The 72,089-nt window shown below is 40.8% G+C and overlaps 1 protein-coding gene and 1 pseudogene across 1 annotated transcript; both read left to right on the forward strand.

The window, feature by feature from the left end:
• Window positions 1–6,483: 6,483 nt before the first annotated feature.
• On the forward strand, window positions 6,484–59,539 carry LOC149067971 (uncharacterized). Its single transcript, XM_089252136.1, has 6 exons — window positions 6,484–6,538; window positions 7,150–7,290; window positions 19,369–19,485; window positions 20,605–20,721; window positions 20,825–20,941; window positions 58,767–59,539. Exons 1-6 carry the CDS (start codon window positions 6,484–6,486, stop codon window positions 58,994–58,996), a joined length of 777 nt encoding a protein of 258 aa, XP_089108262.1. The 3' UTR covers window positions 58,997–59,539.
• LOC149067972 (uncharacterized) lies at window positions 49,152–50,185 on the forward strand (annotated as a pseudogene).
• Window positions 59,540–72,089: the final 12,550 nt, after the last annotated feature.

Consider the following 72,089-nt stretch of genomic DNA (forward strand, 5'->3'; position numbering starts at 1 on the left):
TACTTATACAACACCTCTTAAGATGAATGACATATTTGAGTACTAACGTTATTTGGATGCTTTTTCTAATTGGAAGTGTCCTCTAGGATGAACGGTTTGCTAGTAAAACCGTCTAGTGAATATCTCTACGTTGATTTGTACAATACAACGTCACTTCAGCTTCAAATGGAGCTGACGGTTCGCCGGTAATGTGGTTTAATGTGGAAGATCGCGTAAAAGTTAAACGTCGGTTGCATATGCATCGTATAGAGCAGTGGTTGCCAAACTTATTGAACCAAGGAGCCCTTTTTTGGTAAAAACTTCGTAGTGGTAAAGTTTATGATAAAATCCCATTAATGAATTTCAATATTTTATTTCTTATTCAATTAGGCGGTTGCTCTCCTACCGAATTTGAATGCAGAAATGGCCAATGCATACGAAGAAATTGGAAATGTGATGGAGAGGATGATTGCGGTGACAGATCGGATGAGGAATATTGTGGTGAGCGCCACTATCATATTTATATTTTAAAGTATTTATACACATGGAATTGCCGTCTTCTCTCTTGTTTGTCCCGCACAGGTTTTTTGAGCCCGCGTTGGAGCCATGATTATTTCTCTTATTTTAATGTTGGCACAATATCATAGTTTTGCGAGTTTTTTTGAAACTCCGTCGTACAGACGAATAAACAACGGAGCTTGTTTTTTTATATTTATATTCTACAGTTTTCTTCTGTTTGAAAATGAAAAAAAAATGGTTCTATGGACATAGGAAGTAATTATATATCTGGCCAGTATGACACACACTTATGTCATTAGACAAATACAAATACAACGCCACAACAGGCAAAATGCCCAACGAGGTGGCTGATAAAAAGATGCCCATAAAAATATGGATGTCACATATTTCAAAAATACAGCAACCCAATTAAAAATGCAATTAACACAAATTACAAACAATATATACACATGATAAAATATTATACAATGCCCATAAAGAATACTTATGGTTGTCTTATTCTAAGAATGGATAGCTTCTAGATTTACCCCAACATGTTTATCGTATTTCTTTTTAAACGTGTCAATTGTGTTACAATTTACTACCTCCGGGGGTAAGCTATTCCATTTATTAACAACCCTATTGGAGGAAAATTCCCTGCGACACCATAACCTTGCATTGTCCCTCACCAATCGATACTGGTGTCCCCTTGTAAAAGCAGTCGATTGGCGGTGTACTAAAAGTTCATGGTCCATCCTATCCATCCCATTGAAAATTTTGAACACTTCGATCATATCTCCTCGACACCTGCGTTCATCCAATGTAAACATATTCAAAAAATGAAGTCTTTCTTCATAACTCAAGCCCTGTGTGCCAATAAGGACACGCGTAGCTCTTCTCTACACCCCTTCAACCAAGTCTATGTCCCTCTGTAGGTATGGTCTCCAAAACCTTACAGCATACTCCAGTCCAGGACGAACTAAGCCTCGAAAAAGCGGAAGAATGACTTTAGGAGAACGCGAAGAGACCTTTTTGAAAATGAGACCAAGAATTCTATTCGCTTTTTTGACAACCGCTGAACAATGTTCAGAAAACTTAAGTCGCTCGTCAATGAGAATTCCCAAATCGGTGACTCTAGTTGCATCCGGGATAGTGACACCATTCAACTCGTAAGAGAACCGTGGGTTGTTCGAACCAAAATGAGCGACCATGCACTTATCTACGCTAAACGTCATGCTCCATTCATTTGCCCATGCTGCAATCTTGTTTAAGTTGGTCTGGAACAACTCCCTATCGCTTTCATTTCCGATTACCCCCATTAGCTTCACATCATCTGCGAATTTGCTAGTCATTCCATCGATACCCTGATCGAGTTTGTCGATAAAAAGTGAAAAAAGTATGGGGCCAAGGACACTTCCCTGAGGAACTCCACTTGTGACGTCTGTCCAACCAGAGAATTCCCCGTTCACCATAACTCGTTGCGACCTATCTCTTAACCACGATTCTATCCAATTCAGCAAGTTGCCCCCTATTCCAATCTCGTGTAAACGCTTCAAGAGTTTGCCATGTTGGACCCGATCGAATGCCTTCTGGAAATCAAGGTAAACAACGTCGACATTTTTGCTCTTACCCAAAGCCTTAGTCACGTAATCATAGAAGCAAAGGAAGTTAGTTACACATGACGTCCCCTTCCTGAACCCATGCTGATTATCCGACAATACATTATTCTCGTCTATCCACTTCACAAACTGCCTTTTGATGATAATTTCCAAAATTTTCGAGAGGGAGCTCGTCAAACTCACTGGACGATAATTAGACACCACTTCTCTACTACCCTTCTTAAATATCGGAACAACGTTAGCCAGTTTCCAATCTCTCGGGACGATACCCTCAGCAACACTACTCCTGTATATCTGTGCGACTGGCCCCAACAATTCATTAGCACCTTCCCTGAGAACCCTGGGATAGATATCATCTGGTCCTGGTGCTTTGCTTGCACATACATTTCTTAGAAGATTTAGGACCTCCACGTCTTCCACTTGAATATCGTTGAGCGTTTTATTACCCCATGCAACACCCGTATATCGAATATCATTATCTCCATTAAAAACCGACGCGAAAAAGTCATTGAAAGCACTACACATGCCTACATTGCTCTCTACTTTTGAGCCTCCTATCGAGAGGGGGCCAACTGTCCCCTTACATCCATTATTGACGTATCGAAAAAATGATTTTGGGTCAGAGCCAATGTTATCTGCCAACCTAGATTCAACTTGCTTTTTACTATCCCTTATCGCTTTCTCCAACAGTCTTCTTTTATCAGTAAACAATGATAGGTCACCTCGTCCACTTTTATACTCTCTGAATGCTCTTTTCTTTTCAAGATAAAGGTTCCGCACGCTATCCGTGAACCATAGAGGGTGTGATGTACAAACACGCTTTTTTCGAACAAAGGGTATGACGTCGTGCAAAACAGAGGACAGCTTCGTACTAAATTCTTCCCATTGACTTACCACCCCTACTGATTCCAACCGGTCTTTGAAAACTTCCGCTAACCTTCTTCGCAAAACATCAAAGTTAGTTCTCCGAAAACAAGGAACCAGTCTTTTGTTATCAACCTTACCCGAGGAAAAGTTACAGAGAAATCTGACGATACGATGATCACTGGAAGAAAACTCTTCCCCCACCGAAACATGTTCAACTAGATCCTCAGAACTAGTAAGAACTAAATCCAAAATAGCAGTACCCCTAGTGGCTTCTGATACATGCTGATACAAAAAATTTTCTAGCACCAACTTAAGAAAGTCTCTTTCATACTGATTTCCAGATGAAAGGTTCTCCCAATCAATACCCGGGTAATTGAAATCCCCTAGTATGAGAACCCTCTTTCGCTTACACATGTAGGAAATTTCATCATGCATTTTGGCGATATAGTTTTGATCCCTATTCGGTGGATTGTAACAAACCCCAACAATAAGCTTATGACGTCTTTTGTTCTCAAGTTCAACCCATATGGTTTCAATATCACTTCTCTGCACGTTACACTCTCTAGCCTTCAAACATGATTTCACGTATATCAACACTCCACCCCCTTTCCTATCAGATCTATTTCTCAAAAAAGTATCATATCCGGAAGAAAGATTCATCCCCATCGTTTGCCCAAGATTCTGTAATGGCTATAAGATCCAAGTCCTCCACAACTATCATAGTTTCTAAAAAATCTTTCTTGTTACCCAAGCTCCTGGCATTTATTAACACACATTTTAATTTGCCCGGTGGTTTGTTGTCAATCGAGAAGCCATCCAAGTCAGAGGTGGGTAATTCCCCGTCAGTACTGTTGTGATTATCATTAACTAACCCGCATTCCCGACTACGTGGTCTGGGAGTAAAAAACCTGACCTAAGACTATCGTAAACCTCCCAGACCCCTCTCTTATTTAGATGGATCCCATCCGAACGAAGCCACCTATCGGTAAATGCGGGAAGCTCCAAGAACGTGACCCCAAGTGAGGAGCAAATGTCCTTCAGGCCTATATTGAATTGGTGGATCCTACTCCTATATCTCCTACTACCCCTTGGCAGCACTGGAATCACTGCCACATCTGAACCCCCCTCCCTAGCGGATAATAGTAAATCCCGGTATTCTGACAGAGACTCACTAATATTCGCTCCTACCTGATTTGTTCCCACCCACAGAATCACCCGCAAGGGCAACTTTCGGCGATGAAAAACGTCTCGAACGTTGCCAATCTTCCCCCCAGGAAGACAACAGCGCTCGAAACCCCGAAAATCCCTACGCAATCGGTTCCCAAGTTCCCTAACCATAGAATCGCCGATGATTAAACCCCTATCACTATCCCCCTCTACCTCATCCACGACCACCCATTCGCCCTCTAAAATGTCGTTGTTCGTGGAGATTGCTTCTTCATCAACAGGTGGCTCGACGACCAGAGGGTCCGTTATAACCGGGCCCTCTAGCACCCTAACTTTTTCCCGTAAAGCTTCGACCTCGAGTTCCAGCCTTTTTCTATCCAAGCACCCTTTACAATTGAAACTATCAGCTACTATACCCCTAGACCAGGGAAACCTCCCGTCGCAAGCTCTACACAACACTAGTCGAGGCATACTAACACTATTGCTAAAGCTAGATAATAATAATAATACTTAACAATACGAAAATGAGAAACGTTAACTGGAAATTAAAATAATGTAAAATACATTACTATGCAAAATATACGTAAGAGACTATACGAAAAAATTACGTAAAGTAGAATGCTCAGCACTAAATCACGAAGAATAAAATAAATATGTATATAAAGAATACAACACCCTCTAAAAAAAAGTATTAAGCTACGAAGTACAATTTATACTTATTAGAATTAGCTAACTATCTCAAAACACTAACACTACAACAATAGGCCCAAATGGAAGGAAAACAACGTTATTGAGAGTACCCGGGAAAAAGTATACACTGTTTGCTAACACTAACGTCCAAAAACCTACGAACTTATATCAAAGAAGCGAGCGAACCTGGCGAAAAAACAACGAAAATGAAATGCGAACGAGAAAAATAAATATAAGTCGATCGAAAATACACAACGAAAATTTAAAAAAAAAAAGAGAGCAATATAAAAAAAAACCACTTATCTCACAATCCAACGTGCGCTAAAAAAAAAGAAAATCACCGCAGAATATGACCCAACAATAAACAACACGCTAAGTAAAACTCACGAGAACGAAGAAAAACACAAAGAAAGACACAAAATGGCGCACTGGCGTGTCGGTGAGCGGAGCGCGATAATAGCACGTCCGTTCCCAACGACGGCCCAATAGATCTCTGACATAGACTTCTTTTTTAGGACCAGAAACTGAATTTCAAAAAGTTTTTTTTCTTACAAAAATATTCTCGAAACTTTTTCTCCCATGTTATTGTCTGAATAGCAAATATGTACACATGTATTATATGCTTGCGTTTGTGAAAGAAATAAACTTAGTTTATCTACGCATAGATCTCACACATAAGTACATACACTTTGTTGAAGGGACTGAAAAGCCCTTCCGGCAGCCCTAAAGGAATTAGTTTATTGAATATTTTTTAGCAGCAGCATTATATTTATTAGATATGTTTCAATGCATTTTCGTTTGTATATTTTAGAATTAAATTACTTATTGTGAAGCTCAATATATCTTGCATCATTTGTTTTTTTTATTATTGTACTCTATTGAACATTGTTTTTATAACTCTCACAATATATTAAACAAAATTGTTAGAAGCATAGATTACGAAATAAAGTCAAATATTATGAAAAATGTTTAATATCTCTTGGAGGCAATGTAGGAAAACCTTTTGGTTTTAATTGTAGTTCCATTTTGATTTTTCGTAAAATGTAATGAAAATATTTGAACCGTACAAGAAGTTTTCTCTTAGGATAAAGTATGGCATATTTTATAAGTATCTATTACTATTTGAAACCCTATTCTGTTGAGAATATTCCGTAATTATCATATATAATAACGGAATATTCTCCTCTCCAGGCACTGATTGCATAATAATTTATAATTGAATATATCCATGCGTAAAATAAATCTTTTGAAAAATATTCATCGATCAAGTTTTTCATTTTGTAAATAACCACTGCATGTTCTCTAATCTTTTTTTAAATTAAAATTTAAGATCAATCTCTACTGTGGTACCCAAATAATTGTATTCACAAGAAAGCTGAATAGTGATTCTAGTGCAGTTACTTATCCTGAATTCAAATAAATTATCAGAATTTTACCATCATGCTTTTTGGGACCGTCATTGTGTTTTACATAGCGAATGTGATTCGCATTTCTTTTCTGTACACCATAACTGGAAAACGCTTGAGATAGGACAGTATAGTATTTTATGCTTCACTTGGGCTTGTCTATTACCCACTTTCGTTTGGCTGATTAGTTGAAATTCACCCTGTATTGCTCAATCACTCGTACTGGTGTATTTCGCACGCCATACGAATTTACATACATGTTTGAGCATTCAAAAACTGATGTGAAATGTGCTCATCCTACAACGGACGAAAGTATTTAGAGCAGAACTGGGTGGGTTTGTAAGTAATTTCATACCATATTACTGAATAAATACTGTCTATATAGTTCACTGGTATATCTAGTACACCGCGCGAGTAGTCGAGGGTTAATAAAGAGAAATCTTAAGTCATATAGTGTGTAAGAGGACATTCGAGTTCTTTTGTCTGTTAGCTTTGACTACGTATTGCGAGCATTTTCATCAAATTTTTACGATTAAAAAAACGGCATTAACTATTGATATAGTTTCAAAGAGAGATTCCAAAAGCAAAACATACATGAAAGCCATCATGAGCCACGAATGAAATATTTATCGTCGTGATTTGAATAAATACAAATTTCATAAAATGTATACTTTGTGTCACAAAAAAACAACAAATCTTGTCCGATGGAAATTATTCAAATGCATTTTAGATGAACTAAGCTGTTTCTGAATGAGAGTTTATTCTTTAGCCATTGAATAATATGACTTTTAGGTTATAGATTGTAATTTTCTTTCCTTTATATATCTGCCCATTATCAATTGGGCGAGAAATGTGATTTTTGAGTGGAACTAATTTTCATTTGTTTCTTAATTAGCGTAATAGTATCATTCTTTAATATATAGGGTACGCGAGAAACATTACGTGTTATGATAATCCCTGCAAGAATGGAGGCACATGTTGGAAAAAAACCAGTAATGATACTTACCATACTAACTACATATGCACATGTCATTCAAATCATTCAGGAGTCAATTGCGAAGAAGGTAACTCATGTTCATCACAATTCATATTTCTTTATGAAAGAAACAGATTTGTATCATACAATAAATATCTGTAGACGAAGTTCAGGGTATTATGGAATACCTATTACATATATGAATGCCATTCAGTAATGGAATGGAACAAAAAACAGTCGAATACAAACATGTTATTTGCGATTGAATATTTACAGTCGAACCCCGATTTAACGCCATCATTTATATCACCGAATTTCGGTGTCATATCGAATCACAGTTTAATGCGTGTAATCCCTAGAAATAGATTTGTTCACTGAAAATTTCTGATGCTAAGGAGGGTTGGCGCGACATCGGGGGGGGGGGGGGCATACGAGGTTTGACGGTATTTTCAAAAATGTATGTCACCGCTAAAGTGCAGAAATCAGTTGTTCTATTGATTATCTAGGTACCAAATCAGTTAATATGCAGATTAGCTAGGTAATGCGCACATTAACGGCTTTCGAGCTTTAGCGGTAACATACAAGAATGTAAAGAGAAATTGATCAAAAAAAAGATTTAAGGAGCCTATGACAATCGAAAATATTAATTTCCTCAGTTTGAAACTATCAACAATTTATAAAACAGTTCACGGACGAATCTTCTTTTCCTGCCTCACAACAGCAAGTTGGACATACGTGTAATATTTGTTAGTTTTGCTGCATAGTGAAGTAATATGAGCCAAAATGCTGGTTGATATATATATGTTAATCGCAGAATTTATCCTGTAATTATCAACCACAAAAAAAAAGTTACTGGTATTTTGACGCTGAAAATTCACACCGGCATGCAGCATGAAAATAAAAAATTGTAGTTTCATACCACATGTTCATTTTCGGTTATACAACAACCATTTTATTTTGTGAATTTAAACAGATACACTGGTGAAATAAATTAAGAGAATTTGCATATTTTATCGAATTTCATGAAAAACCACTGCTTCTAGACAAAAATGCAAATCTTATACGTCAAATGTGTAGGCGGACCCAGTAGAGAAACAGGCTTTATAAGCGCGCGTAAGTTAAGACGCATTTCGTTCGCTAGCACACCTCGGCGAATTTCTTGGTGTTATTTTGCAGCAATCGGTTAATTTCAAATTGTAACAGTAAAAATGAGTAACCACCAACGTTTAGATGATGGAATGAGGTGGCGAATTGTGGGGACGCTAGAAGCAGGCCAATCTCAAGTCCAGATTTGTAGAGAGTTCAATTTAACGCCCAGCGTCGTGTGTAACTTATGGAAACAGTTCCAGGATATCGGATCCATCGAGAGAAAGCCTGGGCAAGGTCGTCCAAGAGCCACGACGGCCAGAGAAGATCGCCATTTGTCGATTATAGCGAGGCGTAACAGGAGTGCTACAGCTTCTCAGCTCTCTCGTGACGTGTATGCAGCCACAGGAACCCGTGTATCAAGGCTGACTGTTTCCAAAAGACTTCATTAGAGAGGGTTGTTTGCAAGAAGACCTGCTGTTTGCGTCCCACTCACTTCTACGGACAGGAGAATTCGTTTATCATGGTGGAGAGAGCATAGAGATTGGAGTATGGATCAATGGGCGACCGTTCTCTTCACTGATGAGTTTTCTTTCAGCCTAAGCACCGATTCTCGCCGTACGTTCATATGGAGAGAACCAGGGACCCTCTACCTACCCTCCAATGTCCGCGAAATCGACCATTATGGCGGAGGAGGTTTAATGGTCGCACACAAATCGGTACAATAGTTCTTAGTTCGACCCAGCCTGCACAAATTCTCTTAATTTCTTAGACCAGTGTAGTTCTGATTTCATTCGATGGGTGACAGGACGGGTCCAAGCTTAAAGCGTTTTGCTGTATTTATAATAGCAAAGTATAAAAATATGAAATAAAATAAATCAGAGGGTTAGAAAATTTTCAATTTTTTTTTCACCAGTTAGTAAATTATTTCTCTTATTTATGCTGATTCGTGAAAATTTTCACTTAAGTTAAGCGGTCTGTACACAGAAAGAGGTAGAAGAGCACCGAACTAAACCGTACTAGGCACAGGCTCCTTCCCCTTTTAGTGCCAATATGTAATAATTTTATCCATCGCCTTACGATTCGACAACATAATGCCTAGCCATGGTTTTTATCATTACTTGTTGTTGGTCCCAGTTTCTCAGTTGCATCATCTGGAACCGTACCGTAAATCGGTCATGATTTACGATCTATAAGCGAGGTGAATTTTACGCAAACTGCGTAGAAAATTATTTGACTAATTTTTTGCGCAGTTAGACTAATTTCCGAATTTTGGTATTTGACAACATTCCTTTTGAGTTTTTTGATTTGAAGAAAAATGATACCACTTTCAAAAACTTTTTAAGCAAAAAAATAAATTTATTTGAAAAAAATTTTCAAGTAAATCCAGTGATAATATTGATCCGGGGATTTATTATGTTATTTGCCCGGTCAGTTTGAATATTTGTACAACTCTGCCTGACCAGCGCCTCCTAAGCCGCATTCACATGGGAAATAGAAAAAACGGGTTTAAATCCCACTTCAAGAACTTTCACCAACGACTGCTTTCCATTTCTTTCTTTACGAAGGAAAAAAGTCGTAAAGCGGGTGCTAGCGCAATATTTGCACATGTGAACATGGCTCTAGAGATAGAACGCCTCCACACGCTGCTCGTGACGTCAGCAAGTAATACTGAGGGGAAAAATTCCCTGCTCGTGCCAGTGTCATCGTTAGGTGGTCGGCGATTTCCAACTTCGAGGCGCGAATGCGAGCCGATCTCCCCGTTAAAAAGAGCAACAGTCTTACAACAATACAATTATTCAATCATTACTCTTCACTCATAGTTAGAAAAATTGATGGCAGATGGAAGCACTACACAGAAAAAACTTCATGTCAGGTTCGCTACACATACACACACGTTCCAACATGTACCAATTCGTTATAAATTCCTCAGAGGAATATGGACGAGGTGTATGTGTGGTTCAGTAGTATCATCGTTGTGAAAGAAATGCTCGGGCTCAGAACTGGCGATTACTATGCCCCACATTCAATCACCGTACGGTATTTGTGAGCCAACCAGGATGATTCTACGCCAAAATAAGAAGAAACGAAATAGGATGCTGTGTTGTGAAGTCACACAATTTCCCCGCGAAGAAGGATGAGCAGGAAAGAGAAAAAAGACGAGTTTTCGGTCTTCTGCTGCTTGCCTTGGTGTAGAGTGGTAGTAAGGTGAGACTCGCTCTGAATGTATGGCAGAGAGCGCGATGCACTAATATCTAAAATTATGGGAGTGTAACTCCTCCGTGATATACCTTACTCCTGCGCAATAATGTAATACAGCTAACAAAATGAAATCGTAATACCGACGACTGGATGTTGTCGGATTATACGAGGAGACATCAATCATCCCCACCAACATGGACCAACCACGCCATCCACACAAGGCTTACTGCGGTCCTCCTTGTCATCTACATGCCTCCCTTCAACTGACCTAATCTGCATCCTGCAGGACGTCCCCGTAATAAGGTTGTGAAGGACTCTTAAGGACTTGGTAATCGTCTGTGTCGCCCAGATGAGGTAACAGATGGACAGTAACACCGTGAGTACAGACTTGTAGTAACCATGTTCTTGTCCAGAATTAATTGTAATTTCCTCTCTGGTGGGCTAAGTTCCCATCTCCATTAATTTAAAGTGATTCGGGGGCCCCCTTTCTATTCCGAATGTAAGAATAATTTTATCCTGGATTTTAATGTGAAACAGTAAAAACGACTCGAACTCTTCTCATGTTAATTATTGATTTAATGTTTTATTTTAAATTGTTTTCTCCTACGATCACCGAGAAAATCGAATCATCTATCTCACTCCCACCCCCTCATTAGATTGGATTTTAAATTTATTGGAGCAAGGACCAATTTGGTCAAACTGCGCCAAAACAAATATAAAAATAAGAAAAAATGTCCTTTTGTCATGATAAAAAAGCAACATGAAACAATGACATAAATTCTAAATATTACAATTTGTCGTATACACAAATGGCTTTGATGAATTTAAAAATTCGAGATGCATCGCAATGGTCATTTAAAATGTCATGAAGTGAAAGATGACTCTGACCAAAAGCGGTCGTAAAATGATGACGATGGTGCGAACAAGTAAAAGCATGGGCAATGGCCTTTCACAATAAGGGCACTGCGGTTGACTCTCTCGTAGTAAAAGATATGATTGTGTGATGCGACTGTGTCCTATGCGTAACCGGGCAAGCAGAACTTCCTCCTTTCGGTTAGTTCTGCAGCTCGAACGCCAGTGGCCAAGTGTGGGCTTGATGGCATGATCCTGCCAGTGGCGATGCATCACTTCCCGGAGGAATGAGAAGTGGTCACTGGCAGGAACCAGAAGGCTATTGTCAATGTTAATTGTTGTTCGAGCTGCGTTGTCTGCTTTTTCGTTGCCCGGTATTCCTACATGACTTGGTACCGTGATGAATGAAGTGATGCAGTTCATGAAAAATGGCATGAATGAATGGATGAGTGTGAAAAGTGAAGGAACACAGTGCTTGTAATGCGCTGAGAGAGTCACTATAAATCATGCATCGTCGGTGGCGTTTGCGTCGTATGTGACGTAGAGCCTGAAGGATTGCGTACAGTTCTGCCGAATAAATAGAACTGAACTGAACCTTTAATGATTTGCTTAATCGTGCCTATCAGTACACCAGTGGATGGCAAGTACAAATATTAGTGATTAAATTATTGGATATACACAAGACAGGAACAAATGCATAAGGTTTGAACACAAAAAATATAAATGCATAATATAGTTTCGAATCCAGATAGATTTAAAAAAAAAAATAAATAAAAAAATAAAATAAATAGAATAAATAAATAGAATGTTACCTGAGCGCATGGGCAGAGATATGGAGCAAACAACAACAGAAAGGGCGTCGAAACTACTGCCCCAAGAAAAATAAAATTTTTGATATATCCTCGATAAATCGAAAAAAATGTAGTCACATAGAAGGAGAGGGGTTGCTAAACATTAGATAAAAGTTTGATCGGGAGTAGGTATGGCGAAGGTATTTAGAGATATGAGTATGTCTTTGAAGGGCAAAGAATGTGCATTCCTTAAGAAGGTGAAAAAGATCATTGTAGCTATTTAGTTGATTGCAATAATGACAAGGTTCATCAGGGTTAAATTTGTGCAATATACCTTTGTTAGTATAAAGTATAAAAGGGTAAAGGCGAAGCCTGGCCATATTCTTACGGACCGCCAAGGGGAGATTGAAGAGAAGGTAAGACTGTAGGGATAGCGAAAATTCAAAATTATCGGCAAAATGAAATAATGTTGAAGCAGACAATCGAGATCTGTCTTCTTGGAGAGAGATATCAGTAAAATTATAAGTAAGGGATGTTAGAACTACAGGAGTGAGGTAAGGAGTGGGTGTACACCAGATATCAGGTCGACCGCAGTTATTCAGAAGGGTCTTGACTGAATTTGCCCAGTTTTCCGAATCTGTGTGCCGGCAGAGTTCAAGAAAGCAAATTTTTGGTAGACGATTTTCGTCCATTTTTTGAAGCCTAAGCCAGTACGAGATAAGTTGGTTAAACATTTGAGTGGCAATGGGGCGGCGACCAAGCTCAAGTCTAACAAGATAACCAGGACAATATTTGCTCAGATTTAGTAACTTTTTCAGAAAACCCGTATGGACTCTTTCCAGCATATCAGCATAGAAGAAACCCCAAACTGGTGCAGCATAACATAGAGTAGATCGTACAAGGCTATCGAATAATTTGAATGCCACACACAGCGAGGGGTTTCTGGAGCTACGCAGTAAGTCAAGTAGTTGGTTCATGGCCGCGAAAGCCTTTTTAACCATGAAATTAGCTGTTAATGAAAATTTTCCTGAAGATGAAAAAGGGAGGCCAAGGTAGACATAGCTACTGGCTATTTCGAGTTTAACGTTACCCCAAAAAAAGTTAGTATTTTTTGCGAGACGGCCAGACTTTCTAAATACAACAATTTTTGTTTTGTTTAAATTAACAGTAAGGTGGTTAGATTTAAAGTACCCAGTAAAATTTTACTGTGGTACCGTGATGAATGAGGTGATTCAATTCATGAAAAATTGCATGAATAAATGAATGGGTATGAAAAGTGAAGGAACACAGTGCTTGTAATGCGCTGAGAGAGTCGCTACAGATGATGCATCGTCGGTGGCGTTTGCGTCGTACATGACGTAGAGCCTGAAGGATTGCTTACAGTTCTGCCGAATAAATAGAGAATGTGTCGTGAAGTTTGAAAGATGTCTCCTCACAGCAGATGTAGGCACAACCGACATGGCCAGGGCTCTTTGAGCCGTCGGTATATATGGGGAAGTACCTATTGTACCTACCCCGGTACCTGAAAAATATCTGTCGATGTATGACATCTGCTGTGGTGGCTCTAGAGTATGATTATAATGAAAGAGAGACATCTGGCAGAGACTGCTCCCATGGTGCCAGTTGCCCAGCAATTGGGGCCACGCGACTAATGTTTATTTGTAGTTCTATGAGTTCCCTCATACGGAGACCATAGGATGGAACACATGAAGGGCGAGCAGCAAAAAGTCTATGGAATGACGGATTGAAAGTGACATTATGAAGTGGATGACCTGGCAACGACTTCATTTTGACATAATGTTTCAAAGAAAGCTGTTGGCGTCTTGTTGTAAGAGATGGCTCGTTGCATTCAACATACAGACTCTCCATAGGAGATGTCCAGAAGGCTCCAGAGCAAATGCGGAGAGCGAGATGATGAACGGGGTCGAGCGCACTCAGATAGCTCCGAGGTGCTGACCCATATACAATAGAACTGTAGTCAAGCTTCGATCTTATTAGAGCTTTATATATGTGGACTAGAGACTTACGGTCTGCTCCCCACGATGTAGAAGAGATGACCTTCAAGAGGTTCATCGTCTTCATGCAACGAGCTCTTAATTGTGCAATATGAGGTTTAAAAGAGAGTTTCTTGTCGAATGTGATGCCGAGGAATTTTGTGTTTTCTACAATATGTATTAGATTATTGTTAAGAGCCAGCTGTGGGTCATCATGAAGGTCCCTACGCCTACAAAAGTGCACAGTGACAGCCGACAAGACTTTTGTCGGCTGAGAAAGAAAAGCCGTTACTATGAGCATACTTGCTGATCTTGTTGAGAGCGATTTGTAATCGTCTCTCGGTTGACCTCATACTCACGGATTGATACGATATCAATATCGATTGAGACGATATATGATGAGGTCGGAAAGAATTCCCTGCCTCCAAGTACGGTCGTAGGCCTTTTCTATGTCAAAAAATATGGCTATCATGTGCTCCCTCTTTACAAATGCTTGTCTAATTGATGTCTCAAGGCGTAACAGATTGCATGTAGTAGACCTGAACCGTCTAAAGCCGCTTTGATGTTTAGATAAAATATTGTTAACCTCAAGGTAGGGCATAAGGCGATAGTTGACCATGCGTTCCATGAGCTTACATAAACAACTGGTCAAAGCAATAGGTCCGTAAGTGTTCGGTTGTTGAGTATTTTTGCCAGGCTTCGGGAATGCAAGAACAATGGCTGCTCGCCAGATGTCAGGGAATGTATGATTGACCCTGATCCGATTAAATAAAATGAGTAAATGAAACAGTGATTCTGGTGAGAGATGTCGAATCATGGAATAATGAATGGCATCGGGCCCTACAGCTGAGTTAGGACTTCGCTGCAAGGCCGTTGTCAGTTCATGAAGGGTGAACAATGAACTGTAGAAGGCCGGAAGGTATACGATGTGCGTTCAGCTGATGATGTAATGCGATGAAACGATGGGGGATAATTCGCATCACTGGAAACAGCGGCGAAATGGGCGGCGATTGTGTCCGCAACATCCCTCACATCGCTGATGATAGTGCCATTGATATTTAAAATAGTGATGGGATGAGACTGATAATGACCATTGATTTTTCGGATCCGGTCCCAAATGATTTTGGATGAAGTTGATGAATTGATTCCCGTCGTGAACTTTTGCCAGGACTCTCGTTGAGCCTGGCGCTTGGTCTTTCTCGCTATCGCCTTTGCTTTTGAAAATGCCAACTTTTTCTCATGGGTAGGATACCGCCGGAACCTACTCCATGCTTTTGAGCTTTAATAGTGACATTCCTAAACCTTGGTGGAACCACGAATGTAAATTTAGGAAGTTTCGAGGAGACTTTGGGTATTGTTTCATTGGCTGCTGAGATCATACAACTGGTCACAATGGTCAACGTCGGGTTGCGAAACCATATCCTCCGTGATTTCTGCCTTGACCGTGAACTCGGCCCATCGGGCTGCCACAAGCTTCCACCGAGGAGGTCCCTCAGGTATGCTATGGCTTCGATCAAAGCACTTAACCACTAGAGGAAAATGATTGCTCCCGTGAAGGTCTGGATCAACCGACCAGGACCAGTTGGGCAAGAGTGTGGGTGAACATAACGATAGATCCAGAACTGTACGCAATCCTTCAGGCTCTACGTCACATACGACGAAAACGCCACCAACGATGCATCATTTATAGCGACTCTCTCAGCGCATTACAAGCACCGAGTTCCTGTACGTTTCACACTCATGCCATTTTTCATGAACTACATTACCTCACCCATCATGGTACCACAATAAAATTTTACTGGGTACCAGGTCATGTAGGAATACCGGACAACGAGAAAGCACACAACGCAGCTCGAACAACAACTAACATTGACAATAGCCTTCTGGTTCCTGCCAGTGATCACTTCTCATTCCTCCGGGAAGTGATGCATCGCCACTGGCAGGATCATGCCATCAAGCCCACACTTGGCCACTGGCGTTCGAGCTGCAGAACTAACCGAAAGGAGGAAGTTCTGCTTGCCCGGTTACGCATAGGACACAGTCGCATCACACAAACATCTTTTACTACGAGAGAGTCAACCGCAGTGCCCTCATTGTCAAAGTCCATTTACCATTGCTCATGCTTTCACTTTTTCGCACAATCGTCATCATTTTACGACCGGTTTTGGACAGAATCATCTTTCACTTCGGTACATTTCATCTGACCATTGCGATGCATCTCGCATTTTTAAATTCATCAAAGCCATTGGTTTCATGTTTTTATCATGCACAGTTTTTGACATGACAAAAGGACATTTTTCTTATTTTTATATTTGTTTCGGCGCAGTTTGACCAAATTGGTTCTTGCGCCAATAAATTTAAAATCCAATCCAATAACGATAGATCTATTGCAGTGAAACTATTGTTTGGGGCATGGAAATGAGTGAAACTGCCATCATTCATGGTGGCGAGGTTCATGTCATCTAACAGTCGTTCAACCATTTCCCCACGAGGGGTGTTGCTGTTAGAACCCCATATCATGTTATGTGCATTGAAGTCTCCAAGAAGAAAAAATGGTAATTGATCAATCAGTTCTTCTAGATCTCTCTGTAAGATGGTGTCATTTGGTGGCAAATAAATAGAACAGATGGTAATTCTTAGGCCTGTAGAAATTTCCACCGCGATGGCTTGAGGAACGCGCGACGACACGTGATGTAGAACCAGCAGAGCAACACCGCGGCAAGCTTTACTCCCGCCATCGTAGTCAATACGAAAGAGGGAATGTCGCCTGATGTTCCATGTCTCCGAGGGCTTCGTGAAAGTTTCCTGGAGTGCAACGCAAACAGGATGATAACGATTGATCAAATCCTTGAGATCTTCATAATTGGATCTAAGACCACGAATGTTCCATTGAATTATGTTGGCCATAAATTTCAAATAGAAGTAGACGGTTCAAGATCCTTGAATTTATTCCGGTCAATCTTGCGGCGAGTAGTACCGGATTCTGTAGGATTATCGAGATCCATGTCACCAATCGATGTATCATCGATAAGTGACATTATTTTTAGTTGTGGGATGTTTCAGAGCTCTCTGTATGGCTTTTTTGGAATACCCTCCATCTTGAATGGTTTCTTTTTTGATTTATTCCCAGAACCAATTTTGGGTTTTGTACCAGTAGATATTTTAAATGTGTTCGCTGTTGCTTTTCCAGCTGCTTCTTCGGAGGTAGTGGACTCCGTCCGGAATCCAGCGGAGCAACAGCAGCCACAACTATTTCATGGTTGATTGGATGAAGTTTGAGTAGATGTGTTAGCTATTGGTTCGGTTTGAGTTGTAATAGAAACTTTGGTGATATTGTTAGTAGTCGGTGATGGCGTATGATTTACCAACTGTTGGGGCTTGGTTAGATGTTGTGCGACGACGTGCTTCAATATACGAGATGTTATTAAGGACCTTGATCTTCTGGATCTCTTTCTTCATTCCATTTCGGACACTCTCTGTCAATTGCGGGGTGATTGCCACCGCAATTGACGCACTTGAATGATGTTGAGGTGCAGTAGTCCGAAATGTGGCCCTTCTCACCGCATTTTGCGCAGGTGGGTTGACTTCGGCAGCCTTTCGTGAGTGACCGAATTTCTGACAGTTGAAACATCTTACGGGGTTAGGTATGTATGGCCGGATTTTGAGGCTGTAATAACCGATCTTAATATCTTTCGGCAATGTTGGTGATGAGAATGTAAGGATTATGTTGCGTGATGGAGCTGGGTTGCCATCTTTGCGGCTCATGATATGTTTGGTAGATGTTACGCCTTGAGACGCCAGCTCTTCTGTTAGTAGTTCTTCATCCATGTTAATCAAGTTGATGTCTGAAATGACACCACGTGAATAATTCAACGTGGTATTTTGACTGTTATGGGAATGTTTGCAAGAGATGTGAACTTTTGAACAAGTTCGGATTGTTTGGGAGTGCTAGTTTCAATCAGAAGGTCTCCTGAACTAAGGGCCCCCACTGATTTTAATGTGCCTACTATGCCATAGAGAGCTTTGTCTATTAAGAATGGTGATACCTTAGCCAGCTGTTTATCGGTGTCAGAAGAATGCAGGAAGAAAAATGAGGTGATAGGAGCAGGTTCAGTGACAATTGTTTCACTCATAGCTATTCACGTTTTGGTGCATTTTGTGTTTTCCCTATTTTGGAGATGTGTTCGGCCCCTACCAACCATGCCGCCCTACAAGGGGACGCGCACACGTAACTGATGAAGGTTAGTGGCAACGCCAGGTTAGGTAGGAACTATACACCACCGAAACAGGCGAGCGCGTTCCAAATCCAAGATCGTCGTGAATCAGCACCAACAAACCTCAACGACGACCGCCAGGCCCCTCTACCTGCCCAGTAATATAACCCCTTCAGCCACCGAGGCGACCAGCCGATTCACCCAGACGGGGCTAATCGAGGCCAAAGCTAGCGCATCAGGCTAACCAGGATCCCCATCTCCAGCCTTACGGGTCTCCACGCACGGCAAACACGCAGGTAGACAGCGTCCCGGATGGGGCATGGAAGCATTGCCCCATCCGGGAGAATCCCGCCTGAGCGGGGTCCACAATGAGGGGTTGAACACAAAAGACAAGGACATGTACAGGATTGACAGACGCAAAACAAGTATTGTAAGGTGTATGGAAATTCACATGTAATCTGAGCTATTGAAATGTGAATGATATGAACACAAATATGCGGTGACAATGACGTGTGATAGATTTGGCGTTACCCAGAATGCACCACGAGGAGGCCTATCACATTACCCCCCCCCCCTTCATGACAGCTGTGGCTCAAAATATGGCAAACTTGCCAGGTAGTCTTAATGACGTTACAGATGAACTTGGCAACTCATGCGGAGGACTTCTATCTCTTGGTGCTGGCCCGACACGTCACTATGAAAAAATGTCGTCCTATCTAAACGGAAAGAGCTGAGCACATAATAAAATGGACTCTTCTGATGTTAATTATGCTTAGTTTCACATTAGTTAAGAACACATCTTATAAATTATGAAAGTTTTGAATACTTACTTACGGAAATCCCTGGGAAAATCGAGAAAAAAAATTTCTACGGCAGATGTGATGACGGTGGCAATCGAGTAACAAAATATTTCATACCTCACCCACTTGACGGTAGTATTTGAATGAAAAATAAACGAATTCCATAATACCCAAATTTCATTGTCTTAGATATCTAGATTAGTTTAAATGAATTTTCATTCCCGTAGAATTTAATTCATGTGGCTCGAATCCTTGTCAAAATGGAGGAGTTTGTTGGAAAAGTGAAGGTTCTGAATATCTATGCGTTTGCCCAAAAACGCACAACGGAGAAAACTGCGAAACAGGTGATATTGAATAGTTCTACTATCATTTTCTTTCCCTTGCCATCATATCGACTGGTTTTTGTGTTTCTTTCTTGTCAAACTTCTTTGTTCGTCTCGGTCAAGACATGATTGTTAAGAAGGCAAATGTATTCACTTTGGCACATGAAACGAGTTGCGCTCATAAAACTCATTAGTTATTCTTAAAAGTACGTACTATGTTTAATAGTTGCTACAGCGCTGTTCCGTCGTGTGAGTATCGTCAAGAACTCGAACTCTAGAGACGACTGGCTGAAGTTTGTTTTGCATGGTTAAGACAGAGTGGTGGGCGAACTCGCCGTCCTCCATCTTAGAATGGCGAAACCAGTTTTTCGCTGAAAGTGACATCTAATCGAAAGAAAAAAGCAGGATGGGGAACAGTGATTGACTACAGCGATTATAGTGACGTCATACTTCATTCAGACATGGCGGAAAAAGTCAGCATGGGGTTTTAAGTAGCCCTACCCACGGCAATAGAATGAAATTATGCTTGGTGTTAATTAAAGAAATTATACTAACTTTCTATTAGAGAGATCGCTTTTTTTAAACCCACATACTATACCAGCCGAGAACAGTTCCAGGCTGCATCACCTATTAGCAATATCAGCCTTTGTCCCTGTATAGAGGCTGAGCTGCCCCGGAAGTTTTAATTTGAAAATAAAAAACAATAAAACCAAATTACACCAAAGAATAAACAAAGAAAGATTTTCTGACTATTATTATCGATGTAAATTCGGAAAGGAAAGTTTACTAGTTCTAACCAATGTACAATGGCGACTTTTATTTCGCTTTTAAAACGCACAGAGATAGAGCTTTGCAGCTTCCCCTAGGTGGCAGCAGTAGAGAGAACTTTTTCATCTCTACTCTCACCACATCGGGGGCTGAACCAACAAAGTCTATTTTAGCGTGTCACACAACTGCGTTTGATAAGTAGAAAAGTTGTTTCTAGTATATTGATTAGTTCATTTGCCCGGATCGCAAGAGGGCCAGGGTTCGGTTTTTGGTGAAGACATGCCAAATTTTGTTAAAAACTTTACAATTATTTATATATGAATGAATATTAACTAACTAGCCGTTACTTTATTTTTACTGAAATTCCTATAGAAATCAATCCGTGTGACTCGCATCCTTGTTTGAACGGGGGAATTTGCTGGAGAGGTAGAGGACTCGACTACATTTGCGTTTGCCCATCCACGCACAATGGCTTCAACTGCAAAAGAGGTCGGAAACAATTTCCTTCAAGAATGTGTATAAATTATGAATTTGATTAGATACAAAGAAGAAATTATAATGTTTTACGATTTTTCACGTTTCATGATTTCAGAGATTCGTGTTTGTGATTCCGATCCTTGCCTGAACGGTGGAACTTGTTACAGTGGCAACGGCTCGTCATTTGTTTGTTCTTGTCCGAGCACACACAAAGGAACAAACTGCGAGACAGGTCTGAAAAATTTTCCTAATTGAAATCAATTTTTCCAAAACAAAATAATCATACCATTTATTTATGAAATATTTATCATATGTAGAGTGTTATTTCAAAATAAATAAAACACAAATATCTCGATACAACGATATTCTCTATGGACCAAGACAAAAAATATACGCGTGATAGAAGTTAAACTTCTTGGTTTAACATTACTAGATTAGGGGTGTAATGTGATAGGCCTCCTCGTGGTGCACCCTGGGTAATACTAAATCTATCACACGTCATTGTCATCGCTTATTTGTGCTCATATCCTTCACTTTCAATAGCCCAGATTACATGTTTATTTTTACACATGTTGCATTACTTGTCTTGTGTCCAACCCCTCATTGTTGACTCCGCTTACGCGAGGAGGGGTCCTGCCAGACGGGGAATTGCTTCTAGCGTATGCTCTGTCTGGGACGCTGTCTACCTGCGTGTTTGCCGTGCGTGGAGACCCGTACGGCTGGAGATGGGGATCCTGGTTAGCCTGATGCGCTAGCTTTGGCCTCGGATTCAGCCGAAACGGGAGGCTTGGATTAGCCCCATCCAGGTCAATCGGCTGTGGTCGCCTCGGTGGCTGAAGGGGTTACACTACTGGGCAGGTAGAGAGGCCGGGCCTGTCGGACGTCGTTGAGGTTTGTTGGTGATGCTTCACGACGATCTTGGATCTTGAACGCGTCTGCTGCCTGCTTTGGTGGTGTATAGCTCCCACCTAACCTGACGTTGCTACTAACCTTCACCGGTTACGTGTGCGCGGGCTCCATGGTGGGCGGGAGTGGAACAATACCAGGTCCACAACATGCAGCCTTGAGACATCAATAAGACAAGCATTTGTGAAGAGGGAGCATATGATAGCCATATTTTTCGACATAGAAAAGGCCTACGACCGTACTTGGAGGCACGGAATTCTTTCCGACCTCTATAATTGCGGCTTGCGGGGCAACCTGCCCATTTTCATTAAGAATTTTCTTGCTCGCCGCATTTTCCATGTACGGATGGGAAGCACATTATCAGCTCCCCAAATTCAAGAACAAGGTGTACCTCAAGGTAGTATTTTAAGTGTTACACTGTTTATTTTAAGACTATCTTACCAATCAGTGAATATGACGACAGCCGAGAGACAATTACAAACCGCTCTCAACAAGATCAGCAAGTGGGCTCATGATAACGGCTTTTCTTTCTCAGCCGTGAAGACTGTCGCTGTGCACTTTTGTCGGCGTCGAGATTTTCATGATGACCCACAATTGTTTCTAAACAATAGTCAAATACCAATAGTAGAAAATACAAAATTCCTCGGCATCAAATTTGACAAGAAACTCACTTTCAAACCTTATATTGCGCAATTAAGAGCTCTTCTACATCATGGGCTACAGACCGTAAGTCGCTCCTCCACTTGTAGCTTTAATAAGATCGAAGCTCGGCTACGGCTCCATTGTATACGGGTCGGCACCTCGGAGCGTGCTCGACCCAGTCCACCATCTCGCCCTGCGGATCTGCTCTGAAGCTTTCCAGACGTCCCCAATGGAGAGTCAGTATGTCGAATGCAACGAGCCCTCACTGACATCAAGACGCCAGCAACTTTCCTTGAAATATTATATCAAGATGAAGTCTTTTCCAGATCATCCACTTCATAATGTCATTTTTAATCCCTCATTTCATAGACTTTCTGCTGCTCGCCCTTCATGTGTACCGTCATTCGGTCTTCGTATGAGGGCCTACAATTAGACATCAGTCGTCAGCTGCTTGGCAACTGGCACCATGGGAGCAGTCTCTGTCAGATGTCTCTTTCATTATACCCTAGAGCCACCACAGCAGATGTCATATATCGACAGATATTCTATAGGCACCGGGGTAGGTACAATAGGTACTTCCCAATATATACCGACGGCTCCAAGAGCCCTGGGCATGTCGGTTGTGCCTACATCTGCTGTGAGGAGACATCTTTCAAACTTCCAGACACATTCTCTATTTATTTGGCAGAGCTGTACGCAATCCTTCAGGCTCACGTCATATACGACGGAAACGCCACCGACGCATCATTTATAGCGACTCTCTCAGCGCATTGCAAGCACTGTGTTCCTCCACTTTTCACACTCATCCATGTATTCCTCAAATTTTTCATGAACTGCATCACCTCATCCATCACGGTACCACAGTAAAATTTTACTGGGTACCGGGCAATGAAAAAGCAGACAACGCAGCTCGAACAACTAACATTGACAATAGCCTTTTGGTACTTGCCAGTGACCACTTCTGAATCCTCCGGGAAGTGATGCATCGTCGCTGGCAGGAGCACTGGTATAATCAAGTTAATAATAAATTACATGCTATCAAGCCCAAACTTGGCCATTGGTGTTCGAGCAGCAGGACTAAGCGAAAGGAGGAAGCTCTGCTTGCCCGGTTGCGCATAGGACACAGTCGCCTCACACAATCATATTTGTTATTACGAGAGAGTCAACCAGAGTGTCTTGATTGTCAAAGTCCATTGACCATGCTTTTAGTTGTTCACATCATCATTTTACGACCGCTTTTGGTCATAGTCATCTTTCACTTCATGACATTTTAAATGACCATAGCGATGCATCTCGCATTTTTAAGTTCATCAAAGCCATTGGATTTTATAACAAATTATAGCTTTTTTCAATTCATGTCAGTGTTTTACGTTTCCCATTGCTTTTTATCATGAGCAGTCTTATTTTTCGATATGACAAAGGGACAATTTTTCTTGTTTTTATATAGTCATTTTTTTGGCGCAGTTTGACCAAACTGGTCCTTGCGCCAGCAAATTCAAAATCCAATCCATTACTAGATTAAGATTGATTTTGTTGACCCCCTTATTTTTCGTAAACTTCTCTCGTTTGATCGAATTCTAACAAGTTTGATGTCATGTGAAATCATAATTGAACCCGCTGTAAATCCCATGTATTGTAGATTTGTTTACTAAAAATTTCTGTCGATAATCTGGCTCAGCTCTAAATCTGAGTGGGGGGGGGCGGGCGGAAGGGCTATTAAGCGGACTGCAAATTGTGTATGATAATAAACGTTTACAAAGGAATGTTACGAAGAAAAGTGAAATTTTCGATTACAGAAGTAATAAAATAATAGTTTAATAAACAAATATCAAATGACGTGGTTTTATTTGGTTATGTCGTCATTGACCACATAGAATGATTTTGCCAATCTTTCCTATGTGTACTACAACTGCTTTTCTATCAGTTGAAATTACACAGTGATGCAAGTCTAGTACAGGAGTGAAGAGGAAGAAAAAGCCGAAGCGCTCTGGATGTATTCTGCGTTATGACAGTGCAGCCAATTAGAAGCTGGCACTTTGACGTCACAAAAGTTATGTTCGCGTGCGAAATATATTCTTATTTGGCCGAGGGAGGGTGGGGAAAGGTAATGACTTTGTCCGACACGAACCATCCAAACCAACCCCCTCCACCCACACATGGGCGGATTAAGACATCGCTGTTGGGAGGTGATTTTACAAATTGTTGTGTAAAAGATTGACCATACGTGCTGCAGTGCATTTCGTCCCGCATTTTACAGAACTTTCTTTTAAAAAATACCCGTATTTAGTCAACAATTTCTTGAATATGCATTCAATCGACCCGTATCAACGTTTTTTTATTAAATAGCAATCTATACCTGTGTTCGGTTTAATGGACCGACAACTCAGAGGGTTGTTAGTATGCATCAAAAGGAACAAAAATTGCAAAAGAAACATTACGTCCCAAACCACGTTTAGAGGGTGAAAATCGTATAGAGGCGAAAGGTGGATGTCAGTTGATCGGTGAATGTGTTCGTGGATTCACTCACCATATCTGATGTAAGCAGCGTCGCGAAATGCATGCGTTAAGGTAGGATCACGCGCTGCGGACGACGTAAATTAGAGCTATTGCAGTAGTAATTAGTTGTCTGTTTCAAGGAGCATCGTGATGGCTGACTACTCGAACGAGGAATACGCTGATATGCATCTGATTTACGATAGAGCAGATGGCAATGGGCACTTAGCACAGCTCATGTACAACAATATCCGATGAGGCGTTGTCCGCACCACCATAATACCATCTCTTGGTATCTTTTTTAGTTATATATTATTGTACATTTTGTCGTTCCAGCATGACGTCAAAATTTGCATGCGTTTTACGCGATTTTCAACTTCTCAACGTGGTTTTCGACACCATGTTCCTTTGCAATTTTTTGTCTACCAACAACCCTCTGAGTTTGTCGGTCCATTAACAGAACACTCTATATATATACAATGACATTTGTGCTTCACTGATTCATTGCGGAGCTGAAACCACTCAAGTTGTGAATGTGAAATTTGTTCAGTAGTTTCATTCCACGAAGTGAAGACCCGCTAAGAAAAGTTTTTCGAAATTCGACCACTAAAGGGGTTACATAGAGAAATCACGCCAAGACCCGAAACCATTGGAGTAATATTTATGAAATTTGGTCAGTAGTTTTATTTCATGACACAGACTCACTGAGACGGGGTTTTCCAAAATTCTACCCCTAAAGGCGTTCAAAGGTTATACAGAGAAATCATGCCGAACCGAAAGCGCTGGAACTATCTACAGGATTCAGAAAAGATAGGAAAAACTTTAAAAGTACACACCAATACAAACATTTGTCATCAGACTATGTGGTCTAGTATGAAATCCAAACGCGCCAGCGCGTTTTAAAACGGCCGCTCCGCAAATTAAAACGGCATTCCTGTTAAAATTTATCGGGAGAACATGTATGCAAATGTAACCTGAGGGAGGAAGAAAAAACCGTATGCAAATCTACGCCATAGTGAATAAAAGGCGCGGACGCCATCCCGGCGTGCAACCATACACATTCTAACAATTATAGTTGTGGCAACAGCCAATTATATGTAAACACGTGCGTGCTACCGGCTTGTAAATATTTTTCGATTTCTAGGTATCTGAAAGGACATTCATCAGAAGTAGGTGATAAAACTTGATTTAAGCACATGGAGTATTTTAACGTAAAAATAAAACTAATGATTTGATATGTGAAAAATAGTACATGTAAAATTCGTTAATGTAACGTGCGATGAAAAATCTATGACAAAGTGAAGCGACAGTGCCGCCATCTATACGAAATACTGTGTAGAAAAGTTAAGCAGTTAAAAATATTAAAATTTGTTTTTTGAAGATTCCTTAAAATTGATACATATAAGTTTGAAGATTTTTAATGTGTGCTGAATTAAAATTGTAATATTTTTGTTGAAGAGTTAAAATGTCGAAAATATTTGCCTAAATAAAAAATAATCGAAACAGAAAAAATATATGGTACTGAATAGTACCACACACACGCCATAGAGCACCCTGTACGTGCAGGATCATGAAAATTTCATCGGCGGGAAAAGTACCAGTTATCATCAAGCTGACGCTCCGAAACAAAGCACGTGATCTTATATAGGGAATGCCTAGAGATGAGCTCGCGTACAGGAGCCCTCGACCAATAGAATGTCTCCGATCACGTGGGATCGAGAGAGTATACTGGGTCTGTACCGGCTTTTTGAGGCAGTTGGGAACGAAAGAAAGTAGAGAGCAGTTGGTGACCGAAGCTATCAACCCCTCTCCATGATCTTCGAGGTCTCGCCCGCCTGGTTGCCGGGGGGGAAAGCTAAGATGTCCACTGGGTGGTACCGAAACAGTATGGATTAGAGTCGATTGTTATCTCGCCGACACTACCATGGTAATCCCTAGATCATCTGCAAATTTCCTATAATATCGGGTCATCGGTGCTCTTGCTCCAGGACATGCGCTTCATCCCACGGCAATATGCTATCTTGTTCATCCTACAGAATGGGTCATCATCGCCTTCGAAATGGGTGCAAGTGCGGGGCGCACAAGCAGAAGAGCCTTCAGCAAACCGTCACGGACCAAATGAGATAAGTTGTGTTAAAGTAATTTTTTTGGGGCCCTACTAAAATCAGCAAGCAAGTGTAATGTAGCGTTCGTTATCTGTACGAAAATTTAAGGGTAAACACTTAATCATAACTATTGGTTGTTTAACATTGGTGTGATACATACAGGGTGATTATAAAAAAACTATCCCGACATATGGGCCTCTAACTATCATACCATTCACAGAAACTGAATGAAATATTTTGGCATAAGGTATTTTGATGTATGCGCTCAAGAATGATATGGAAAACGACAGTGTTACGGTTACAGTGAGAAAATTTCGAAAATATAAAATGGCAACACCAAGTTTTTTGTATTGGAATGTGATCTCCATTGTGAAAAACCATAAATAGCGTTCGAAAGGCAACTGTAGCATGAAAATCACCGGCGGTAGATAGGCTAAAACTGAGGACAACCAATAAGGACAGAGAAGCAGCATAAAATAAAGCATTTTATTGTGTTTCACAAATTTTCCACATGACCTTGTGGAGGACTAATCAGGCTGGGATCTCAGCCGAAGAAACGGTGTGACGAATGAAACGAACGTTAATGCTCTGGTGCACGGCAAAGTACTTTTTCCTTGCCTAGCTCCGGGGATTTTTCGTGCTACAGGTGCCATTCCAACGCTATTTAGTGTTTTTCAGTATGGAGATCGCATTCCAATACAAAAAAAACTTGGTGTTGCCATTTGATATTTTCGAAATTTTCTCACTGTAACCGTAGAGTGACACTTGTTTTCCATATCATTTTTGAGCGCATACCTCAAAATACCTTATGCCAAAATTTCATTCAGTTTCTGTGAATGGTATGATAGTTAGGCGCCCATATGTCAGGATAGTTTTTTTATAATCACCCCGTATGTATATTAAAAAAAGGAGATGCGCTAGACCCCTGTCTTGTTAATAAGAAGCATCAATTTGATATTCCCAGATTTAAGTTAATTATTTCCTTTTTGTAACAGCAACAGAAAATTTGACAAATTTTTTTCCTTTTTTTAATTCTATTGGTCAGACTCATGGACCATCATTGTCTCTTCCCTTTCAGCACCTTTTTTACGGCCACTGAATACGAACCTGGGTGCCAATGAACTCACGACTTATGCTTTTTTTTGCATAAAGAGTATTGTGCAATAAGATTTAATTGAGGAATGAATAAATTCGAGTGTGTTAGCTGCGGAGGCAAATCTAATGATGTGACTGAATATCTACAGTGCAAAAGGTGTAGACGTCACATACATCCTGTATGTGAGGGGATAAAGGAAGCGTCTTTCAGAAAAATGGCAAGAAACGCCATTATTTATCTGATATGTTTGACAAAATTGACATTATCCGAAATATGGATTAATGATGACGAAATAGACCAGTACCAAATTGAACACTTTAATGTACACCATTGTTGTCGTAATTACAATCGATCTGGAGGTATCATCGCTTACACTAACAGTAAATATAAATTCAAAAAATCGAATACCCTCGGCTGAAATAGTTTTACTAGATTGTGAATCTATAGATTTCAAGAAACTTTCAATTTATGGATCCCATAGCTTCCCTGTTAAGATCTTTAACGACGAAATGCAAAATATTTTGTCTCAAATCAAAAACAAAAGTATCTTATTAGTGGGTGATGTCAATATTGATATTCTAAATCCTTCTAGATTGGGTATAGAATATTTAGATCTCTTACATGAAAACGGATTTTTGCCTCTTTTAAACGACGTTACTAGAAGGGCATCAAATACGTGTGTTGATCATATGTTTTTAAGAAGTACAGAATTTAAAATGGAAACGGTGCATTCAGCCCGAGTAATTTACGGACTAACAGATCATTTTCCAATTATATGCAAAATCGCGTAACACCACAGGAATATAGAGAATTAAATAACAAACATATAAAGTATGACGAATTGGAACTTTTTTTAGCAAATCATGACTTTGAGATCCGCGGAACTGATGCGAACTCAAGATTCCTAGACTTTCATAACAAACTGATTGTTATTAAAAATAATTTCAGTATTTCAATAAAACCAAGAGCAAGGAAAAATAAAAAGGAATGGATTAACAATGAAATTTTGAACATGATCAAATGTAAGCAAAAACTTTATAAGAAATTTATTCGATTTCCTGGAGACAGGTTTTACCAGATCGCATACAAAACAACAATCAAAGTATCAAAATAGCAAAGAATGAATTTTACTCTAAACGCTTTAATGAATGCGCAAATAGCAGGGAACAATTGGGATTTGTAAATGCTATTTTAAAAAATAATAATAAAAGATCAATACTTCCTGAGGGGGACGATTTGCACGTAGCTAATTTTTTCAACGAATACTTTACCTCAATAAATCACCCGACAAAGGCATTAAAAAATGACTTCATTACACAGATATTGAACAGTGCGACGTCCATAACATCATACAAATACAAATACAACGCCACAACAGGCAAAATGCCCAACGAGGTGGCTGATAAAAAGATGCCCATAAAAATATGGTTGTCATATGTTTCAAAAATACAGCAACCCAATTAAAAATGTAATTAACACAAATTACAAACAATATATACACATGATAAAATATTATACAATGCCCATAAAGAATACTTATGGTTGTCTAAGAATGGATAGCTTCTCGATTTACCCCAACATGTTTATCGTATTTCTTTTTAAACGTGTCAATTGTGTTACAATTTACTACTTCCGGGGGTAAGCTATTCCATTTATTAACAACCCTATTGGAGAAAAATTCCCTGCGACACCATAACCTTGCATTGTCCCTCACCAATCGATACTGGTGTCCCCTTGTAAAAGCAGTCGATTGGCGGTGTAGTAAAAGTTCATGGTCCATCCTATCCATCCCATTGAAAATTTTGAACACTTCGATCATATCTCCTCGACACCTGCGTTCATCCAATGTAAACATATTCAAAAAATGAAGTCTTTCTTCATAACTCAAGCCCTGTGTGCCAATAAGGACACGCGTAGCTCTTCTCTGCACCCCTTCAACCAAGTCTATGTCCCTCTGTAGGTATGGTCTCCAAAACCTTACAGCATACTCCAGTCCAGGACGAACTAAGCCTCGAAAAAGCGGAAGAATGACTTTAGGAGAACGCGAAGAGACCTTTTTGAAAATGAGACCAAGCATTCTATTCGATTTTTTGACAACCGCTGAACAATGTTCAGAAAACTTAAGTCGGTCGTCAATGAGAATTCCCAAATCGGTGACTCTAGTTGCATCCGGGATAGTGGGTCCGGGATCATACTAAGACTGAATGAAAGAAAAAGCTCTGGCGTAGACGAAATCAATGCAAAACTACTAAAATTTTTCTCTAAAACTCATATTAATATTTTAACGAGACTTTATAACGATCTCGTAAACGAGGGTATCTTTCCGGACTCTCTCACGACATCTATTATTACACCTATTTAAAAAGGGTGACATCGACCAACTTTCTAATTACAGACCCATTGCAGTTCTACCTGTACTTTCTAAAGTTAAATTACTTGCATACCTAAATGCGATAAATTTCTTCTCCAAAAACCGATATGGATTTCTACCCGAGTCTAACACCGAAAAAAAGTCCTAATCTCATTCACTAACTTTATTTATAACAGTGTAGACAATAATAAAGAAACAATAGCAATATTTCTTGACATTTCCAAGGCCTTTGACACAGTTAGCCACGAAATTCTACTATATAAACTCTATTCTATTGGCATCAGAGGTTATATAACCTTTTCAAATCGACATCAATATGTAAAAATAAATGACTTACTAAGCAACAGTATGTCGATTGAAGGTGGAGTTTTCCAGGGATCAATCTTGGGCCCACTGCTGTTCCTCATATACACTGCTGGCCACCCAAATTGCAACACCAAGAAAGACGAGATATCGCAACAATATTTATTTTGTAGATAACATGTTGACCAAGCATCAAATGATTAAATTTATAGACTTCTGTGAAGTGTGGTTCCTGCCAAAATCAGTAGCCAGAGTAGCCGCCATTGTTGGAGATCACCGCTGCCACACGCCTCGGCATTGATTCAAAGAGACTTTGGATGTGTTCTTGGGGTACAGTAGACCAAGCAGCTTCCACGCGTTGCCAAAGTTGATCTGGTGTGGCAGCTGGGGATGTAATCTCGGTCAATCGTTGAGCGATTAACGAAGAACCTTTGGACAATGCGTGCCACGTGTGGTCGCGCATTATCCTGTTGAAATATGGCTGTGGGCAAGCCCTGAAGGTAAGGAAGGACAACTGGCTCCAACACCTAGGAGATGTAGCGCTGGCTTTTTAAAGTACCGGCAATGCGTACTAGAGGAGTGCGAGAGTGATATCCAATACCGCCCCATACCTTAATACCCGGTGCAGGATCAGTGTGGCGGTGCATAACGCAGCTGTTCAGCATCCTCTCTCCACGGTGTCTCCAGACTCGAATCCGACCATCGTGGTGTTGCAGACAGAAGCGTGACTCGTCAGTAAAGACAATTTCATTCCATTGTGCCGTCCACATCCTTCTTTCATCGCACCATTGGCGGCGGAGACGTCTGTGGTTCTGCGTCAAGGGTAGACGAAGCAATGGACGTCTTGCGGACAGACCACTCTGCTGTAAACGGCGTCGAATGGTACGCGCAGACACTGGATGATGCGGTACAGACTGAATGTGCTGTGCTATGGTTCGTGATGTGGCTGAGCGATCCGTCACTGCCATACGCCTGTCATCACGTGAAGTGGTGCACTGAGGTGGATGCGATCGAACACGTCGGTCCGTCGTACCCTCCTGCATCCAACGATCACATATCCGCATTACAGTTGTTTGGTTTCGTCCAACACGACTACCGATTTCCCTGAAAGATAATCCACAATCTCGGTAGGCCACTATCCTTCCTCTGGCGAACTCGGATACTTGATCAAAAGATGATCGCTGTTTTCTACGAGGCATAATTGGTCGTTTTTTTGAAAAAACCACAAGAAAAACACAATTGCCGTACTTCAAATCGTCGAAATCTCCAAGCCTTAAATAGCGCTTTGAAGTGGCGCCACAGGCGCGCGTGATGTGCGTCTGCGCTGAAATTCTAATCATTTGCATATCTCACCTCCGCTAATGCATGTTGTAAATTTCATATTATTTGCATGCTTCCTTCAGGGTGTTACATTTACGGTGGCCAGCAGTGTATATAAATGATTTACGTGAATTAAAAATAAACGGAAAATTGATAAGTTACGCAGATGACATAGTTCTTTACTCACACAACAATCTAAATGACCTGCAAAATATGATCAGCGAAGACGACCTGAAAATTCGGAACTAATATTCGGCCAATGACATGGAAGTCAACGTTGAGAAACTAGATATATGCAGTTTAAACTGAAAGAAAAATATAATGGTACAGAACATAATCTCACTAATATATCACAGTAGCGACTGTCAAATTTCACATAACTATAATTGTACAAAACTTGAAAAAGTTAATTCCATAAAATACCTAGGACTAAATATCGACTCAAATCTAAATGGAAAACCCATATAGCAAATGTTTAAAAAAAATTGAGGTTTTCCCTAAGCAAATTTTATCACCTAAAATATAAAGTAAATCACAGATTTCAATTGACACACAATTACGCATAGATCCATTCGTAGTGTGTTTAATCCAAGGAGACCAAACCAGATATTAGTTTCCCAAACATTTTATGCAAAAGTTTCATTTACCTAGCGCCTAAACAATATAATAGTTTACCAGCATTCAAAATGAGTATACTTTTAAAAAATCTTTGAAAAAGTTTGTACTCTCGATATCTGATATAGAAAATTGCTACTGAGCCAAGGAATGCATACATACGCATGTGTACCAGGAAAACTGTGCGTATGGTTTTTTTCACTTCTTTCTTTCCATGCATGTATAGATATATACGGGGTGATTATAAAAAACTATCCCGACATATGGGCCCCTAACTATCATACCATTCACAGAAACTGAATGAAATTTTGGCATAAGGTATTTTGAGGTATGCGCTCAAGAATGATATGGAAAACAACAGTCACTCTACGGTTACAGTGAGAAAATTTTGAAAATATCAAATGGCAACACCAAGTTTTTTGTATTGGAATGCGATCTCCATACTGAAAAACACTAAATAGCGTTGGAATGGCACCTGTAGCACGAAAAATCCCCGGAGCTAGGCAAGGAAAAAGTAAAAAGGACTTTGCCGTGCACCAGAGCATTAATGTCCGTTTCTTCGGATCCCAGCCTGATTAGTCCTCCACAAGGTCATGTGGAAAATTTGTGAAACACAATAAAATGCTTTATTTTATGCTGCTTCTCTGTCCTTATTGGTTGTCCTCACTTTTAGCCTATCTACCGCCGGTGATTTTCATGCTACAGTTGCCGTTCGAACGCTATTTAGGGTTTTTCACAATGGAGATCACATTCCAATACAAAAAACTTGGTGTTGCCATTTGATATTTTAGAAATTTTCTTACTGTAACTGCTAGAGTGACACTGTTGTTTTCCATATCATTCTTGAGCGCATACCTCAAAATACCTTATGCCAAAATTTCATTCAGTTTCTGTGACTGGTATGATAGTTTTTTTATAATCGCCCTGCATATGTGTGTATATATACGTATATTAGATTTCTCTCAAAAGCACCTCGACGACTGAAAATATTTATTTACACTACGATCTGACACTTCTGCTAGCCAAAACAGGTATTTAGGAAATTCGAATTAATCTTTTCTTTTTTTCCTGATTCAACCAGACTACACTTTGTATTATACGTGTTTCATTTTTGTGTATAATTTGTGGTTTATTTATTTATTTTTTTTAATATTGACATGCTACAATGAATAACTTTTTATAAGCGCCTCATGTGATCCTTGGTGTTTCGAACACTTGACGATGTGTAATTATGTCATAAATAAATAAATTAAAAAATAAATAAGGATGGATGCAGATGTAAACAATGTGAAAATAAACAAACAGATCAAGAAACAACAACTGAAGGAACTGATCATAAATAACATCACGCTGGGGGAGATGGAAAGTATCATCAGAAAAATGAGATGGAAGAAGTTTTCCAAGTAGCCATAATGTAATCCAAAAGCAGAATCACCTTACAACAGAAATTCAAGAAGTAGTAAAGGCAATAGAATTTAATTCTAAATAGATGGAAGCCTTTGGGACAAAACTAGAGGAACAGGTGAATAAAGAAATAAAGATCGAGAATATGCATCTAAAGGAGGAGATATCGGATCTGAAAAACATAATGAACGATTTAGAAACAAGAAGCAGGAAAAACAATATAGAAATCAGTGGCATCCCAGAAATGAGGATTAAAAATATTTTTGAAATAATAGAAACAGTATATACGGGACCATTTGAAGATTCAAGAACCAACTGAAATATAGTGCACACCGGGCTCCCACGAAAAGCAGCAGAAAACCAAGGCCTATAATAGTGCGATTTCAAAAGGAAAAATCGAAGAGCATTTGGATACAAAACGCCACATATCACAGCTGAAAAACTGAATCCAGATTTTCGAAATGTCAGAATATATATTTATAAACATTTAACATCAGAGAATAAGAAATTGTTTAATATGTTGAGACAAACTGTAAAGAAAAAATTGCATACAAATTCGCCTGGGTGAAAGAAGGCAAGCTATTATTCGCAAAAGATGGAAACTCCAGAAGTTTGAGTTTAATGCAAGCAACAACAGAAACTGAAGACTATGAGAGCTCTGCACAGAGTCTTTACCAACTGGAGGAAATTGAAGTAAGGATAATTCTCAGTATTCCTAAGGCAGAAAATAAAACCGTGACTTTTCTGGTTTTGAATATCCAAAGTTTAAGAACTAATTTTGACAATTTTTTGATTTTCCTACGAACTTTAAATAAACAAATTGATGTGATATGCTTAACTGAAATATGGATAGAAAAGGAAGACAAATTTAATTTTGAAATCGCAAATTATAAAGGCATAAGTGAATATTTTCATATATTAATTGTAGAACATACAATAGATCAGGTGGTGTAATGATGTATATAAATAATGATATTGCATCAAACAATAAAGAAAAAGGAGTCAACTTAATTACGGCTGAAGAACTACATATAAATTTCCCAGAATATAACCATGTAGCTAACGCGTTAACATCCATTTCTTTCGTGCTTCTTCCTTTATCATGTGTAATGTAATAAGTCAAAGAGTTCACTTCATCTTCTATCGTCTTCCACTCGGACGAATGTTTCAGCGAGGATGGGATGTTTACCAAACTGATGCCTGATGAGAGCTAGTATGTTTATTTCGACATCGCTTTTCCTTATCGCGCTCGAGTTTCGTGGCACTGGTATTATATTGATGTTTATAAAATTCTAACATGGCAACAATTGGGTCTCATGCCTGAGTTCGATATCTCAAATTCGGGGTCCTGGGATTTATATATACAACAGCTGACTTTTTTCTTGGGAGCAAATGCGATAACGCTTCCTGAAAAGAAAAGGGCTGTTCTTTTGGCTGTGTGCGGAATAAAAATGCCAGGGATTTTGCGTTCCCTTGTGTCGCCTCAGCAGATTTCTGATGCGAGTTTTGATAATATACTCGAACTACTAAAGAATCACTTGCAACCGGTTTCCGGGTTATTAGGCCATGGTGTAGGAGATTTTCTTCCTGACGTTTCGCCCACATCTGTGGCAGGCATCATCTGAGGTTAATTCGACGTAAGTCTCCGCGGCAAGCGAGAGAGGATTCGTACATCTACTGTCATCGACTTGTTCTCTATATGCATTTCTGAGACTTGATCGGCCGCAGAAGAACCGCATTGGTTGGCTTGTGTGGATGTGTTGTGCGCCGATTGGCTGCAAGTGGTGTCTGGCGACGATTGGCTGTCGAGGTCATTTTCTCTCTGGCATTCATCGGGGGCACATCTCAACTCTCTGCGGCGCTGAAGTACCGGGACCCAAGTGGGATGCACCTTCATCGTCTCCTCCTTTCGATTCATGTTGTGGTGCTTGAATATTTCAATGGCTTCTCTATGAAGACGAGCATGGTAGTGCACCTCCGACGATATTACCTCGGTCTTTTCAAATTTAATTTTGTGGCCGGTTTCCCACATTTGTTCTGCAACGGCTGAACTTTCCGTTTTACCCAGGCGGCAGCTCCTCTGGTGTTCCTTTATTCTTGTAGCAGTACTTCTTTTTGTTGTTCCTATGTATACTTTTTCACACGAGCATGGAATCCTGTAGACACCTGCCATGCACAGCGGGTCTCTCGGATCTTTTGCTGAGCGTAGCGATTGTGCTAAATTTCTGGTGGGTTTGAAAATGGGCTTGACGTTGAACTTTTCCAAAACTTTACCGATTCGATCGGTGACCTTCCAGATGTAAGGTAAGTAGGCTTTGGCTCGGGGTTCCCGATTTCCTTCGTTACTATTGTTGTTACTTTCCAGGCGCGGTCGTATGGCTCTTTGAAACTCGACCTCGACAGCCAATCGGCGCACAACACATCCACACAAGCCAACCAATGCGGTTCTTCTGCGGCCGATCAAGTCTCAGAAATGCATATAGAGAACAAGTCGATGACAGTAGATGTACGAAGCCTCTCTCGCTTGCCGCGGAGACTTACGTCGAATTAACCTCAGATGATGCCTTCCACAGATGTGGGCGAAACGTCAGGAAGAAAATCTCCTAGACCATGGCCTAATAACCCGGAAACCGGTTGCAAGTCATTTAACGCCGGCCATGAAAGCCTCAGACAATACTAAAGAATCATTTCTGCCCAAAACCCTCTGAAATTTATTGCAGATTTCAACTTCATAAGAGAGTACAGTTAAACAATGAGTCCGTAAATTCGTACGTAACTTATGAAAATTGTAATTTTGGTGTTGGTATGTGGATTACGAGATGAAGGAACTCAACGGAAATTACTGGCAGAGCCAATATTAAACTTTGACGATGCTGTTGCCAAGTGCCTTGCTGCTGAAACTGCGTTTTCACAATCAAAACAAATTCATTCTCAAGTTTCTAATTCCGTTGATCAAGTGAAGTGTAAAAGAAATTTAATTCGAAACAAAAAATGTTTCAAAGGATGACTTTTCTAATAACAGTTACGTATGTTTTGGTTGTGGTGGACGACATGACCGTTCTAATTGTCGTTTCAAATCAGCGACTTGCGGGCACTGTAGCAAGAAAGGGCATATACAATCTGTACGCCGGGCCAAGGGTATTCAGAAAAATAAAGCATACACACATAATACACATGAAATTAAAACCGAAAATGAATATTCGAATTCTGTAGTTAACTTTTCTGGTTTCAAACAAGGTATGACACCGATACTCTGCAATGACAACAGACTCTGCGTGAAAAAATTGCACAATTACATCATCGAAGCAACGATTCTAACTGGATGTGCCAAAAGAGAAGACGTCTTCATTCCACGTATCCCAATTATCACTTAGAAATGGCATTCACTTTCAAGCGATTACAGTTCCCGATTCGTTTAGCTTTTGCCATGACGATCAACAAAGCGCAAGGCCAGTTGTTAGCAGTGGCAGGAATCAACCTACTTGAGCCCTGTTTTTCACACGGACAGCTTTACGTCGCCTGTTGGTAATCTCAAAAATTTGTACATCTTCACACCAGATGGACAAACAAAAACATTGTGTATCCACAAGCAATTGCCTGAAGTTTTAATTAAAATATTTAAAAATAAAAGTAATTTTTTGCTTACTTCATGCAGAAATTTTTTTGATTAAGAAATAATTAATAAGGTATATATATGTAAACTTTTTACAGGGCGGGCAACGTCGCCGGGTATCAGCTAGTTATTCTGTAATTTCTAAAGAAACTTTGTTTGGTTGCTACAAACCTAAGGTTAGAAACACTTTTGTGAAGTTGCGGGATTTCCAAGGGGAAATTTAATTTCACTTCTAGGTTCATGCATAGTAGAAGTACAATTTGGGAGCAAGAAAGTCAGATTACAACTGCTAATTTGAAAATGCAAATGCACAAATATTTTGGGTTTCTCATTGTTTGAGCCAAAAAAATTAAATCTAATGCTGTGGATTTTGTAATTCAAAAATACAGCGAGGTTTTTGATGCTGGATTGGGTACATTTTCAGGACCTGTCGTGTCTTTACCTCTTGATCCTCAATTTCTTCCCGTTCCACTTGCAATGAAACCAAAAATTGAGATTGCTTTGAAAAAACTTCAGGATGAATCAAAGAGTTATTGAACCTATTTGGAACCCAAAGTGTTCCTCCTGTTGTTCCCGTTATTAAACTTTCAGGTGACGTTAGATTATGTGGGGACTATAACGTAACTTTGAATAAGGCCATGAATGCTCAACCCTATCCAATTCCAGCTGTTAATCAGTTACTGTCAAACCTGAAGGGTGGTGGATGATATTACGCCAAAGTAGATTTAGTCGATCAAAGTAGATTTAGTAGATTTTAGTCGTCTTACTTACAGCTTCGTGTAGACGAAACATCAGCTGAGGCCCAGACAATTGTAACTCACAAGGGTGCTTTCAAGGTTAACAGATTGCAATATGGTGTTAATGTTGCTCCTGGAATTTTCCAAAATATGATCGAAATTTTTTTTTCAAATTTGGAAGGAGCAGTATTTTGATGAGGGCTAATTCTCTAGAGCAATTAGCATCAAGATTAGAATGCGTGCTAGAGAAACTTAAAAATGCCGGATTACATGCTAAAATAGAAAATATCTTTTTGGAGTCACTGAGGTTGAATTTTTAGGGGATACTCATTGCTTCATGTCCCGATCGATATGCATTACACTACCCCCGCCCTAACCTTTTCTTACGCGACCGAATGTCTTTTCTTCCTTCCCGTCCTTCTGTAACTTGTATGTAATGTTCAAAAAAATTGCAATGAATATAGAAGATACTCATAGTTCAAGAGATTCTCTTATAGATAATAGTCATACAAATTGTTTGACTGTTGTTATAATGTCCTGTGTTTTCTTGAATAGATAAGGATATTTAAAAAAAATCTAGAAAAAATACCACTCCACGGGTTTCAATGACAGTCGGGCCCTCTCACTTCCCCCCTTGTGAAGTCCATGGCTATCTCTTTCTCTCCACTTCCTTCCATAGTGTGTAACGTTATAGTATTTTCAAGTAGCTCTAGGTTACCATATTTAAAAAAAATTAATTTTTTTATCACTTGTCACGTTCACACTTTTTCGACTTCAGCTCCTCCTTGTCGAAACAGAAACCCTGGCTAGTGCCAGATTTCCTGTCAGGAAAGAAGGAAACCAGAAAAAAAAGATAAAATCTATTTCCCTCCCAAAGGAAATTCTGGACATCGATTGGACGCTACTTTATATAGTATATCCCTCATTGCTCGCTCAAACTTTCATTTTTACCACTCTATGCTTTCATGGTGCAAGTCGTAATATTATGTCTACTGTGAATGTTTTTGAGTTGTTTTCTTTCAGTGAACAGGTTCGCGATTTCAGTATTTCAAATAGCGATCTAAATTTAACTGTCCTTGCGAGGGAATCAAACAAACTTTTTTTCTTTTTTGCGGTGGCAACGGTGGGTGTTGAGCGTTTTCTGAACTGTGCGGTTATTTTTAAATATTTTATCAACAATCTTGAGTATTTCATTTTTCTGTAATCTATTCGAGGTGTTCTATAAGAATGGCTGGTACAATTGATGACGTTGTGGAGAGCGTTTTGTGTCGGTGGAAGATAAATAATTTGTGTGCAATGTAAGAGTCACCTTCACACAGGTATCCTTCAATCGAAATCACCTAATTAGAATTCCATTGCTTCCTAGACTGGAGGTCATCAATAATGTAAGTGAATTAATTAGTGAGCTAACACCCGAATCCAAAAAATTAGCTATGTGTATTTCATCTATGTTCGAGAAGCATGTGGAAGTTATTTCTACGACTATTAAGCAACAATTTGATGATCATGACACAAAAGTGGATTCTATGAATACAAATACAAAGCCACAACAGGCAAACTGCCCAACGAGGTGGCTGACTTAAGAACATCGTGGATCCCCGAGCCATTTTTGGAGGCCCTACCTACCACTGCTACACCCCACATCAACCCCCCCCCCAACGAATCGGTACATGCGGGAATGTGCGTGTACGTGTAGTGAAACCTGACGTAAAGTTTGTTTCTGTGTAATGCTGCCATCTGCCCCCAGTTTTTCTAACTATGCGTGAAGTGTTATGATTGAATGATTTACCGTTGTAGGACCGTTGCTCTCTGTGGCGAGACTTTTTAACGGGGAGATCGGCTCGCATTTGCGCCTTGAAGTTGGGAACCACAGAAAACCAACTTCAGCCGACCACCACTGTGGGGTTCGAACCCGGATCCTCGCATCACGAGTCCGGCACTATACAATGCGACCGACTTCACAATGATGAAGTCTATCATTGATCAGTATAGATCGGATCTTGAAACTTGCCAAGAAAGTCTCTCTCGAGCAATTTCTGAAAACGGGATTCTGACTTGAAACAATTGAAATCAGAACTTGTCGACTTAGAGTACTACTCACATAGGTGTAACATAGAGGTATCTGGCCTATCGCAAAGTGAAAATGAGGGTTTGGATGAGATAAAGTCCTTTTTATTTCATCACTTGGAAATCAATCAACTGAATGAATCGGTCACAGTCATACATAGAGTTCCAACAACACGGAGAGATGGAATAAAACCAATCGTAGTGCAATCCAATAATAAAAAAAATCGTGATATGTGTTCTGATGTGATTCTCTTAAATCTGCTAAATACACATGCAAAATGCCCAACGAGGTGGCTGATAAAAAGATGCCTACAAAAATATGGATGCGATGTCATATATTTCAAAAATACAGCAATGCAATTAACACAAATTACAAACAATATACACACATGATAAAATATTATACAACGCCCATAAAGAATACTTATGGTTGTCTTATTCTAAGAATGGATAGCTTCTCGATTTACCCCAACATGTTTATCGTATTTCTTTTTAAACGTTTCAAATGTGATACAATTTACTACCTCCGGGGGTAAGCTATTCCATTTATTAACAACCCTATTAGAGAAAAATTCCCTGCGACACCATAGCCTCGCATTGTCCCTCACCAATCGATACTGGTGTCCCCTTGTCAAAGCAGTCGATTGACGGTGTACTAAAAGTTCATGGTCCATCCTATCCATCCCATTGAAAATTTTGAACACTTCGATCATATCTCCTCGACACCTGCGTTCATCCAATGTAAACATTCAAAAAATGAAGTATTTCTTCATAACTCAAGCCCTGTGTGCCAATAAGGACACGCGTAGCTCTTCTCTGCACCCCTTCAACCAAGTCTATGTCCCTCTGTAGGTATGGTCTCCAAAACCTTACAGCATACTCCAGTCCAGGACGAACTAAGCCTCGAAAAAGCGGAAGAATGACTTTAGGAGAACGCGAAGAGACCTTTTTGAAAATGAGACCAAGCATTCTATTCGCTTTTTTGACAACCGCTGAACAATGTTCAGAGAACCTAAGCCGCTCGTCAATGAGAATTCCCAAATCGGTGACCCTAGTTGCATCCAGGATAGTGACACCATTTAACTCGTAAGAGAAACGTGGGGTGTTCGAACCAAAATGAGCGACCATGCACTTATCAATGCTAAACGTCATGCTCCATTCATTTGCCCATGCTGCAATCCTGTTTAAGTTGGTCTGGAGCAACTCCCTATCGCTTTCATTCCCGATTACCACCATTACCTACATATCATCTGCGAATTTCCTAGTAATCCCATCGATACCCTGATCGAGTTTGTCGTTAAAAAGTGAAAAAAGTATGGGGCCAAGGACACTTCCCTGAGGAACTCCACTTGTGACGTCTGTCCAACCAGTTCACCATAACTCGTTGTGACCTGTCTCTTAACCACGATTCTATCGCTATCTGAGTGTGCTCGACCCAGTCCACCATCTCGCCCTTCGGATTTGTTCTGGAGCTTTTCGGACGTCTCCAATGGAGAGCCTGTGTGCATGGTCGCTCATTTTGGTTGGAACAACCCACGGTTCTCTTACGAGATGAATGGTGTCACTATCCCGGATTCGACTAGGGTCACCGATTTGGGAATTCTCATTGACGAGCGACTTAGATTTTATTGTTCAGCGGTGGTCAAAAAAGCGAATAGAATGCTTGGTCTCATTGCGTTCTCTTAAAGTCATTCTTCCGCTTTTTCGAGGCTTAGTTCCCTCTGGACTGGAGTATGCTGTAAGGTTTTGGAGACCATACCTACAGAGGGACATAGTTGGTTGAAGGGGTACAGAGAAGAGCTACGCGTGTCCTTATTGGCACAGAGGGCTTGAGTTATGAAGAGAGACTTCATTTTTTGAATATGTTTACATTGGATGAACGCAGGTGTCGAGGAGATATGATCAAGTGTTCAAAATTTTCAATGGGATGGATAGGATGGACCATGAACTTTTAGTACACCGCCAATCGACTGCTTTTACAAGGGGACACCAGTATCGAGGGACAATGCAAGGTTATGGTGGCACAGGGAATTTTTTTCTAATTCGGTTGTTAATAAATGGAATAGCTTACCCCCGGAGGTAGTAAATTGTAACACAATTGACATGTTTGGGTAAATCGAGAAGCTATCCATTCTTAGAATTAGACAACCATAAGTATTCTTTATGGGCAGTGTATAATTTGTGTTAATTGCATTTTTAATTGGGTTGCTGTATTTTTGAAATATGATGCCCATATTTTTATGGGCATCCACCTCGTTGCATTTTGTCTGTTGTGGCGTTGTATTTGTATAGCCCTGGGATAGATATCTGGTCCTGGTGCTTTGCTTGCACATACATTTCTTAGAAGATTTAGGACTTCCACGTCTTCTACTTGAATATCGTTGAGGGTTTTATTACCCCATGCAACACCCGTACATCGAATATCATTATCTCCATTACCCTAGAGGCTCCTATCGAGAGGGGGCCAACCCCTATCGAAAAAATGATTTTGCGTCAGAGCCAATGTTATCTGCCAACCTAGATTCAACTTCCTTTTTATCATCGCTTTCTTGAACAGTCGTCTTTTATCAGTACACAATGATAGGTCACCTCGTCCACTTTTATACTCTCTGAATGTTTTTTTATTTTCAAGATAAAGGTTCCGCACGCTATCCGTGAACCATAAAGGGTTAGATGTACTAACACGGTTTTTTCGAAGAAAGGGTATGACGTCGTACAAAACAGAGGACAGCTTCGTACTAAATTCTTCCCATTGACTTACCACCCCTACCGATTCCAACCGGTCTTTGAAAACTTCCGCTAACCTTCCTCTCGAAACATCAAAAAACAAGGAACCAGTCTTTTGTTATCAACCTTACCCGAGGAAAAGTTAGTGAAATCTGACGATACATCGATGATCACTGGAAGAAAACTCTTCCCCCACCGAAACATGTTCAACTAGATCCTCAGAACTAGTAAGAACTAAATCCAAAATAGCAGTACCCCTAGTGGCTTCTGATACAAAAAATTTTTGAGCACCAAATTAAGAAAGTCTCTTTCATACTGATTTCCAGATGAAAGGTTCTCCCAATCAATACCTGGGTAATTGAAATCCCCTAGTATGAGAACCCTCTTTCGCTTACACATGTAGGAAATTTCATCATGCAATTTGGCGATGTAGTTTGAATCCCTATTCGGTGGATTGTAACAAACCCCAACAATAAGCTTATGACGTCTTTTGCTCTCAAGTTCAACCCATATGGTTTCAATATCACTTCTCTGCACGTTACACTTTCTAGCCTTCAAACAGGATTTCACGTATATCAACACTCCACCCCCTTTCCTATCAGATCTATTTCTCAAAAAAGTATCGTATCCTGAGATGTGTAAAAAAGATTCATCCCCATCGTTTGCCCAACATTCTGTAATGGCTATAAGATCCAAGCCCTCCACAACTATCATAGTTTCTAAAAAATCTTTCTTGTTACCCAAGCTCCTGGCATTTATTAACACACATTTTAATTTGCCCGGTGGTTTGTTGTCAATCGAGAAGCCATCCAAGTCAGAGGTGGGTAATTTTCCGTCAGTACTGTTGTGATTACCATTAACTAACCCGCATTCCCGACTACGTGGTCTGGGAGTAAAAAACCTGACCTAAGACTATCGTAAACCTCCCAGACCCCCTCTTATTTAGATGGATCCCATCCGAACGAAGCCACCTATCGGTAAATGCGGGAAGCTCCAAGAACGTGACCCCAAGTGAGGAGCAAATGTCCTTCAGGCCTATATTGAATTGGTGCATCCTATTCCTATACCCCCTACTATCTCTTGGCAGCACTGGAATCACTACCACATCTGAACCCTCCTCCCTAGCGGATAATAGTAAATCCCGGTACTCTGACAGAGACTCACTAATATTCGTTCCCACCCACAGAATCACCCGCAAGGGCAACTTTCGGCGATGAAAAACGTCTCGAACGTTGCCAATCTTCCCCCAGGAAGACAACAGCTCTCGAAACCCCGAAAATCCCTACACACTCGGTTCCCAAGTTCCCTAACCATAGAATCGCCGATGATTAAACCCCTATCCCCGTCTACCTCATCCACGACCACCCATTCGCTCTCTAAACTGTCGTTGTTCGTGGAGATTGCTTCTTCATTAACAGGTGGCTCGACGACCAGAGGCTCCGTTATAACCGGGCCCTCTAGCCCAGGGAAACCTCCCGTCGCAAGCTCTACACAGCACTAGTCGAGGTATAATAACACTATTGCTAAAGCTAGATAATAGGAAAATGAAGAACGTTAACAGGAAATTAAAATAATGTAAAATACATTACTATGCGGATTGTACGAAAAAATTACGTAAAATAGAATGCTCAACACTAAATCACGAAGAATAAAATATATATATATAAAGAATAGAACACACTCTAAAAAAAATATTAAGCTACAAAGTACAATTTTTACTTATTAGAATTAGCTAACTATCTCAAATCACACTAACACTACAACTATAGGCCCAAGTGGAAGGAAAAACAAAGTTATTGAGAGAACCTGGGAAAAAGTACACACTACTTGTTAACCCTAACGTCGAAAAAACCTACGAATTTATATCAAAGAAGCGAGAAAACACAAACCTGGCAAAAATTCAATGAAAATGAAATGCGAACGAGAAAAAAAAATTTAAGTCTATCGAAAATACACAACGAAAATTAAAAAAAATTGAGAGCAATATAATTAAAAAAAACCACTTATCTCGCAATCCAGCGTGTGCTAGAAAAAAAAAAGAACGCCACAGAATATGATCCAAAAATAAACAACACGCTAAGTAAAACGAGAACGAAGAAAAACACAAAGGACTGCTACTGTTTTCCCAATATTTAAATCAGGTGATAAAAATGGTCTAAAATTATTAAAATCAATCTCTATTCTATCTCCAAGATATGTTTGGACTCTAGTTTTTAATAAAGTTTCATAATTTATTTTCTGAAAATCAGTATGGTTTCCTAAATAAAAACACTGAATTTTCCATCCTTAAATTAACTTCCTGTGTTGCACATAACCTTGATGCATCAAGAAATATCTAGAAAAACTGCAAGAGTCTAAGAAAAGCATTTGATAGCGTAAATCATGAAATACTTCTTAACAAACTTGGGAAACTCGTTATTAGAGGTAATGCAGTTAATCTTTTTAAATCTTATTTGCACAATAGAACACAATCGATTAAATGTATTACAAGCATTAGTGATCCCATGAACATAAAAGGTATTCCTCAGGGCTCGGCCTACTTTTTTTTACTGTAAACAAATACATACACATTACACAAATACTGGACAATAAAGACATATACACTATGTGGCCCCAAGGGACACTAAGTCCTTCCAGGAAGCCAAAAAGACATTGTGAGCCGCTAAGTATGCAGTGTAATTATAGAAAAACATATAAGAAATGTAAGACATGATGTATAACAGTTCGATGTGAAATGACAATCCATATTTAGTGAAATTTAAACAAGATGATGCGAGTATGTTCTGGGTACAATATTAATACACAGTTTTAAGTACTATATGTAAAAAAAAATTGTTGATTTTATATTTATCTAACTTTTTTATGAACATGTCATAATTTTGAATGCTTTTTGCATATTTCATATTTGTGGTTAGTATTATTAGTAGTTGATTTTTTTGACTGAAATGAATTCATAAGTTTAGGAGCAGTAAATTTAGAGAAAGTAAATGAGAAACACTTTTGAAAGAGATGTTTTTTGTTTTCGGCACTTCAAAATCATGTTTGAATCTCGCTGCTGTTCTATTTGTTTTTCTCTGAAGCCAATTTTTATTTTTTTATCTGGAGCATAAGTTATAACTGAAAAAACCCACGCGTAAAAGACGTCTTTCAAAAAAACCTCCCCTATCAAATACTTGAGCTTGTGTAAAATCGTTTTTTTTTTTTGTCATTTTATCGCAATGAATATTCCATTTGAACTGTATTATTACCCCTAAGTATTCATATACTTTAGATTCCTTGGCAGAGGCAGTTTTGTACTTGAGGATGACATATGAGTTTTAATAAGGATTTCTGTGTCCGAATTTAAGCCTCTCGTTTTAGTAATCTGATATTTGGTCTTTTGCACGTTCAATTCAAGTTTGTTTACAACCATTCACTGATTAATACGTCTCAGATCATCTGTCTGTAAAATACGATACATGTTCCACCTCCATTTGTTTCTCTAGTTAGATTCCTACAAAGCATTGAAACCATTTACAGCCATTATGTCTAGATAATTTGATATTTCGTTATAAATATTAATATCTTAGTTACATATCTCTCCTAGTTTTTTTAATAAATGTACTTAATTCTTTATTAAAATGAGACCTATAAAACAAAATATCAGTATGAAAATCTGGTAAATTTATATATAAAGCCTCAGCAGTTTCCATTTGGCAAGGTTTTTAACACTGTTAATTGCTTTGTTTATAAACATGGTAACACCACCATAGTTAGTAATATTATAGCTCAATAACTCGTTTTTTTAACCCAAATTTCTGTGAGACATATCAAAACGTTCAGACAATGATCTCAAGAACACTAAAAAAAGATCAAAATTAGATCTCAAGCTTTGTTTGTTAAAATCAAGAGATTGAAACGTTTATTGGATTTAGAGGGATATTTAAAAACTTCACTATATAACTTATTTCCTTCAGGAAAGGTTGCTTTTTTTGATGGTCCATTGGGTTGTATTCATTGTTCATCATTGCATATTTTTCCGAGGTCTTCATCTCTAATTCTTATGATCCTGGTGTTTTCAGACTTCCGGAGGAATATTTTGCCATCTTTGGTCCATGCATATTTGAAATCAGTTCTTTCTGAATTCTCTCGTCAGGAAAAACCCTGGGAAATGTTCGTTGATGTAGATTCTGCTTGATCTAAAGTTCCGATTTATGTTGTTTGCGGTGAGCTGGTGCATCTTTGCTTTTTGGATCTATATCTTCTTCGACGTTTCACTTGTAAATAAAACCAAACCAATTATTGTTCTGTTTACGTTTCTCGTTGGTAGTCTGTGTAGATTCTCTATTTCAGTACTTCTCCTGTACATCTATTTCTTGTTTTATCTTCTCAACAATTTCTAGTACATTTTCTGCAGGAACTTCGTTGATTTCAATATTATTTTTTCGACTTTTATTTTCCATCTCATTCACTCTGACTTTCAGGTCCTTCATTTTTTTTCTTCAGGTTGAGGTTTTCTAATTTCAGTTCTTGATTTTGTTTGTTTCTACATTCAATGTATGATTTCATATCGTCCATTTTTTTCACGAAATCTTCTACACACTGTGAGTTGTAGCTGATTTTGGTATATCAGTCATTTCCTTGTTTATTTCGTTTTGCTTTGTCGATATATTTTGAATTGCACATGAAAAGTACCTTTCTGTCGGAGAATCTCCAGTACCTTTTTTATTTGTTCCGAATTCCATCTTTATTTAAAATCGTTTTTCTAGAATTTGATATTTTTTAGTTAAAGGTTTTTTGTCATACATGTCACCACCAGCGTTTTTTTTTTTATTCTTATTTCTAAGCACGCTTTTTCACATAGAATTTTTAACTGTCATTCCAGCTATTTTTTTAATGTTTTCCTAATGTAATTTTTAGATACTTGGTACTCAGATTTATCGAAGCAAATATCCTTCCATGCACTGTCGGTCAATAATTCGCCTAATAAATGAAAATATTGAAGAGCTGCTACACACACACGTTGTTTGTCAGCAAGGCGCCGTTACCCTTTTTACTTTATTCATTCATGATTTTTGTAAACTTGATACTAAAGGTGAAATAATTGCGTTCGCGAATGACACGGCTCTTCTAAAGCAGAAAAGTAAGAAATTGGTTCTGCGCTAATGACCTCAAAATTAACGTTACTAAAACCAAGTTTATAAATTTTTTTTTAAAATCCCAACCAATCTGGCGAAAGCTATGGCGTCGATCAAGACACTTAACCACTAGAGGGAAATGATTGCTCCCGTGGAGGTCCGGACCAGCCCACCAGGACCAGTTGGGCAAGAGTGAGGGTGAACATAACGATAAATCGATTGCATTGAAACTATTTTTTGGGGCATGGAAATGAGTGAAACTGCCATCATTCATGATGGCGAGGTTCATGTCTTCTAACAATCGTTCAACCATTTCGCCACGAGGGGTGTTGCTGTTAGAACCCCATATTATGTTATGAGCATTGAAGTCTCCAAGAAGAAAAAATGGTGGAGGTAATTGATCAATCAGATCTTCTAGATCTCTCTATACGATGGTGTCATTTGGTGGCAAATAAATGGAACAGATGGTAATTCTTAGGCCTGTTGAGATTTCCACCAGACTTGCAAGTTCGTGCGCAACATTAAAACGCCCCACACAATATTTCTATTTTTTTGATCAAATCCACCGGAGCCAGTGAACTCAACCCAATAAAACTGACGCTGGCTTCTAGTCCGCAAGTTATCAAGCCAATTTGAGAAATGAGAATCCAATTGTGGAATATAAAATATACACAACACTAAATACGCACTCAGACTGTTAGGTACACATACTTACACTTCCGGCACAACTCACTAGGTAGTAAATTGCCCATGGCGATAGACCTGAGTTGTGCTCGGCTTCAAAAAAAAATTAAAAAAATATATAAAATATCCGTCGGAGATAACTCGCTCCGACGGATATTTCACAATAGGATTCTCATTTCGTTTATTTTTTTTTGTATCCTGTGTATATCCCATGCTAACAGATGAGATAGCATGGGCCCCGTCCAATTGCTTAAATATACTTCCATCCTAATAATGCGTACATTCTCCGTCTTAACGAAACCCCGAAACTTTTCTCCAACTCCCAACCTCATCTCGTCTGTAATCACCACAAAATTTGTTAATCGCGACAGTACCCAATTGTCCGGGGAATTTTCTTTTTGACGAAAAATAAAGTGTTCCAGACTCTGCCACGAAGCTGGGCTGGAAGAGATCTCGGCAACGGGATAAGTCCAGTGGCAAAGTTCTGGCGTTCATTCATTCAGCTCTGATTGAAGACGTATTGAGTCCAATGAGGCTCGCTGATTTGTTGGAGGACGTAGGTGAGCAATGCTATTCGCTTATTATAGATGAGTACAGATGTCTCCACAGAAACACAGCTCTGCATTCTGATCAGATATTATAGTGAAAAACAATCCAAAATTGTCATATGATATCTATGGAAAGTGGAAATAAAGACATTCCAGAAGTTTGAGTTTTTGAACGAAAAAAAAAATTAGACTTAAAGTGTATAGGACTTGCGACTGGTGGGCGCAATACCATGTGCGGTGCCGTAAATTCGGTATTGTTGCGTTTTTGGGCTATAAACAAAATCCTAGTACATATAAAATGCATTTGCCACTCAATACAGCTATGCAGTTCAAATGCATTTCGAGTGATGCCAAGAAACATTGAGTTTCTCGTCTCGGAAACGTACAAATGGTTTTCTCACAGCCCCAAAAGACAGACAAAATATAAAAATGTGTATTTAAAAATGAACGTAGGAGAAAACCCGTTGAAACTGGTGAAATTTTCAGACACCAGGTGGTTATCTGTTGCCAAGTACGTGAACAGAATCCTAGAACAGTACAAGGAGTTGAAAGAGAATTTTCACCAGGTGAAAAATGAGGAACGTAACTACACAGCGGAGCTGTTTTACCAGATGTATACCGCTCCCAAAACGGAACTTCTGTTTCTGAAGCCGGTTTTATCGGAACTATCGATAGTAAACAGTCCTCTCGAACAAGATATGATATTGTCAAGTGAGGTTACTTCATGAACTTGTATAAATTTCTCTTGGAGAAAGTGATGCGAACATGGAATGCCGGTACTTGGGTCCGATTTGTTTACATTTGACATAGGAAAATGCTAATAATCACCTTCCCCTTGGAGCTTTAAATTTGGGGATCGGGGATCGAATTTCACACAGAACTTTCTGATAAGCAAATATGTAGAACAAACAGCTTTCGCCGCTTACATAAAAAAAAAAATGTCAAAGTTACCTGTTAGAATTGCTGAAGGAAATAAGAAAACGGCTTCTGACGAATGCTCAGCAATTGGAGTCAATCGCTCTTTTGAGACCCTCAATTGTTCTAAGTACCGAAAGACCGACAATAAAAAATGTCCCTTTTTTTCGACTATAGAGAAGAAAAAATTGGCCAGATTGAACAGCAGTGAGGCTGATTAGGTGCACTACCGTGGTCAAACACTATTGACTCGGACTGATGTGTATAATCATGTCGATAAAACTGGAGAGAGAGATTTTGAAGAAATCGGAAAATTGACACCTATCTACGTTAGCACTGCTGCTGTGGAGAGAACTTTCTCAACCATGAACTTCATCAAAAATAAATACAGGAATTGCTAGCGTCCATCCTCACGATTCGCATTCATGGGATGACATGGCATTTGCTGCAAATAGGTTTAAACCTTCAGACTCAATGTTAGAAAAATTCACTTCGGATATATATTTAATTTCTGGTGATAACGATGGTTTCAAATCAGAAATGGATGAGGAAATAACGTAGAATGGGTTTTCATACCATATGCAGTCAAACCCCGTTGTGGTGACCTTCTGGGGACAAAGACAAAACGATGAAGTTTTCTGTTACAAGATCGGTACGCTACAGCAGTGTCCAGCTTCATGAATATGAGTAACCATAATTGATTATGCGTTGCCAGGGGAGTACTCTCTCAGTCCAAGCCAAAAAAAACAGCCACCGACGCCTCACTCTTTCGAAGAAACTTTGACTTCATTGTCGTGACGAGCTTCGTACGAAGGCTTCTGTTATAGATGGTGTTGGTTGAACGGGGGCCGTATATGCATGGACAGCTAGGCCTAACTCAGGCCAAAGCTCACATTGTTGACACTGCCACCAGATGGCGGTAATTAATTCGACTTGAAAAAATTTTTAAGACCTTAAGTCGACTGTCATGTTATTTATCTATCTCCATAATATCTCGCGGCACCCCTTAGCCGATATCACGGAATTAGAATAAAAATTAGGTAGTTTTTTTCATCGAAAATGGGTGATTATCAGAAACCATATCAATGACAATAGTACTATAATTTTTGTTTTCGAAATTAAAGCTGAACTTATATATACCAACACCACTGTTCGATTTATGCAAAAACTTTTTTTTCCAGTCTTCGGCGAATTCTGAGCAAATTCAACTATGTAGCGAGCTCAGCCCAAGATATCATGGAAACATATTTTCTGGAGATTACTTTTCTTTCCGAGTGCGCCTCAACATAATCTTGTACCGGGCAAGCATCTCTGATTACACAACCCTGCCTTCCTTATTGCTCTCAAGAAAACAGCTCTCAACCTCATAAAATCGCCCCCAGTTCGTCGGGACCGTCCCACCTGGGGGCGATTTCCTGACGTTAAGAGAAGCTGCTAATGCGTAGATGGTAGCATTGGCGTACGCAAGGGGGAGAGGTTTGAGGTTTTAATCCTCCCAAGCCGAGATTATAGTGTTATTTTTCAGGAAAAAACGTAACCCTCCCTTGAGAAAAAATAAAATTGAAAAGCCCCATTTGAGAAAATTCTGCGTACGCACATGAATGGTAGCAGGCGTTTGTGGAACGGCCGTTTGGAAATGCGCTAGCGTGTTTGCGTTTCATGTTAGACCATGCATCCTTTGTTCATAATTGTTTGTATTGGTGTTTCCCATCTTTTCTGAATTATCCTATATATATATACATACGGGGTGATTAGAAAAAAACTATCCCGACATATGGGCCCCTAACTATCATACCATTCACAGAAACTGAATGAAATTTTGGCATAAGGTATTTTGAGGTATGCGCTCAAGAATGATATGGAAAACAACAGTGTCACTCTACGGTTACAGTGAGAAAATTTTGAAAATATCAAATGGCAACACCAAGTTTTTTGTATTTGAATGCGATTTCCATACTGAAAAACACTAAATAGCGTTGGAATGGCACCTGTAGCACGAAAAATCCCCGGAGCTAGGCAAGGAAAAAGTAAAAAGGACTTTGCCGTGCACCAGAGCATTAATGTTCGTTTCATTCGTCACACCGTTTCTTCGGCTGAGATCCCAGCCTGATTAGTCCTCCACAAGGTCATGTGGATTGGATTTTGAATTTTTCGGCGCAAGGACCAATTTGGCCAAACTGCGCCAAAACATGATACAAAAATAAGAAAAATGTCCTTTTGTCGTGTCAAAAAACTAAAACATATAAAAAGGAAAACAAACGTAAAACAATGACATGAATTGTAAAACTATAATTTGTTATAAAAACCAATGGCTTTGATGAATTTAAAAATGCGAGATGCATCGCAATGGTCAGATAAAATGTCACGAAGTGAAAGATGATTGTGACCAAAAGCGGTCGTAAAATGATGACGATGATGTGAACAAGTAAAAGCATGAGCAATGGTCAATGGACTTTGACAATGAGGGCACTGCGGTTGACTCTCTCGTAGTAAAAGATATGATTGTGTGATGCGACTGTGTCCTATGCGTAACCGGGCAAGCAGAACTTCCTCCTTTCGGTTGGTCCTGCAGCTCGAACGCCAGTGGCCAAGTGTGGGCTTGATGGCATGAAGTTTATTATTAGTTTGATTGTTCCAATGATCCTGCCAGCGGCGATGCATCACTTCCCGGAGGATTGAGAAGTGGTCACTGGCAGGTACCAAAAGGCTATTATCAATGTTAATTGTTGTTCGAGCTGCGTTGTCTGCTTTTTCGTTGCCCGGTATTCCTACATGACTTGGTACCCAGTAAAATTTTACTGTGGTACCGTGATGAATGAGGTGATGCAGTTCATGAAAAATGGCATGAATAAATGGATGAATGTGAAAAGTAAAAGAACACAATGCTTGCAATGAGCTAAGAGAGTCGCTATAAATGATGCATCGTCGGTGGCGTTTGCGTCGTATATGACGTAGAGCCTGAAGGATTGCGTACAGTTCTGCCGAATATATAGTGAATGTGTCTGGAAGTTTAAAAGATGTCTCCTCACAGCAGATGTAGGCACAACCGACATGGCCAGGGCTCTTGGAGCCGTCGGTATATATGGGGAAGTACCTGTTGTACCTACCCCTGTGCCTAAAGAATATCTGTCGATATATGACATCTGCTGTGGTGGCTCTAGGGTATAATGATAATGAAAGAGAGACATCTGGCAGAGACTGCTCCCATGGTGCCAGTTGCAAAGCAACTGGGGCCACACGACTGATGTCTATTTGTTTTTCTTCTACAAGTGCCCTCATACGAAGACCGTACGATGGAACACATGAAGGTCGAGCAGCAAATAGTCTATGAAATAAGGGATTCAAAATGACACGATGAAGTGGACGATCTGGAAAAGACTTCATCTTGATAAAATATTTTAAGGCAAGTTGCTGGCGTCTTGATGTCAGTGATGGCTCGTTGCATTCGACATACAGGCTCTCCATGGGAGAAGTTCGGAAAGCTCCAGAGCAAATGCGGAGAGCGAGATGATGAATTGGGTCGAGCACACTCAGATAACTCCGAGGTGCTGACCCGTATACAATGGAACCGTAGTCGAGCTTTGATCGTATTAGAGCTTTATATAAGTGGAGGAGCGACTTACGGTCTGCTCCCCATGATGTAGAAGAGATGACCTTCAAGACGTTCATCGTCTTCATGCAACGAGCTCTCAACTGTGAAATATGAGGTTTAAATGTAAGTTTCTTGTCAAATGTAATGCTGAGGAATTTTGTATTCTCTACAATAGGTATTCGACTATTATTTAAAAATAATTGTGGGTCATCATGAAGCTCACGACGCCGGCAAAAATGCACAGCGACGGTTTCGTCAGCGGAGAAAGAGAAGCCGTTATTATGAGCCCACTTGCTGATCTTGTTGAGTGCGGTTTGTAATTGTCTCTCGGCTGACCTCATATTCACTGATTGATATGATATCAACAGATCATCCACGTATAGTGCGCCAGTGACTGACAACGGGAGTTGGTTCAACACCCCGTTGAGTCTTAAAATAAAAAGTGTTACTTAAAATGCTACCTTGAGGTACACCTTGTTCTTGAATTTGGGGAGCTGATAACGTGCTTCCGATCCGTACCTGGAAGATGCGTCGAGCGAGAAAGTTCTTAATGAAAATAGGCAAGTTGCCCCGCAAGCCGCAATTATAGAGGTCGGAAAGAATTCCGTGCCTCCAAGTACGGTCGTAGGACTTTTCTATGTCGAAAAATATGGCTATCATATGCTCCCTCTTCACAAATGCTTGTGTTATCGATGTCTCAAGGCGTAACAGATTGCATGTTGTGGACCTGAACCGTCTAAAGCCGCTTTGATGTTTCGATAAAATATTGTTAACCTCAAGGTAGTGCATAAGGCGATAGTTGACCATGCGTTCCATGAGCTTACATAAACAACTGGTCAAAGCAATAGGTCTGTAACTGTTCGGTTGCTGAGGATTTTTGCCAGGCTTCGGGAATGCAAGAACTATGGCTGCTCGCCAGGTGTCAGGTAATGAATGACTGAGCCAGATCCGATTAAATAAAATGAGTAAATGTGACAGTGATTCTGGTGAGAGATGCCGAATCATGGAATAATGAATAGCATCGGGCCCTACAGCTGAGTCAGGACTTCGCTGCAAGGCCGTCGTCAGTTCATGAAGGGTGAACAATGAATTGTAACCCTCCGGTGTAAAAGGCCGGAAGGTGTACGTTCGTCTGATGATTTAATGGGATGAAACGATGGGGGATAGTTCGCATCACTGTAGACAGTGGCGAAATGGGCGGCGATGGTATCCGCAATATCCCTCACATCGCTGATGATAGTGCCATTGGTGTTTAAAATGGTGATTGGATGAGACTGATAATGACCATTGATTTTACGGATCCGGTCCCAAATGACTTTCGATGAAGTAGATGAATTGATTCCCGTGGTAAACTTGTGCCAGGACTCGCTTTGAGACTGGCGCCTGGTTCTTCTCGCTATCGCCTTTGCTTTTAAAAATGCCAACTTCTTGTCATGGGTAGGATACCACCGGAACCTACTCCATGCTTTCTTTTGTGCTTTAATCGTAAGATTACATTCGTGGTTCCACTAAGGTGGTTTAGGAAATTTAGGAAGTTTCGAGGAGACTTTAGGTATTGTTTCATTTGCTGCAGAGATCATACAACTGGTAACAAGGTCGACACAATGGTCGACGTCGGGTTGCGAAACCATATCCTCCGTGATTTCTGCCTTGACCGTGAAGTCTGCCCATCGGGCGGCCACAAGCTTCCACCGAGGAGGACCCTCAGGTATGCTATGGCTTCGATCAATGCACTTAACCACTAGAGGGAAATGATTGCTCCCGTGGAGGTCTGGATCAACCGACCAGGACCAGTTCGGCAAGAGTGAAGGTGAGCATAATGATAAATCTATTGCAGTGAAACTATTGTTTGTGGCATGGAAATGATTGAAACTGCCATCATTCATGATGGTAAGGTCCATGTCATCTAACAATCGTTCAACCATTTCCCCACGAGGGGTGTTGCTGTTAGAAATCCAAATCATGTTATGTGCATTGAAGTCTCCAAGAAGAAAAAATGGTGGTGGTAATTGATCAATCATATCTTCTAGATCTCTCTGTAAGATGGTGTCATTTGGTGGCAAATAAATGGAACAGATGGTAACTCTTAGGCCTGTAGAGATTTCCACCGCGATGGCTTGCAGGTTCGTGCGCAGCGTTAGAACGCGCGACGACACATGATGTGGAACCAGCAGAGCAACACCGCGGCAGGCTCTACTCCCGTCATCGTAGTCAATACGAAACAGGGAATGTCGCCTGATGTTCCATGTCTCCGAGGGCTTCGTGAAAGTTTCCTGGAGTGCCACGCAAACAGGATGATAGCGATTGATTAAATCCTTTAGATCTTCGTAATTGGATCTAAGACCACGAATGTTCCATTGAATAATGTTGGCCATAAATTTCAAATAGATGTAGACGGTTCAAGGTCCTTGAACTTATTTCGGTCTAATTTCCGGCGAGTACCACCGGATTCTGGCGGATTATCGAGATCCATGTCACCAATTGATTTGTCATCAAGCAGTGACATGTTTTGTACTGTAGGGTTCTTCTTTGCTCTCTGAATGGCTTTTCTTAAATATCCGGTCTTGAATAGTTTTATTTTAGATTTATTTCCAGCATTGATTTTTGGCTTAGTAGCTGTAGTTACTTTGAATGTGTTCGCTGTTGCTTTTCCTGCTTCTTCGGAGGTGGTGGACTCCTTCCGTATTCCAGCAGAGCAACAGCAGCCACAACTATTACATGGTTGGTTAGATGATGTTTGAGTGGATGTATCAGCTATGGGTTCGGTCTGAGTTGTCACAGATGCTTTGGTGACATTGTTAGTCTTATTAGCTGTTGGTGGATTTGTTACCATATTAGAGTATGATGTACTAGCTATTGGAGTTTGGTTAGGGGTTACACGGCGGCGTGCTTCAATATATGAGATGTTATTAAGGACCTTGATCTTCTGGATCTCTTTTTCTTCATTCCATTTCGGACACTTTCTGTCAAATGCGGGGTGGTCGCCACCGCAATTGACGCACTTGAATGGTGAATTAGTGCAGTTGTCCGAAATGTGGTCCCTCTCGCCGCACTTTGCGCAGGTGGGTTGACCACGGCACGCCATTCGTGAGTGACCGAATTTTTGGCAGTTGAAACATCTTACAGGGTTAGGTATGTATGGCCGGATATGGAGGTTATAGTAACCGATTTTGACATCTTTCGGCAATGTTGGGGATGAAAATGTCAGGATTATATTACGTGATGGAGCTAGATTGCCATCTTTGCGGCTCATGATATGTTTGGCAGATGTTACGCCTTGAGAAGCTAGCTCCTGAGTTAGTTCATCTTCATCCATGTTAATTAAGTTAGGGTCTGAGATGACACCACGTGAATAATTCAGCGTGGGGTGGATTTTGATTGTTATGGGAATGTCCCCGAGAGATGTGAGCTTTTCAATGAGTTCGGCTTGTTTGGGAGTGTTAGTTTCGACGAGAAGGTCTCCTGAACGGAGAGCCTTCACTGATTTCAGAGTTTCAACTGCGCCATAGAGAGCTTTATCAATCAAGAATGGTGATACTTTTGACAGCTGTTTATTGGTAACAGAGCTATGCAAGAAGAAGAATGAGACAGATTTGAAGAAGCGGTTTCCGTGACAATTGTTTCACTTAGAGTAGTTCTTTGACGTTTTGGTGCATTTTTTGTGTTTCCCATATTTGAATGGGTATTGTTCCACTCCCACCCACCATGCCCACCATGGAGCCCTACGAGGGGACGCGCACACGTAACCGGTGAAGGTTAGTAGCAACGTCAGGTTAGGTGGGAGCTATACACCACCAAAGCAGGCGAGCAGACGCGTTCAAGATCCAAGATCGTCGTGAAGCAGCACCAACAAACCTCAACGACGTCCGGCAGGCCCGGCCCCTCTACCTGCCCAGTAGTGTAACCCCTTCAGCCACCGAGGCGACCACAGCCGATTGACCTGGACGGGGCTAATCCAAGCCTCCCGTTTCGGCTGAATCCGAGGCCAAAGCTAGCGCATCAGGCTAACCAGGATCCCCATCTCCAGCCTTACGGGTCTCCACGCACGGCAAACACGCAGGTAGACAGCGTCCCGGATGGAGCATACGCTAGAAGCAATGCCCCATCCGGGAGGACCCCTCCCCGCCGGAGCGGGGCCCACAATGAGGGGGTTGGACACAGAAGACAAACATGTACAGGACATGTACTGCAAGATGTGTAGAAATAAACGTGTAATTTGGGCTATTGAAGGTGAAGTATATGAGCACAAAAAGCGATGACAATGACGTGTGATAGATTTGGCGTTACCCAGAGTGCACCACGAGGAGGCCTATCCCATTACACCCCAAGGTCATGTGGAAAATTTGTGAAACACAATAAAATGCTTTATTTTATGCTGCTTCTCTGTCCTTATTGGTTGTCCTCACTTTTAGCCTATCTACCGCCGGTGATTTTCATGCTACAGTTGCCGTTCGAACGTTATTTAGGGTTTTTAACAATGGAGATCACATTCCAATACAAAATCTTGGTGTTGCCATTTGATATTTTAGAAATTTTCTTACTGTAACTGTTAGAGTGACACTGTTGTTTTCCATATCATTCTTGAGTGCATACATCAAAATACCTTATGCCAAAATTTCATTGAGTTTCTGTGTATGACAGGGGCCCATATGTCGGGATAGTTTTTATTTTCTAATCACCCTGTATACACACACACACATTAGATGTCGAAGAGTGATGATATTGGAAGGGAGAACACGAAGTCAATTTGATTTTTAATTTTGTTACCTTTTATGATTTAATGTTATTTTTATCTCTCACAGAGAATTACGACAGATGCGATCCGAATCCGTGTCTAAATGGTGGAACATGCGTCAAAGTAAACGATACAGATGGCTACAAGTGCTCTTGCACCAAATGGTATACTGGCAGAAACTGCACAGAGGATCGGTGGTGCAATCTGGGTATCGGCAAATACTTGTGTAAAAAAGGACTTTGTTCCTTCGACCACGAAAACCAAATAGGTTTCTGCAATAACTATGTTGAAACTTAGCGACTGGTAGATTCTTTTGGATAGGAGTTATACTCGAGGTTCTAAACTTTGATATAATCATGATAAAAATACATTTTTCATGCAAAAAGTACTATTTTAGAACTAAAATAACTTGCGAAAAGACTACGAACTCTGATGAGGTGCAATAAACAGCAGCGCTTTCAGTGGCGAGTTCCGGAAGTTAGTAACTGAAATCGAGAAAAAGCAAATTTTTTTGTCTTGCGGACCATGGGCATATTCATTTAAATATTATTTTTTACGTCGTGTTGAAATGTTGAACTAAAACTTTGTGATTGAAAGTTTTGCTCTATTCTTCTTTTATTGTCGATTTGCAATGGCTAACTGACGAAATTCACCTCAAGAGGCGCTGCTGTTTAGTGCATTATTGAGCAGTCATTTAGCTATACCTTATTCTGGCTGCATATTTGAATTTTTCAATGTAATATGCATATTTCAGTGAAAAAAATAAATATTTTTCGGATCTGGTGGTACAATTTAATTTTTAATTGTACATGATGCATGAACAAAGAAACAACTGCAGTAAACCAACGATGAATTTCACGATTGAAAATCGGGGTGTAATGTGATAGGCCACCTCGTGGTGCACCCTGGGTAACGTCAAATCTATCACACGTCATTGTCTTCCTATATTGGTGCTTATTTATCACTTTCAATAGCCCAGATTTTTCCACACACCTTACAGTACTTGTCGTGTCTCTGTTCCCGTTTTTTATGTACAATCCCTCATTGTCGGTCCCGCTCAGGCGGGAAGGGGTCCTCCCTTCTAGCGTATGCCCAATCTGGGAGATGCTGTCTACCCGCGTGTTTGCCGTGCTAGGAGTAAAGCTGGAGATGGGGATCCTGGTTAGCCTGATGCGCTAGATTTGGTCGAAAAGGGAGGCCTTGATTAGCCCAGTCTTGGTCAATCGGCTGGTCACCCAAGTTTATCCGGTGGACTACTGGGCAGGTAGAGGGGCCTGTCGGACTTCGTGCGGTTTCTTGGTGCTGCTTCACGTTGATCTTGAACGCGTCTGCTCGCCTGTTTCGGTGGTGTTTGTTACTAACCTTCATTGGTTACGTGTGCACGTCCCCTCTTAGGGGTCCATGGTGGGTGGGAGTGGAACAATACCTATGGGAAAAATACAACGCCACAACAGGCAAATTGCCCAACGAGGTGGCTGACGTAAGAACATTATGGATCCCCAACCTACTACTACTACACCACACATGCACCCCGGTACATGCGGGAATGTGCGTGTAGTGAAACCTGACGAAGTTTTGTTGTTTCTCTGTAATGCTTGTTATGTGTAGTGCTGCCATCTGTCACTAGTTTTTCTAACTATGAGTGAAGTGTTATGATTGAATGATTTATCGTTGTAGGACTGTTGCTCTCTGTGGCGAGACTTTTTAACGGAGAGATCGGCTCGCATTTGCGCCTTGAAGTTGGGAACCACAGAAAACCAACTTCAGCCGACCACCACTGTGGGGTTCGAACCCGGATCCTCGCATCGCGAGTCCGTCACTATAATAATATATAATTTTTATCCGTCGGACAAAAATGCTATGAGTGAAATAAAATACTGCTTCTTCAAATCTATCTACTGTCTCATTTTTCTTCTTGCATAGTTCTGATGCCGATAAACAGCTGTCAAAAGTATCACCATTCTTGATTGATAAAGCTCTCATTGGCGCACAGTTGGAACTTTAAAATCAGTGAAGGCTCTTCGTTCAGGAGACCTGCTGATTGAAAGTAACACACCCAAACAAGCCGAACTCATTCAAAAGCTTACATCTCTCGGAGACATTCCAATAACAGTGAAAATTGATCATCACGCTGAAAATTATTCACGTGGCGTCATTTCAGATCCGAACTTAATTAACATGGATGAAGAACTAACCCAGGAGCTGGCGTCTCGGCGTAACATCTGCTAAACATATTATGAGTCGCAAAGATGACAATCCAGCTCCAACACAATATAATTCTCATCACCAACATTGCCGAAAGGTATCAAAATTGGTTACTATAACCTCAAAATCCAGCCATACATTCCTACCCTGTTCGATGCTGCAACTGCCAAAAATACGGTCACTCACGAATGTGGCGTACCTCAGTCAACCCAACTACAGTGAGAAGGATCGGATCGGGTTTCATGTCACAAGGACCAATACGGTCAAAATGCGCCAAAACAAATAATTAAAAATATGATGAAGCTTATTCTCGTCAAGAAAGTAAAACTGTACATGAAGTGTAACTTCATTCCATTTCGGACACTAGCTATCTTCTCACCGCACTTTGCGCAGGTGGGTTGACTACGGCACGCCATTCCTGAGTGAGTGACCGTATGTTTGGCAGTTGAAGCATAGAACATGGTTAGGAATGTATGGTCGGATTTTGAGGTTATAATAATCAATTTTGATGATGAGAATTATATCACGTGTTGGAGCTGGATTGCCATCTTTGCGGTTCATATGTTTGGCAGATGTTACGCCTTGAGACGCCAGCTCTTGCGTTAGTTGTTCTTCATTCATGTTAATTAATTTATGATCTGAAATGACGACACGTGAGAAGTATTTTCACTGTTATTGGAATGTCTACCCGAGAAATATAAACTGTTCAATGAGTTCAACTTGTTTGGGTGTGTTCGTTCAGGAGACCTGCTTATCGAAACTAAGAGCCTTCACTGATTTTAAAGTTCCAACTGCACCATACAGAGCTTTATCAATCAAAAATGGTGATACTTTTGACAGCTGTTTATCAGTATCAGAACTATGCAAGAAGAAAAATGAGACGAACTGCGCCAAAACAAATATAAAAATAAGAAAAATGTCCTTTTGTCATGTCAAAAACTAAAACGGTGCATGATAAAAAAGCAACATGAAACATTGACATGAATTGTAAAAACTATAATTTGTCATAAAAACCAATGGCTTTGATGAATTTAAAAATGCGAGATGCATCGCAATGGTCAGATGAAATGTCACGAAGACTCTGACCAAAAGCGGTCATAAAATGATGACGATGGTAAATGGACTTTGACAATCAGGGCACTGCCGTTGACTCTCTCGTAGTAAAAGATATGATTGTGTGATGCGACTGTGTCCTATGCGTAACCGGGCAAGCAGAACTTCCTCCTTTCGGTTAGTTCTGCAGCTCGAACGCCAGTGGCCAAGTGTGGGCTTGATGGCAAATAATTTGTTATTTATCTGATTGTTCCAATGATCCTGCCAGCAGCGATGCATCACTTCTCGGAGGATTGAGAAGTGGTCACTGGCAGGTATCAAAAGACTATTATAAATGTTAGTTGTTGTTCGAGCTGCGTTGTCTGCTTTTTCGTTGCCCGGTATTCCAACATGGCCTGGTACCCAGTAAAATTTTACTGTAGTACCATAATGAGTGAGGTAATGTAGTTCATAAAAAATGGCATGAATGAATGGATGAGTGTGAAAACTGAAGGAACACAGTGCTTGCAATGCGCTGAGAGAGTCACTATAAATGATGCATCGTCGGTGGCGTTTGCGTCGTATATGACGTAGAGCCTGAAGGATTGCGTACAGCACTGCCGAATAAATAGAAAATATGTCGGGAAGTTTGAAAGATGTCTCCTCACAGCAGACGTAGGCACAACCGACATGGCCAGGCCTCTTGGAGCCGTCGGTATATATGGGGAAGTACCTGTTGTACCTACCCCTGTTGTGCCTAAAGAATATCTGTCGATATATGACATCTGCTGTGGTAGCTCTAGGGTATAATGATAATGAAAGAGACATCTGGCAGAAACTGCTCCCATGGTGCCAGTAGCCAAGCAACTGGGGCCACACGACTGATGTGTAATTCTAGTTCTTCCACAAGTGCCCTCATACGAGACCGTAAGATGGAACACATGAAGGTCGAGCAGCAAAAAGTCTATGAAAGGAGGGATTAAAAATGACACGATGAAGTGGATGATCTGGAAAAGACTTCATCTTGATAAAATATTTCAAGGGAAGTTGCTGGCGTCTTGATGTCAGTGATGGCTCGTTGCATTCGACATACAGGCTCTCCATTGGAGACGTCCGGAAAGCTCCAGAACAAATCCGCAGGGCGAGGTGGACTGGGTCGAGCACACTCAGATAGCTCCGAGGTGCCAACCCGTATACAATGGAGCCGTAGTCGAGCTTCGATCTTATTAAAGCATAATATAAGTGAAGGAGCGACTTACGGTCAGCTCCCCGCGATGTAGAAGAGATGATCTTCAAGAGGTTCATCGTCTTCATGCAACGAGCTCTCAACTGTGAAATATCAGATTTAAATGTAAGTTTCTTGTCAAATGAAATGCCGAGGAATTTTGTATTCTCTACAATAGGTATTTGACTATTATTTAAAAATAATTGTGGGTCATCATGAAGCTCACGACGCCGGCAAAAATGCACAGCGACGGTTTTGTCGGCGGAGAAAGAGAAACCGTTATCATGAGCCCACTTGTTGAGTGCGGTTTGTAATTGGCTCTCGGCTGACCTCATATTCACTGATTGATACGATATCAACAGATCATCCACGTAGAGTGCACCAGTGACAGACAACGGGAGTTGGTTCACCACCCCGTGGAGTCTTAAAATACAAAGTGCTACCTTGAGGTACACCTTGTTCTTGAATTTGCGGAGCTGATAATGCGCTTCCGATCCGTACCTGGAAGATGCGGCGAGCAAGAAAGTTCTTAATGAAAATGGGCAAGTTGCCCCGCAAGCCGCTACTATAGAGGTCAGAAAGAATTCCGTGCCTCCAATTACGGTCGTAGGCCTTTTCTATATCGAAAAATATGGCTAGCATATGCTCCCTCTTCACAAATGCTTGTCTTATTGATGTCTCAAGGCGTAACAGATTACATGTTGTAGACCTGAACCGTCTAAAGCCGCTTTGATGTTTCGATAAAATATTGTTAACCTCAAGGTAGTGCATAAGGCGATAGTTGGCCATGCGTTCCATGAGTTTACATAGACAACTGGTCTAAGCAATAGGTCTGTAACCGTTCGGTTGTTGAGGATTTTTGCCAGGCTTCGAATGCAAGAACAATGGCTGCTCGCCAGGTGTCAGGAAATGGATTGGATTGGATTTCAAATTTTCTGGCGCAAGGACCAATTTGGTCAAACTGCGCCAAAACAAATTATAAAAATAAGAAATATCATCCTTTTGTCACGTCAAAATACTAAAATCATGCATGATAAAAAGCAACGTAAAGCATAAAACAATGACATGAATTGTAAAAATCTATAATTTGTTATAAAAACCAATGGCTTTGATGAATTTAAAAATGCGAGATGCATCGCTATGGTCATTTAAAATGTCACGAAGTGAAAAATGACTTTGACCAAAAGCGGTCGTAAAATGATGACGATGATATGAACAAGTAAAAGCATGAGCAATGGTTAATGGACTTTGACAATGTGGGCACTGTGGCTGACTCTCTCGTAATAAAAGATATGATTGTGTGATACGACTGTGTCCTATGCGCAACCGGGCAAGCAGAACTTCCTCCTTTCTGTTAGTTCTGCAGCTCGAACGCCAATGGCCAAGTGTCGGCTTGATGGCATGAAGTTTATTATTTATCTGATGGTTCCAATGATCCTGCCAGCGGTGATGCATCACTTCCCGGAGGATTGAGAAGTGGTCACTGGCAGGAACCAAAAGGTTATTGTCAATGTTAGTTGTTGTTCGAGCTGCGGTGTCTGCTTTTTCGTTGCCCGGTATTCCTACATGACTTGGTACCCAGTAAAATTTTACTGTGGTACCGTGATGAATGAGGTGATTCAGTTCATGAAAAATGGCATGAATAAATGGATGAATGTGAAAAGTAAAAGAACACAATGCTTGCAATGAGCTAAGAGAGTCGCTATAAATGATGCATCGTCGGTGGCGTTTGCGTCGTATATGACGTAGAGCCTGAAGGATTGCGTACAGCTCTGCCGAGTAAATAGAAAATATGTCGGGAAGTTTGAAAGATGTCTCCTCACAGCAGATGTAGGCACAACCGACATGGCCAGGGCTCTTAGAGCCGTCGGTATATATGGGAAAGTACCTGTTGTAACTACCCCTGTGCCTAAAGAATATCTGTCGATATATGACATCTGCTGTGGTGGCTCTAGGGTATAATGATAATGAAAGAGAGACATCTGGCAGAGACTGCTCCCATGGTGCCAGTTGCCAAGCAACTGGGGCCACACGACTGATGTCTATTTGTAGTTCTTCCACAAGTGCCCTCATACGAATACCGTAAGATGGAACACATGAAGGGCGAGCAGCAAATAGTCTATGAAATGAGGGATTAAAAATGACACGATGAAGTGGATGACCTGGTAAAGACTTCATTTTGAAATAATATTTCAAGGAAAGTTGCTGGCGTCTTGATGTCAGTGATGGCTCGTTGCATTCGACATAGAGGCTTTCCATGGGAGAAGTTCGGAAAGCTCCAGAGCAAATGCGGAGAGCGAGATGATGAATTGGGTCGAGCACACTCAGATAGCTCCGAGGGGCTGACCCGTATACAATGGAACCGTAGTCGAGCTTTGATCGTATTAGAGCGACTTACGGTCTGCTCCCCATGATGTAGAAGAGATGACCTTCAAGAGGTTCATCGTCTTTATGCAACGAGCTCTCAACTGTGAAATATGAGGTTTAAATGTAAGTTTCCTGTCAAATGTGTTGCCGAGGAATTTAGTATTTTCTACAATAGGTATTAGATTGTTATTGAGAAACAATTGTGGGTCATCGTGTAGGTCTCGACGCCGACAAAAGTGCATAGCAACAGTCTTGTCAGCGGAGAATGAAAAGCCGTTATTATGAGCCCACTTGCTAATCTTGTTGAGAGCGGTTTGTAATTGTCTCTCGGCTGACCTCATATTCACTGATTGGTAAGATATCAACAGATCATCCACGTAGAGTGCGCCAGTGACAGACAACGGGAGTTGGTTCAACACCCCGTTGAGACTTAAAATAAAAAGTGTTACACTTAAAATGCTACCTTGAGGTACACCTTGTTCTTGAATTTGGGGAGCTGATAACGTGCTTCCGATCCGTACCTGAAATATGCGGCGAGCAAGAAAGTTCTTAATGAAAATGGGCAAGTTGCCCCGCAAGCCGCTATTATAGAGGTCGGAGAGAATTCCGTGCCTCCAAGTACGGTCGTAGGCCTTTTCTATGTCGAAAAATATGGCTAGCATATGCTCCCTCTTCACAAATGCTTGTCTTATTGATGTCTCAAGGCGTAACAAATTGCATGTGGTAGACCTGAATCGTCTAAAGCCGCTTTGATGATTAGATAAAATATTGTTAACCTCAAGGTAGTGCATAAGGCGATAGTTGACCATGCGTTCCATGAGCTTACATAAACAACTGGTCAAAGCAATAGGTCTGTAACTGTTCGGTTGCTGAGGATTTTTGCCAGGCTTCGGGAATGCAAGAACTATGGCTGCTCGCCAGGTGTCAGGAAATGAATGACTGAGCCAGATCCGATTAAATAAAATAAGTAAATGTGACAGTGATTCTGGTGAGAGATGCCGAATCATGGAATAATGAATAGCATCGGGCCCTACAGCTGAGTCAGGACTTCGCTGCAAGGCCGTCGTCAGTTCATGAAGGGTGAACAATGAATTGTACCCCTCCGGTGTAAAAGGCCGGAAGGTGTACGATGTACGTTCGGCCGATGATTTAATGGGATGAAACGATGGGGGATAATTCGCATCACTGGAGACAGTGGCGAAATGGGCGGCGATGGTATCCGCAATATCCCTCACATCGCTGATGATAGTGCCATTGGTGTTTAAAATAGTGATCGGATGAGACTGATAATGACCATTGATTTTTCGGATCCGGTCCCAAATGATTTTAGATGAAGTAGATGAATTGATTCCCGTGGTAAACTTGTGCCAGGACTCGCGTTGAGACTGGCGCCTGGTTCTTCTCGCTATCGCCTTTGCTTTTAAAAATGCCAACTTGTTGTCATGGGTAGGATACCGCCGGAACCTACTCCATGCTTTCTTTTGTGCTTTAATCGTAAGATTACATTCGTGGTTCCACCAAGGTTTAGGAAGTTTCGAGGAGACCTTGGGTATTGTTTCTTTGGCTGCTGAGATCATACAACTGGTCACAAGGTCGACACAATGGTCGACGTCGGGTTGCGAAACCATATCCTCTGTGATTTCTGCCTTGACCGTGAAGTCTGCCCATCGGGCGGCCACAAGCTTCCACCGAGGAGGACCCTCAGGTATGCTATGGCTTCGATCAAGGCACTTAACCACTAGAGGGAAATGATTGCTCCCGTGGAGGTCTGGATCAACCGACCAGGACCAGTTCGGCAAGAGTGAAGGTGAGCATAATGATAAATCTATTGCAGTGAAACTATTGTTTGGGGCATGGAAATGAGTGAAACTGCCATCATTCATGATGGTAAGGTCCATGTCATCTAACAATCGTTCAACCATTTCCCCACGAGGGGTGTTGCTGTTAGAACCCCAAATCATGTTATGTGCATTGAAGTCTCCAAGAAGAAAAAATGGTGGTGGTAATTGATCAATCAGTTGTTCTAGATCTCTCTGTAAGAATGTGTCATTTGGTGGCAAATAAATGGAACAGATGGTAACTCTTAGGCCTGTAGAGATTTCCACCGCGATGGCTTGCAGGTTCGTGCGCAGCGTTAGAACGCGCGACGACACATGATGTGGAACCAGCAGAGCAACACCGCGGCAGGCTCTACTCCCGTCATCGTAGTCAATACGAAACAGGGAATGTCGCTTAATGTTCCATGTCTCCGAGGGCTTCGTGAAAGTTTCCTGGAGTGCCACGCAAACAGAATGATAGCGATTGATTAAATCCTTTAGATCTTCGTAATTGGATCTAAGACCACGAATGTTCCATTGAATAATGTTGGCCATAAATTTTAAATGGATGTAGACGGTTCAAGGTCCTTGAACTTATTTCGGTCTAATTTCCGGCGAGTACCACCGGATTCTGGCGGATTATCGAGATCCATGTCACCAATTGATTTGTCATCAAGCAGTGACATGTTTTGTAATGTAGGGTTCTTCTTTGCTCTCTGAATGGCTTTTCTTGAATATCCGGTCTTGAATAGTTTAATTTTAGATTTATTTCCAGTATTGATTTTTGGCTTAGTAGCTGTAGTTACTTTGAATGTGTTCGCTGTTGCTTTTCCTGCTTCTTCGGAGGTGGTGGTCTCCTTCCGTATTCCAGCAGAGCAACAGCAGCCACAACTATTACATGGTTGGTTAGATGATGTTTGAGTGGATGTATCAGCTATGGGTTCGGTCTGAGTTGTCACAGATGCTTTGGTGACATTGTTAGTCTTATTAGCTGTTGGTGGATTTGTTACCATATTAGAGTATGATGTACTAGCTATTGGAGTTTGGTTAGGGGTTACACGGCGGCGTGCTTCAATATATGAGATGTTATTAAGGACCTTGATCTTCTGGATCTCTTTTTCTTCATTCCATTTCGGACACTTTCTGTCAAATGCGGGGTGGTCGCCACCGCAATTGACGCACTTGAATGGTGAATTAGTGCAGTTGTCCGAAATGTGGTCCCTCTCGCCGCACTTTGCGCAGGTGGGTTGACCACGGCACGCCATTCGTGAGTGACCGAATTTTTGGCAGTTGAAACATCTTACAGGGTTAGGTATGTATGGCCGGATATGGAGGTTATAGTAACCGATTTTGACATGTTGGGGATGAAAATGTCAGGATTATATTACGTGATGGAGCTAGATTGCCATCTTTGCGGCTCATGATATGTTTGGCAGATGTTACGTTTTGAGACGCTAGCTCCTGAGTTAGTTCATCTTCATCCATGTTAATTAAGTTAGGGTCTGAGATGACACCACGTGAATAATTCAGCGTGGGGTGGATTTTGATTGTTATGGGAATGTCCCCGAGAGATGTGAGCTTTTGAATGAGTTCGGCTTGTTTGGGAGTGTTAGTTTCGACGAGAAGGTCTCCTGAACGGAGAGCCTTCACTGATTTCAGAGTTCCAACTGCGCCATAGAGAGCTTTATCAATCAAGAATGGTGATACTTTTGACAGCTGTTTATTGGTATCAGAGCTATGCAAGAAGAAGAATGAGACAGATGATAGATTTGAAGAAGCGGTTTCTGTGACAATTGTTTCACTGTTTCACTTAAAGTAGTTCTTTGACGTTTTGGTGCATTTTTTGTTTTTCCCATATTTGAATGGGTATTGTTCCACTCCCACCCACCATGCCCACCATGGAGCCCTACGAGGGGACGCGCACACGTAACCGGTGAAGGTTAGTAGCAACGTCAGGTTAGGTGGGAGCTATACACCACCAAAGCAGGCGAGCAGACGCGTTCAAGATCCAAGATCGTCGTGAAGCAGCACCAACAAACCTCAACGACGTCCGGCAGGCCCGGCCCCTCTACCTGCCCAGTAGTGTAACCCCTTCAGCCACCGAGGCGACCACAGCCGATTGACCTGGACGGGGCTAATCCAAGCCTCCCGTTTCGGCTGAATCCGAGGCCAAAGCTAGCGCATCAGGCTAACCAGGATCCCCATCTCCAGCCTTACGGGTCTCCACGCACGGCAAACACGCAGGTAGACAGCGTCCCGGATGGAGCATACGCTAGAAGCAATGCCCCATCCGGGAGGACCCCTCCCCGCAATGAGGGGTTGGACACAAAAGACTAAAACATGTACAGGACAAAACGAGACGCAAGACATGTACTGCAAGATGTGTCGAAATAAACATGTAATTTGGGCTATTGAAGGTGAAGTATATGAGCACAAAAAGCGATGACAATGACGTGTGATAGATTTGGCGTTACCCAGGGTGCACCACGAGGAGGCCTATCACATTACACCCCATGTCTCCGAGGGCTTCGTAAAAGTTTCCTGGAGTGCCACGCAAACAGGATGATATCGATTGATCAAATCCTCGAGATCTTCATAATTGGATCTAAGACCACGAATGTTCCATTGGATTATGTTGGCCATAAATTTCAAATAGAAGTAGACAGTTCAAGGTCCTTGAATTTATTCCGGTCAATCTTGCGGCGAGTAGTACCGGATTCTGTAGGCTTGTCGAGGACCACGTCTTCGATTAGCGATATATTTTGAACGGTGGTATGTTTTAGAGCTCTTTATATGGCTGATTTGGAATACCCCGTGTTAAATGGTTTCTTTTTTGATTTATTTCCAGAACTAATTTTGGGTTTTGTACCAGTAGATATTTTGCATGTGTTCGCCGTTGCTTTTCCCGCTTCTTCGGAGGTAGTGGACTCCTTCCGGAATCCAGCGGAGCAACAGCAGCCACAACTATTGCATGTTTGATTGGATGAAGTTTGAGTAGATGTGTTAGCTATTGGTTCGGTCTGAGTTGTAATAGAAACTTTGGTGATATTGTTAGTAGTCGGTGATGGTGTAGTCATATTGGCGTATGATTTACCAACTATTGGGGCTTGGTTAGATGTTACGCGACGACGTGCTTCAATATGAGATGTTATTAAGGAACTTGATCTTCTGGATCTCTTTATCTTCATTCCATTTCGGACACTTTCTGTCAAATGCGGGGTGATTGCAACCGCAATTGACGCACTTGAATGATGTTGAGGTGCAGTTGTCTGAAATGTGGTCGTTCTCACCGCATTTTGCGCAAGTGGGCTGACTTCGGCACGCCGTTCTTGAGTGACCGAATTTCTGACAGTTGAAGCATCTTACAGGGTTAGGTATATATGGCCGGATTTTGAGGCTATAATAACCGATCTTTCGGCAAAGTTGGTGATGAGAATGTAAGGATTATGTTGCGTGATGGAGCTGGGTTGCCATCTTTGCGGCTCATGATATGTTGGATTGGATTGGATTTTGAATTTATTGGCGCAAGGACCAATTTGGTCAAACTGCGCCAAAGCAAGACATAAAAATAAGAAAGATGTCCTTTTGTTATGTCAAAAAACTAAAACATAAAAAGGAACATGAAACGTAAAACAATGACATAAATCGTAAAAATCATGATATGTTTGGCAGATGTTACGCCTTGAGACGCCAGCTCTTCTGTTAGTAGTTCTTCATCCATGTTAATCAAGTTAGTGTCTGAAATGACACCACGTGAATAATTCAACGTGGGATGAATTTTTGCTGTTATGGGAATATTCCCAAGAGATGTGAGCTTTTGAATAAGTTCGGATTGTTTCGGTGTGTTAGTTTCAATTAGAAGGTCTCCTGAACGAAGAGCCTTCACTGATTTTAATGTGCCTATTGCGCCGTAGAGAGCTTTGTCTATTAAGAATGGTGATGCTTTGGCCAGAGGTTTATCGGTGTCAGTAGAATGCAAGAAGATAAATGAGACAGTAGGAGCAGGTTCAGTGACAATTGTTTCGCTCATAGCTATACGTTGACGTTTTGGTGCATTTGTATTTTTCCCCATTTTGGAGATAATTTGTTCGACCCCTACCGACCATGGAGCCCTACAAGGGGACGCGCACACGTAACTGATGAAGGTTACTGGCAACGCCAGGTTAGATAGGAACTATACACCACCGAAACAGGCGAGCAGACGCGTTCCAGATCCAAGAGCGACGTGAAGCAGCACCAAGAAACCTCACGAAGTCCGGCAGGCCCGGTCCCTCTACCTGCCCAGTAGTGTAACCCCTTCAGCCACCGAGGCGACCAGACGGTTCTAATCCATTCCTCCCGTTTCGGCTGAATTCGAGGCCAAAGCTAGCGCATCAGGCTAACCAGGATCCCCATCTCCAGCCTTACGGGTCTCCACGCACGGCAAACACGCAGGTAGACAGCGTCCCGGATGGAGCATACGCTAGAAGCAATGCCCCATCCGGGAGGACCCCTCCCCGCCTGAGCGGGGCCCACAATGAGGGGTTTGTCACAGAAGACAAACATGTACAGGACAAAACGAGACGCAAGACATGTACTGCAAGATGTGTAGAAATAAACGTGTAATTTGGGCTATTGAAGGTGAAGTATATGAGCACAAAAAGCGATGACAATGACGTGTGATAGATTTCGCGTTACCCAGGGTGCACCACGTGGAGGCCTATCACATTACACCCCTAATCATTTGATGCTTGGTCAACATGTT

Source organism: Pholcus phalangioides, unplaced genomic scaffold (genome assembly GCF_987345545.1).
Source record: "Pholcus phalangioides strain wild (caught in Gottingen) unplaced genomic scaffold, Ppha-v1.0 ptg000028l_1, whole genome shotgun sequence".
In the NCBI taxonomy this organism is placed as follows: Eukaryota; Metazoa; Arthropoda; class Arachnida; order Araneae; family Pholcidae; genus Pholcus; species Pholcus phalangioides.

Bases quoted from the DNA above. Each gene is read 5' to 3' on its own strand.
- LOC149067971 (XM_089252136.1), top strand. From the start codon at position 6,484: ATGTTTGAGCATTCAAAAACTGATGTGAAATGTGCTCATCCTACAACG. The intron at 7,291-19,368 runs GTAACTCATGTT...TCATTCCCGTAG, and splicing joins AGGAGTCAATTGCGAAGAAG to AATTTAATTCATGTGGCTCG. The intron at 20,722-20,824 runs GTCGGAAACAAT...TCATGATTTCAG, and splicing joins TGGCTTCAACTGCAAAAGAG to AGATTCGTGTTTGTGATTCC.